Source organism: Giraffa tippelskirchi, chromosome 1 (assembly GCF_054371585.1).
Source record: "Giraffa tippelskirchi isolate mGirTip1 chromosome 1, T2T-mGirTip1v1.2.pri, whole genome shotgun sequence".
In the NCBI taxonomy this organism is placed as follows: domain Eukaryota; kingdom Metazoa; phylum Chordata; class Mammalia; order Artiodactyla; family Giraffidae; genus Giraffa; species Giraffa tippelskirchi.
The window spans coordinates 224,604,642-224,667,987 of record NC_137275.1 but is presented as its reverse complement, the minus strand read 5'-3'; the positions used below and the strand labels follow the sequence as shown (position 1 = coordinate 224,667,987).

The 63,346-nt window shown below is 52.5% G+C and overlaps 1 protein-coding gene across 9 annotated transcripts; it reads right to left on the bottom strand.

Annotated features, from left to right (window-relative positions):
* Positions 1-4,066: 4,066 nt before the first annotated feature.
* GSN (gelsolin) lies at positions 4,067-60,227 on the bottom strand. Of its 9 annotated transcripts, XM_081528942.1 has the most exons (20): positions 60,170-60,227; positions 59,576-59,704; positions 47,579-47,666; positions 30,893-30,963; positions 29,387-29,591; positions 28,624-28,778; positions 22,696-22,857; positions 20,496-20,645; positions 18,371-18,460; positions 15,705-15,837; positions 15,136-15,224; positions 14,730-14,945; positions 12,594-12,727; positions 10,624-10,714; positions 9,483-9,653; positions 8,676-8,850; positions 7,071-7,195; positions 6,763-6,840; positions 5,069-5,129; positions 4,067-4,482 (listed from the first exon to the last, which is right to left on the bottom strand). In XM_081528942.1, the coding sequence occupies exons 4-20, from the start codon at positions 30,914-30,916 to the stop codon at positions 4,313-4,315; spliced, it is 2,229 nt and encodes a 742-aa protein (XP_081385068.1). In that variant the 5' UTR covers positions 30,917-30,963; positions 47,579-47,666; positions 59,576-59,704; positions 60,170-60,227; the 3' UTR covers positions 4,067-4,312. The 9 variants fall into 9 exon arrangements, 8 of the variants coding, with proteins under 8 accessions (XP_081385068.1, XP_081385090.1, XP_081385057.1 ...); XM_081528964.1 differs by lacking the exon at positions 30,893-30,963; XM_081528931.1 differs by lacking the exon at positions 59,576-59,704.
* Between the last annotated feature and the right edge of the window lie 3,119 nt (positions 60,228-63,346).

Here is a 63,346-nt window from a genome sequence, read left to right as displayed (position 1 = left end):
AAACTTCTTTTTAGCAGCAACCTTTCCCCCTCTATTTTCAAAGGAAACTCCAAAGTAAACAAAAGAATAAATTCTCAAGTTCACATTTATAACATTTACTTAATGTCAACCAATGAGGCTGCATTGAAAAAAATTAATTGGAGTTACGAAAGGCAATTACATCCTTAAATGAGGCTCTACCTTCAATTTCTCCATTTTGTTTCAAGTGTCTGTGATATTTGTTACCACTTTAAAAGCTAAATTTCAAGCAAATTGTAAAATCACTGAAGCACCTCGTAGAATTCTATTGATCCCAGTTTTAAAATCACTGAATTTGACTTGAACCCAGATCTGACTTCAAAGTCCAGCTTTCAACCCCTACATTGTAACAACTCTGGTTAGGTACTGTACAAAGACAATATTGCCATTTTGCAGGTGGGGAAACTGAAGCTCACAAAAATTTTCTATCCTATCCCTAGTGCCTTGCATACTGCCTGGCATAAAAACGTTATCTATTCAACTGAATTGTCCAAGATAGAATGCAGGTCCTAAGCCCAGGCCAACCTCTTTCCAGGAGACGCCCCCTTGACACTTGGGCATTTCATGGCATTTTGCAATGACTTCTCCATCATACATGATGGAATCTACCATGTCTCAAAAACCATTAGGAAGCGAAAAATACGTGGTTGACGTGATAGTGTTCCTGACTCATTATTTTGCCTTTGAGAGAAAATATATGGAGCTGAAGCAATTCAGTTGCCTCAGGCAACTCCCTTTCTCAGAACACTCCGGTCTCTTTGAAGCCACAGACACCAATAAACGGAAATTGGCCAATAAACCTCGCTGAATGGCAATAAATGGAAATGAAAACTGCAGGGTAGGTTCACCTATGCTGGACCTCCCACAGGTTGCCAGGACTGGGAGCTGTCTAGACAGGCCTCCGCCTCCTATAAGGAAGCCCTACAAACTCCAGGTGGTAAAGGCCCCTTTGTTCCAGAATTTCACATTTGTCATGTTGATGGCTTTGACCCTAAAATTGGCCTTCTGGAATAAAGGCAGGCATTGCAAGATCAAGTCCAACCCCCTCACTTTGAGGGCCTCTGAATTCCTGGCTTCCCCATCTTCTGCCCTAGCCTCCCCCCTCCCCTGCCCACACCCCGCCATCCCTGCTATGTGCCCCCGAGCACAGCAGCCCCCTCCAGCTCTGTCTCCGGGTTGCCGTACACCCTGCCTCAGACAGTAAAGAATCTGCCCACGATGTGGGAGACCTGGGTTCGATCCCTGGGTTGGAAAGATTCCCCGGAGGAGGCAATGGGAGCCCACTCCAGTATTCTTGCCTGGAGAATCCCCATGGACAGAGGAGCCTGGCGGGCTACAGTCCACGGGGTCGCAAAGGGTCAGACACGACTGAGCGACCAAGCACACAACACAACACAACTGCCTGACACGACCTGACCCACCTCCCACCCTGACTGTTTCACCTGGAAAATTCCTTCCCCACTACGTTCGTCACTTCTGCGATGAATCAGACTCTCTTGAGGTAGGGCGCCCCCCGGGGAACTTTACACTGTTAAAAAGCTCCCTGGGCAATTTGGGTGACCAGCCAGCTTTGGAAACAATGGTGTAAACACACACACACACAGACACACACAGACACACACACACGCCCTTCCCACCACAGAGACCCTCATACTGGCTTCTGTTCTTCCACATCCTCTGCAGGGGAGTTTTCCCTCTGTAACTTGATAGGGATGGGGGAGAGGGAGATGGCCTGGAACAAACGAGAGGGAAACAACAGAGGAAAGACCAGAAGGATGGAGGGGAGGGGAGGGGCTTGTCCCCCTTCAGTTCTTTGGACTGATTTGGGATCTCCATGGAGAAAAGGTTTAGAGACACAAGTTCATGGAAATGTCTAATAGGGACTGTCAGCTGCTGCTAAGTTGCTTCAGTCGTGTCCGACTCTGTGTGACCCCATAGACGGCAGCCCACCAGGCTCCCCTGTTCCTGGGATTCTCCAGGCAAGAACACTGGAGTGGGTGCCATTGCCTTCTCCAATGCATGAAAGTGAAAAGTGAAAGTGAAGTCGCTCAGTTGTGTCCGACTCTTCGCAACCCCATGGACTGCAGCCTACCAGGCTCCTCCGTCCATGGGATTTTCCAGGCAAGAGTACTGGAGTGGGCTGCCATTGCCTTCTCCGAGACTGTCAGGGGAGAGTCTAATTTCCTCGGTTCTGTCTCGTCACAACAAACGTTTGAAGCGATAGATGTTAAAGCCCTCAGCGCATCACAGCTCTCGGACGGTGTTACAGCGCTGTGTTACAGCTCAGTTTTATTTAGAAAATAAAGGAAAATACATCCTCGAGCCGTGAGGGCACGCCGACCCAAAAGACGCAAAGGGGAGAGAGAGAGTGAGAGAGAGCGTGTGCACGACCCCCAGCCTTTGGCTCCTCTTCTTACATGTTTTTCCTCCCCCTGGGCCTGCCCTGTGTAAACTGGGCTAGGCAGGAGTGCTGTTTGTTCCATCTGAGAGCCTCACTTCGGTCCTCGGACCTTCCTTTGTTCTGTTTTCACGGGCCACCGCCATTCTGGACTCCTGTTTCCTACTCTAACTGCCTAACAGGACTTTGTGACAATAGGAGCGTGAGCGGAGAGTCAGGGTCTGGGGGACCAACTGGGGCACAAAGGCCCACACCTGCGCTGCAAACTGGGAGAGCATCCAGGATACCTCCCCTCAGCAGAAACACTCGTGGAGAGCGGAGCAAACGAGGAAGAGTCAGGCAGATGCTCCAGGGCAGGGCATCTTGCCCGCTTCCTACCCCCGGAAATGTAAGTGACTCTCGGGTCCAGCTACTGGCTTTGAGCTCCTTGCCCTCAATGCTCCAAGGCCATGCCTCTCAACGACTGCCTAAAGTGGGGGGATTAGACACACTTCATCCGCTCCTGGGAGACCTTCAACACCTTTGTTGGCTGATGGGCTCCAGAACATTCTGAATCAAACAAACATTTGTACACCAACGTTCAGAGTAGCACTGTTTTTTTTTAAAAAATCTATTTATTTGGCTGCATCAACTCTCAGTTGCGGCATGCGGGATCTTTGCTGCTGCACACAGCTCTCTAGTTCCGGCAGCTTCTTAGTTGCCCTGCAGCACTCCCGACCAGGAATTGAACCTGCGCCCCCCGCGTTGAAGACGGATTCTTAACCACTGGACCACCAGGGAAGACCCCCAGCAGCATTATTCACAGCAGCCAAAAGGTGGAAAGAATCTGAGTGTTCATCGACGGATGAAAGGATAAACGGAATGGTATATACACACACAGTGGAACAGTATTCAGCCACAAAGAGGAATGCAATTGCTTTATGGGCTGTAAAATGTATGAATCTCGAAAACATCAAGCTAACTGAAATAAGCCAGACAGAAGACAAATGCCTGACTCCACTTCTATGACGTACCTAGAACAGGCAAATTCATGGAGACAGAAAGTGGAATAAAGGTTACCAGGGGCAGATGGGAAGTAGGAAGGGGGAAGGAGTTCTTGTTTCTTGGGCACAGGGTATAAATCTAAGTTGGGGATTATGAAAAAGGTTTGGGTGGAGATGGTGGGGACAGCTCCACAACACTGTCAGTGTATTTAACGCTACTGAATTGTACATTTGCAAATGACCAAAATGATAAATTAAGAACAAAAATGGGACTGTGCCATTAAATTTTTTTCTTTTTACTTTGGCTCAGGACTCCCCAAAAGCTATGCAAAAGCCTCCTGGACTGCACGGCGGTCTAAGATGCGTCAACCCAACCCCTCTTCCTCCCTGCTTCACGTGGGGTCAGACGGCATCTGCCCAAAGGCTCTCCAGCCTTCCCTGGCTGCCTGTCAATTTCCTTCCATACAAGCACTCTCCCCCAGTCCAGTCTCTGCCCATTCCATCTCATCTTGGCCTCTGCTTCTCGGAGGGTCAGATTTGTACGCAGGTTGAATGAAGCTCATTCACTGGGTCGCAGGCACAGGTGCACCCCCACCCCCACCCCCGGAGCCTTCTCAGAACAGTGAGCAGGACACTTCTCGGGACAAAGTGAGCCACAGCAGGTGAACACACTTCAAAAAGCTTTTTATTGAATTCAATTTCCAAAAGCACAGACACTTGAGACAATTCTGCAAGGACCTTGAATTTTTGCAGGGCTGTTTTCGGCTACAGTAAGAAAAAAAAGAAAAAGAAAAAGAAAAAAACCAACCACATGCACACACACACCAGGTTGACCCTGCTCACTCTAAGGTCTCCTTGAAGGATGGACAGTTCTGAAAGGCACTGACCACTGACGGGGTGGGACCTGCCTTCTTCAGGCAGCCAGCTCAGCAAGGGCCCTGTCCAAGGGGTCCACAGACCAATAGTTGTCATCCCAGCCGAGGAACCAGCCCACGAACGAGGGAGGCTCGAAGCCCTGCTTCACCACGGTGATGGGGGTCCGCCTATCACGATTAGCTGGGTCCGTCTCGATGTACCGCTTAGCTGCAGACACACAGGCAGGAGAAGAATTCTCAGTGTCTCCGTCACCAAGGAGAGGTGGTTCTGCTGCCTAAGATGGTTTTGGTCCCACTGTCCCTAACACCCAACCCCTACCCTGGACACCGCCATTCCTTAAAGGCAACGACAACCGTGTGACTCCTTCACTGCCCACCCAGAAACACAGGAAGGGCCAGGGGTCACAGTTTAACCTCCAGCTTCACAAAGCGTGCCTCATTTTTCGCTAGCGTCCCCTACTGGAAAGTATTAAAGAAACCAGCTTTTGGATTTCCAGCTCCCAAATCAGACTCTACTCAGCTACCCGAGTTCTGCTTTCCTGCATCTAAATCCAGATGCGGTTAGTCCCCAGGCATCCTGGGAACCTGAAGCAGCTTCTATCTGCCTCTTCCTTTTGGTGTGACCTACAGCTTCTGCAGGAACCGAGCTGCGCTCTCACCACCCAGGGAGGGCTCACCAGGGGCTGGCCGTGGAGGAAGTCCCCACCCCGCTGTCACGAACTCCCAGACCCGCACAGGAAGCTGCTCCCACCCCACTGCCCGAAACAGACCCGCAGGCACGCGTGGGTCCTCACCAGAGGTCAAGGCTTCTGTCTTCTCCTCTTCTTGAGAATCCTTACCAACCCAGACAAAGACCTGGAGGAAAGGCGTGAAAGGAAAGGTACGAGATGAAGCCGCACGAAGGACGCTGCCCCAGCTCGCTGTTGGAGGGAGAGGACGAGGTTCCAGGTGTGGGCCGGACACCCCCTCCATTCACAAAGCCCACGGACTGTGACTGGAGGACTGGGGACGGACACCGCAAAATGGTGACCTACAACCCGCTCTGCAGGCCAGCCCACCCCTGGGGCTTTTTAGACAAATGGAGTTACTAGCTGATTCCATTCAATCCCGACTGCAGTTCCCCTTGAGAACGGGGAGGATCTGGCAGCAACGATCACGCGCAGGTGGATGAAGCTGAGCAGTAGCTGCCCCTCTGATGGGAAGTTCCACCCTGCCTCAGGCTCCCCAGCACCTTCACGTCTCCCACCCCAGCCTGCTTCAGTCACTAACATCAACGCCCAAGCGCTGACAGCCATGAGACGGAGACCCTTCCCTAGAAGTTCACGAATGATCCGTTTCGGGGCATCTACTTACTCAACAAACAAGCAGACTAGTGTGTGCTCACTGGTTTACTCATCCAACCAGTGTGCCACTCTCTGGGGTCTGAGCCAAAAGGGGTCTAAGGCTTGGAAGAGAAATAACTCATCACCACTACCCCCAGCTTGAGTCTTAAGACGAGCTTTATTACACCAAAAAATCAATTCAGCTGATGTTTACATGTCATCTATTCTGATGTGTATCTAAAATATTTTAAAGAATGCCTATCACTCATAAAATGTGAAAGTGTTCACCACTCAGTCGTGTCTCTTTGCAACCCTACAGACTGTAGCCCGACAAGCTCCTCTATCCGTGGGATTCTCCAGGCAAGAATCCTGGAGTGGGTAGTCATTCCATTTTCCAGGGGATTGTCCCAACCCCAGGGACTGAACCCAAGTCTCCTACATTGCAGGTGGACTCTTTACCATCTGAGCCACCAGGGACGCCCATTCATATGATGGTATCAGACAACAGAATGCCAGACCTTCTCGCCCTTCCTCATGTACAGCTGTGTGCCCTGCCACACGGGCCCCTCCACACCAGCTATGTATGGTGTCTATCCTGCTCATCACAGGACTCCCAGCAGCCCAGCATTCTGCCTGGAAGACAGGGATGCTTCATACGCGTTGACTGAGTGCATGAACAAACAGGTGAACAAGCGGATTAAGGAGCCAATGAACAAAGCTGCCAGCAGCTGGATGGCTAAACTGCAGACCTTTTGGTATTGATCTTCCAACCGGGGAGCCCAAGAAGAAGCCGGGCAGATGGAGCGCAGTCTTGCACCTGCATGGCTGCTACCTCTAACCCTGACAACTCGGGGAGGAGACAGCTTGCCAGGAAGGGCTATTGACTGCCATCCCCCACGAGGACGCAGGGCCCTTGGGGACAGGGGAATGTCTCCTTCTAGGTGAGAGATTACGCCTGCATGAGCTGTGAACCAAAGTCCAACTTTCTTTACCAACAGGTTCAAAGTAAGAGTTCATGTCCCCCTAAGGCCTGGGAAAGAACGCTGATCGTCTGATTTGCCTTTCTAAGGTGCTTTGCTATTGGCAAGGGGATTCTATCTGCCTCTCATCTGCAGGTGAGGACATGGAGCTCAGAGAGGGAAGTTACTCGTAGGACCGCCCGTTACCTGGTCCCAGGTGTCCAGGAGCATGACGTCATCAGTGGCCAAGTCTTCCTGCATGAGCTCGCCGGGGACCTCTTCGATCTAGGAAGGGATGGAAGGGGTTAATGACAGCCCACCTGCAAGCTGCCTTCCCCAGCTCTCTCTGCCCTCCATGGGGAGCTGCTGAGCTGGCTCCAGCCTGTGGGGGGTCTGTCCTGGGTCGTGAGAAGGTCTCTCCCTGCCCCTGCTGTGAATGCCTCAGCTTGAGCCCTGGAAAACAGCTCCCAAGGGGCGAGCAGAGGGAGTGACCTCAGACCTCCTCTGGGACTCACCACGAAACGTCCAATCTTGTTGGAGCAGGCGAAGAGGCGAGGAGGGTGGGCGTCCATCTTCCTGTCCTTCAGCCGCGGGGACGTGCGGTAGGCGGCCTTCCCACCCAGGGCCTCCCAGAAGCTGTCTGCGAGGGGAGGCCACGCCAGTTACCAGCTGACACTACCTCCCCGCTCCAGCGCTTCCCCTCGGACTCTGGGACAAACGCTGCCTTCTCTCAACTGCCACCCAGCATCTTAAAATCCCAGAGTGACAAAGAAGGAAAGGACTTGAGGGACTCGATGGTGATGAAACAGAGGCCCAGAGAGGGCAGACTTGGCAGCAGAGACAGAGCCAGGACTACCTCTGGTTTGAGACTGACGACAGCACTGCGGGATGGGGATAATTATCCCCGCTCAACAAATGAGGCAGCGGAGGCTCAGAGAGGTTAAGCAAGTCACCCAGCATGACACAGCTGATATGAAGTAAAGCCACCTTATCTGACTCCAATACCCTAGATTTCTCCCACTATACCTGCTCCAGCCACATGTGCTATTTATATTTAAATGCATTTTCCCACCAGTCACATTTAAATATACATTAACTTAAGCATGTGGTGGTGGTTTAGTTGCGAAGTCGTGTCTGACTCTTTTCCAACCCCACCAGGCTCCAACTAACCACCAGGCTCCTCTGTCCACGGGATTTCCCAAGCAAGAATACTGGAGTGGGTTGCCATTTCCTTCTCCAGGGGATCTTCCCGACCCAGGGATCGAACCTGAGTCTCCTGCACTGGCAGGCGGATTCTTTACCACTGGGCCATCAAGGGAAGCCCATAAACAAGTGACTAGTGGCCACCAAATAAGACCTAGCAGATACAGAACATGTCCGTTCTTTCAGACGTTTTCAGTGGGTTATGTGACTCTAGACCGAACGATTCTTCCCCATTTCTGCTTAGCATCAAGCAAGAGAGAGCGGGCTTAAAAGCAAGAAGGGAAAGATCTAGGGTTAGCATAACGAAAGTGTTCCTGACCCACTCTCTGGAAACAAGGCAGGCTTGTGGCATTTCTGTCCATGAAGATTCTCGAGGTTAGGACAGACCGCAGCCCCCATGAGGCTGATGCTGCCACGTACAATCTTTCAAGGCTTTCTCGCAAGCAAGCCCCCCTCCAGCTGCCTTCCCCGCCTGCCCGGCCCACACGGAGCTCTCCTTTCTCTGACTCCCAGACGCCTTCCTCTCACCAACCACATTCTCATTTTCATCTTGGGTGTTATGTGTTAGCTGTGTCCCCATGGGTTAGCTTTGCGACCCCGTGGACTGTAGCCCGCCAGGCTCCTCTGTCCATGGGATTCTCCAGGCAAGAATACTGGAGTGGGTTGCCATTCCCTTCTCCGGGGGATCTTCCTGACCCGGGGATCAAACCCAGGTCTCCCGCATCGCTGGCAGATTCTTTACTGTCTGAGCCATCAGGGAAGCCCCATTTTCATCTCACCTACTTTAATGAACACACATTAGGGAACGAGTGCTGAGGCAGGAGGAGGATAATGAAAGCCCCAAGCAGACAGGAGGCAGGGAAAACCTAACAGCTACATCCCCAAGGGCAGCAGGCCCCTCCGCCCCTCGCTCCTACCTGGCTCGCTGCCTTCTGCCACCTGCACGGGTTGGGCCCGAAGCACTCTGAGCAGCTCCAGGGCCCCGGTCTTCTCTGCCTCACTGGCCCCCGCACCCACCCACAGGTAGGCGGCCGAGGGGGTTTTCAGGACAAAGGCATCATTGGAATTCAGTGCGCCGGCCTTGGGCATCACCTGGGAGGGTAGTGCTCAATTAATCAATCAGGAAACAGGTTAAGAAGGCTTCAGCCCCTCCTCGCAGCCCAGGAGACGCTGCAGCATGAGCATCTCTTCAGGGTGGACTTGGAGGAGGGAGCGTGCACCCCATCAGAGCTGAGGACATGGACTCTGGACACTGAGGGGCTTAGCTGACTCCCATGAGTCATGAATGCACTGTGCTTAGCCAAGGAGATTCGAGAAATCTGGGATGCATTAATAGAAGTTGAGCACCTAGAACAAAGGAGGTGATGATCCCATTGTCCTCTAGGCTGCTCAGTAGGATTATGTTCAGGTTCTACACCTTCCACCATAAAAGGGATGGCAGGCAACTGGAATGTAATCAAGAACAACATCCAGATTGTGAAGAATGGACTATCTGTTAGGTAGTGACTTGCCCGTCACAGAAGGTATGCCAGGGACACTGGGCATTCTTGAAACAAGGGGGAATCTAAGACATACAATCCTGCTGCCAGCGCAGGGAGGTACAAAAGCTGCTTCTCAGCCCCTCAGCCAGCCCCACCCGATCCTGTGCCCAGAGATCTGCCCATCAGGCCTGGGAGGTTTCTGAGAGGCCAATCCTGCCAGGGCTCTGGGGCCCGACGCATTACCTCCACGGCTCGGGTGGCTCCAGAGCTGCTGGCCCGGACCTGGAAGAGGCGGGTACTGGCGGGGGCCGTCTGCCCACCCTCGCGGGAGGTGCCACCCCTGTAGATGATCATGGGTTTCCCGCCAAACAGGCTCATGAGGTGAGCAGGCTCCTTGCCTTGGACCACACGGCTCTGAGAGGGAGACGGGAGAGCAGGTCAGGAAAGGAGGGTGGGAGCATCGTCCTGTGCGCACACCCTGGGCTCAGCTCGGAGCAGCTGGCACGGCCCAGGCTCACCCCCAAACAAGCCTGCCACGCTTGGGTCTGTGTGTGGAGTGGGGCATGACCCCAGAGCGCACACAGGCTAGCCAGGGAACAGGAGGTGCAGGAAGGCTGGGGACAGCCTACAGGCTGAGGTCCCCGGGCACTGCTTGCCCCTCCCACAAGGCCTGGCCTGGCTGAGGCTGGGTCCAGTCCAAGAACCCTGAGAGCCCATGTTTGCAAATATTCCCTTAAATGGAAGCCCAGGGATGGTTCGTGGACATTCTTCCCAGATAGTGACGTCAGCCTCGGCCAAGACAGCTGGCGGAGTAGTGGGAAAAGAGCCTTCCGGGTCTGGAGAGAGCCCTCCTGCAGAGCCAGTGCAGACTGCGGTCAAGGGCTTGGTGGTGGGAGGAAGGGACAAGGAGGTCTGAGGGGAGGACCCATCTGTTCCTGCCCTGCGTGCCCGTGTCACTTCGGATTCCAGCTGTGACCCGTGCTGCCTAAATCTAGATCACCTCACATGTGGGTTGCAGGGTGGGGGGGCGGTTCGTGGTCCCTTCCCAGCAAGAGCCACCACTGCTGGGTCAGAGCTCAGACCCCAGCTCCACCCTGATGGTGAGAATTCAGGCCACCTGTGATTGTACATCCTCTGCCTGCATGTCTGTTGAACGTCTTTCTCCCACGACCAGGCTAATAAACCACATCACAGCGGTTCAGAGCAGGGCGGGGCTGGGGGCCGGGGGAGGATCTATCTGTGTGTTCATGGTTGCAGACACAGCGTCCGCGTCCTGCATAAATGTCTGTCAAAAGGATGGATGGGTGGGATGAGGGACGGTCAGATGAGTGAGCAGATGGACAGGGCCAGGGCGCGGCCCCGAGGGGCAGCGGGCTGGGCTCACCTGCACAGGAGTCCCTCCCAGCTCCTCGTCCAGCTGAGCGGTCAGGATGGCCGAGGCAGCGACCTCATCCTGGGTGGACTGGGCCCCCTGCCTGGAAGGGAAGTGAACCTCGGCACCTCGGTTTGCACAGAGCCCTGGGCCCCTCCGTCACCCTGGGGCCGAGAAACCCACAAATCTCCCGATTACAGGTAATGAAACTGACATATAGAGAGGAAAAGAGATTTCTTGGAAAAGGAACTGGAGCCAGGAACCAAACCAACACAGCAGACACCCCAGCTCTGCACCTCGTCTTCTGACAGTGGCCTCCCCATCCTCACCCTGCCCCACAGGGAGATGCACGGTGGGTGGCTTTCTGCCTCACCTCTTCCTCCGCTGTCTCAATTTCCCATAACTAACCCGTGTTATCTGCACAAGCAATCTAACATCAACGTGCTGATTAAAGCAAATGTTTTAAAAGCCTTCTCGTGAATTTTGTACCATGTGTGTATTATTAATACCTAGTCCAAAAACATGTCTTTCAAGCTGCTTTTGAAAGTCTGAGGTTGTCAAATTGAGAGGCAACCTACAGAATAAGACTAATGCTCTTCCACAGCAGCAAAACTGGGAAAGAAGAGTGAAGACTGAGCACCGTCACATGATGGTTAAATGCCACTGAGGAGACGTGATGACTAAATACCACGTGAGTTAGATCCTAGACCAGAAAAAGGACATTAGTGGGAGAACTGGTGAAATTCAAGAAACGTCTATAGGAGTAAATGGTCTTGCAACAATGTTAATTTCTCGGTTTTGAAAACTGAACTATGGTTAAGTAAGAGGTGAACATAGAGGGAACTGTGTAACACACATATGGAAACCGCACTATTTTTGCAACTTTTCAGCAAGTCATTTCAAAACGAAAAGTTTAGAAAGGAAGAAACCCATCAGTCAACCTTTAAAAAGTTGGAGATTGCACAGTAAGAGAAACGAACTGAAACATATTATACTGAGATATCACTTTATCAACTCTAAAGTTGACAAACAGCAGAAGTGTGAGAACACAGTCCAGCAGTGAGACCACGAGGAGACATGATCTCATTTGTCGCCGGTGAAAACGCAAATGGTATAAAGTTCATCTAGAGAAACTGGTGCTATCTATCAAAACGGCGAGCTCGCTCCCTGTCAGAGCCAGCAGTCCGACTTCTGGGAACTCACTCTAAAGATATTTCTCCACGCATCCAAAATGATGTTTGTTTAAGCCAACTAATCATAGCAGTGCTTGTAATAGTAGGAGTCTGGAATCAAAGCGAGTATGCATCGGCAGGGAATTTGTAAAATAAACTACAGGACAGCCACACGTGGAACAGTATGTGGCTGTGAAAAAAAGAGTAAGGAAGCTCTTTATGGACTGACACAGTCTGAGCTCCAGGAAGTATTAAGTGAGGGAAAAAAAAGCAAAGTGCAGGACAATATACATAGTATGCCATCTTTTGCATAAGGAAGGGAGGAGAACGAGGAATACAGGGTCAGATTCGCTTTTATCTGCATAAAAATTACTGGAAGGATATACAAGAAACTAATAAAAACAGGCATCCACGGAGGAGGGAGGGCTTTAGAGCAAGTGGGAGAGTCGTGAATATATCATCACTCTTTGAAGAATTAAAAATAATTTTTAGCTAGAAAACATCAGAGAATTACCAGAACTTAGAGTGGAATTGAGGAAGAGATCTTCTGTTCATTTCTCCCTAGTCCCCACGCCTCTCCTACAATGGACCTGTGATGCTTTTATGAGATGAGTTTACAATTTGTTTTGAGAAGTAAGACAAGCGGTCTCGCCCCAGGGGACAAAGGGCTTTCCCAGTGGAGCGCGGCTGTCCTGGTCAGGGTCACACACCTGCAAGCTCCCCTCGGCCCTGCCCTCTGCCCCCCGCTGTGGCCGTGCTCCCAGCTTGTGCCCCCAGCTCCGCCCCAAGCACAGGACCCCAGACCCTCACCAGTTGTAGATGATCTGTCCCTGGCGGCCGCCATGGCGGTAGTTGTACAGAATGATGTAGCTGTCACCGCCGTAGAACTGTCCGTACGTGGCGGGGTCCACGGGCACTTTGTTGGAACCTTCAATTCTCCAGATCTACCAGAGCAAAGCTGGGCTCAGACATTGGGCGGCATTCCCGGCCCCTAACTCAGACCAGCTGGAGAACCCAGAGGGTGCTGGGTAGTGGTTACACCACAGGATTGCCCTCAGACTCAGCCTGGAGTTAAATAACTTGCTGGAATCACAGAGCCACTGAGATTCAAACCCAGGTGTTCTGTTCCAGATCCTGACACTGCACCCCTGCTCCCCCCGTGCCTCCTCCTCACTGAGATCAGCACAGGCACTGGTAGCCGCATACAAGTATTTAGAAAATGCTTTCGTGCATGTTACACAGTGCAGCACAGGCTCAGGGTACAAATCGATATGCGACCTGGAGCCAAACAGGCTCTACCCCCCCTCACAGGTTGTGCACCCTTGGACAACTTGCTTAATGTCTGTGAGCCTCAGTTTCCTGGTCTGAAAAATGGGAATAATAAGGGATGTTATAAGGATCAAATGAGCTAATTCAGGAGTCTAGCATAGTGCTTGGCACAGGATGATGGCTCTGCAGGTGGCGGCTACTCTTAATAATAATTATGATGATGATGATTACTAATGTTGCCATTAGCTGTATCATCAAGTTGCCTGGATTTCAGACATCACCTGCAGAGGCAGGGTCGTCACTGAGTGACCTCAGAATGACTCCTGCTGGCAGATCTCTTTGCAGAGCTCGGGTGACACGGTTTTCCAAGTGGTCGCGAAGGCCTGCAGCGCCACCTGGTGGCGCCGCGAGTCCTGGCAAAGAGAATCTTTGAAACTTGAAACTTCTTGAAGGTGATGGAGTGGGATTGAGCCTAATTTTACCAGGGGCTTCCCTGGGGGCTCAGACAGTAAAAACACCTCCCTGCGAGGCAGCAGACCTGCGTTCGACCTCTGGGTCGGGAAGATCCCCTGGAGAAGGGAATGGCAACCCACTGCAGTGTTCTTGCCCATGGACAGAGGAGCCAGGTGGGCTACAGTCCAGGGACTAACATGTAACTTAAGCTTCATTTCACAGATGAGGAAAGTGAGGTTCAAAAAGGTTAAGCAAGTGCCCAAGACCACACAGCTGAGCTGCCAGGGCTCTTTCCACATTGCCCTATCCTGGATCATTTTCATTGCATCCTCCTCTCCCACTGAACTAATGAATGGATGATGAAGAATAACCCCAATGACAAAACCAGTAACAAACAAAAATGAACATTTTTGCCATTTCTATTATGTAGGATGGAATCAATGTTTGAAGTTAATTCTACCTCGTAAACATCTCTGAATTCCACTCCCCACCTCTCCATCTTCACTGTGACCTTCTTGGTCTCAAGGCCATTTCCTGGTCCCTAAACTATTATAACGACCTCCTCATGAGGTCTCCACTCTCATTCTCCCATCTCTAACTCATTTTCACAGCGAGTTCTGGAAGCACAGAACTGAGCCTGTCACATTTCTGCCTTTAAAAAAAGAAAAAAAAATAAAACCCTCACTAGCACCTAATGGTTGATACAGAATCAAGTCCACACCTTTGGACAAGGAATTCAAGGCCCTTCCCTGAGAATATCATCAGCACCAGGCTCCCAGATCAGCCCCCTGCCCGAATACCCACTCTTACTCTGGCAGCAAACTCCTACTCATACTTTGAGGCCCCACCCAAGGGTCCCCATCTCTATGAAGACTGCCCCAACCACCCACCTTCACTGCCCTTCCCGTCTTCCCAGAGTCCCTGTGTACCTCCCATCTTCCACTGACCACACAGGTCTGGGTAACCAGCTGTGGCCACTTCCCCTCCCAGACTATGCACTCTTCATGGGCACAGCGGGGTCTCAGACACTTGGCAGGGAGCCTGGGAGACAGCAGGTGCTTAGGGCATATTGGTTATAAAAATCAAGCGAGACAAAAGAATTCCATCCATCAAAACTATGGTCAAAACCTCTTAGAGAAACATCCTCAGAGAAGAGGTGGGCCAGAGGTGCCAGGGAGGGAGCCAGGAAGGCGCCTCGACACTCCCACCCCAGCCCCCAGGTACCTGCTTCTGCCCTCTGCCGTCATCATCCATGCCGTGCTGGGCGGCCATGGCAGTGGAGGTGTGCAGGGTGGCAGCATCGAAGGGCACGCGCTCCACGTTGGCAATGTGGCTGGAGAGATAGCTCAGGCCCGGGCCGTCCGTCTGGTCTGGGTCCCGCCAGTTCTTGAAGAACTGTTTGAACAGCGGGGTCTCGCCGCCCTCGGGAAGGACAGAGACCTGGCAGGGATGGAGGAAGAGAAGGTCATGGCTGGGCCAGAGTCCCCTGGAGGATGGAGGCCACCCAGCAGGGGTCCTCCAGGGAGCCTCAGACACCCAGCCCAAGCTGAGCGCAGGACACCCCCTCCAACCCAGCCTTCTCCACCCAGCTGGGCCCATTCTCACTGTCCCACCTGGCTCCCTGGCTCACCTGGGTCTGCCTCGGGTAGTCCATCTTGGAGATGAAGTCGGAGGCTGTTTTGAGGGCGGCCTTCCTCTCCTCGGTGTTGGCCTGCCTGCCTGTCAGAAGGCGAGTAAGGGGCCTGGGGTCAGTGCTGTACCACAGTGCTCAGCGGTCCAGGGAAAGCAGAAGGCAAACCTCCCTCCCTTTTCTTCCTAGACTGTGGACAGCCAGGGCCAGAGACCCCAAGACAGAGCTGATCACGCCATGAGCTCCCGGGCCTCCAGCAAGGGGTCCTGGCTAATGACCGCAAGTACACCGACCCACTTACTGAGCTCAGAACTATACAAAACATGCTGCATTTAATCCACACAGCAACCTTCTGTGATGAAGATCATTATCTTGTCCTCATTTGCATATAAGGAAGTCAGGGTCTTAGAGACGTTAAGTGACTTGACCAAGGCCACTCAGCCAGTAGGGAAGCCGCGACTCAGACCCCCAGCTTCCCTCGTCTGCCTCAGGCTCATGAGCCGAGTTCCTGCGAGGCTGCGGGGCTCCCGTGTAAGGTCCTGTTGGAGCCCTTCCCTTCGGCCCAGTACCTTTCCAGACAAAGATCTTCCCGTCTTTGCCATGGTCCAGGATGAAGCAGTCCTCTGACCTCAAGGCCCCCTGGGCGAAGGGGTTCTCATCAGCCACGAGGGAGACCGACATGGTGCCCGCGCCATTGGAGACCTGGGGGGATGAGAGGGGGCACCCGGGCCCGTGAGTGACCTTCCCCACCTCAGTCTGCCCACAGGAGCCCCAAGCCCGCACGTGCGGAGGCTCACAACCCACCCCCACCTCAAATGACACCGCAGAGAAACACAGCCCCGAGGCTGATTTGGGATTTGTTTGTCCTTTTCCACCTCGTCACAACCACATGTGTGACCCACACGTGGGTGTAGCATGGAAATGGCAGCCCGAAAGGAAGGGGAATCAAACGCGGGGATGCAGGTGGCACCGGAAAACAACTGCCCAGCTGATGAGAGCTAGTCAACCTCATCGGCTTAGAAGAGGAAACAGAAAGTGAAGAGGTCTACACGCCGTGTGGTATTCTGGGCTGGACCCGGGAGGGAACAGTGGGGAAATCTGAATCAAGTCTGTAGCTTAGTTAATAGCATTGAACCGATGTTTCTTAGTTTTGACAAATATACCTGATTATGTTAAGATGTTCAGGGCAAGCTGGGTGAAGGGTATATGGGAACCTTCTGTACCATCTTTGCAATTTTTCTGTAAATCTAAAAATTATTCGAAAGTAAAAAGTTCATTGAACTTTTTTGAGTGTACCCTACTTGTCAAAATTCAAAAGATTTGACAGTGCCCGGGGCTGACAAGGCTCTGGGTAAACAGGTACTTTCAAACTCCTGGTGAGGGTGATCAGGAGCCTTCCAGAATGCAGTTTAGTCGCACGTATCAGGAAGTTAAATAATAAAGTGTTCTGCATTTATTGAAACTTACTTTATGCCAGGCACTGTTTTAAAAAATTTATGTAATTTAACAACTTCCACAGTTATACAACTCCTTTAATCCTTACAACAACCCCATAGGTAACCTTATTATTATCCCTGTTTTATTCACAAGGAAACCAAGGCACAGAGAGGTTAAGTCACCGGCACAGCTAGAAAGCAGCAGACCCGGGGTTCGAAGCCAGACAGTCTAACTCCAGAACCAGTATTTTCGTGTTTCTGCTTTTTTTCTGGTCGTGCCGCGCAGCTGAATGCAGACCTCGGTTCCCTGTCTAGGGACTGAACCAGGGCCACAGCAGCAAAAGCCCAGAGTCCGAACCACTCGGCAACCAGGGAACTCCCAAGAAGCAGTGCCTTCTTTTATTTGTCATTGATTTTATTTATGATAATTGGCATATATCAAAAAACTTTGACCTTGAGGAGTCAAATATACTTAACTATTTTGTTAACAGTTTCTTTTTTTCTTAATATATGTATTTTACTGAAGTTTAGTTGACTAGTTACACATACAATGTTTCAGATACCCAACAAGGTGATTCAGCTATACATACACACACATACAATTTTTGAGATTATTCTCCACTCTAGGTCACTACAAGTTATTGACTATAGTTCCTTGTGCAAGAGCCAGTATTTTCAATCACTGACTCATCATTCAGCCTGTGACCCAAGCGATCCACATCTGGAAACCTCCCCTGATGCCATACTTAGCACGCATGCACAAAGAGAACTGCTGGCGATCAGAAAAGGTGGAAACATTCTCATGCCCGTCAATTAGGGATCTGCAGAGATTTCCACATCCATAAAATAAAATACTATACAGCCGTTATAAAGGGTCAGGTGGATCTCTATCACAGAAAGATATTCCTGACCACGTCAAGTGGAAAAGAGAAGGCCACAGAAAAGTATGAATAGCTTGCATCTGTTAATATCAAATAGAGATGGAAAAACACGTAATGAGACCCAGAAAGCTGTATCTGGAGTTTCCTTTACCAAAAGGGTAACCATGTAACCATGGCAACCCACGAAGGGGGGAGGAGAGGAGGCTGACTTTTTAAATTAAATATTGTTACTTTTGTAATTAAAACCCATTTTTATATAGTACTGGTTATCTTAAACTGTAAAATTAGACTGACTTATTTTTTTATGTTCTTGAGTATTGCTCAACCCTAGTATTTACAACGAATATGTATTATTACTTCAATATCAGAATAAATATCAGTAATGTGGTCTTCCTGTGGTGGTGATAGGAATCTGCACCTCATTCTGCTGTTATTTTACCACAAATAAGCTTAGGGCACAACATGGGCAACACAGGCTCAGAGGTCAGATATCCTTGGCTCAAGATCAGCCTTAATTCAGTTTTTACAAATCATGGGAAGAAATTATAAATAAAGTCACTACCCATAACACACACACACACACGCTTCTGTAGTACTTTCCTGGATTTCCCTGGAACCCTTTTCTCCTTAGATCCCCCAGAAACCCTGCAACGCTGACTCTACGGCCCTCTCCCTCCCCACTTTATGGGCCCCGTCGGTGAAGGTGACACGATGTGTCTGCAGTCGCCCACACGCTTGTTCCTGGGGCAGAAACGCAGAGGCAGCAGATGGGTGTCCGCTGGAGCCGTGAAGAAGCCGGTCCCCCCATGGCACCCCGACATGTGCTTGGCTCAAAGCCCCCGGCCAGTACAGCTGGGGAAGCCCAGGTCTCCTGCACCCTCATCCTGCCACAACCCAGGGACCTCAGCCCAGGCTCACCTTGTACAGCTTGGCCAGCTTGCGGTTGGCCGCGTCCTCCTTGGCTGTGTCCTCGGTCCCTGCGGGCAGAGCTGGCTTGGGGCCCAGCACCTGCAGGAGATGGAGAGATGGAAGAAACCATGGCTGGGAGCTCCCGGCAGCCTGCCGCCCCCCAGGGAGGAGACTGAGCTCCAGAGACAGCTTTCTCCCCAGGCAGGCAGGGACCATGTGGGCATCCACCATCCACGGCAACCTTCCACTTAGGGCAGGACCCCTCTGGAGATGTCCTGGATCCCTGACTGTGCCTCCGGGGTGCAGAGCCCAGCCAGGGCTGCCTGTGGAGTCTGTCCCTCCCCGACCCCTGTCTCCAGGAGCTCCACGAGGACCCCTTGCTCCACTGCCCCCAGGGCAGTCCATCAGATGTTCACCATTTCCACCAGGCCTTCTAAGAAGGATAAGCACAGCTACAACACCCCCTACCACACACCTTCAACAGACCTCATTTCCCCTTCGCAGCCATGCTAAGAGGCACAGGGGCTTCCCTTATGGCTCAGCTGGTGAAGAATCTGCCTGCAACGCAGGAGACATGGGTTCGATCCCTGGGTCGGGAAGATCCCCTGGAGAAGGGAATGGCAACCCACTCCAGTATTCTGGCCTGGAGAATTGCATGGACTGTAAAGTCCATGGGGTCGCAAAGAGTTGGATACAACTGAGCAACTTTCACTTTCAAGAGGCACAAATTACCACTCTCATTTCACAGGAGAGGGAACCAGGTCCCCAGAGAAGTACCTGTCTACACCACTCAGTTCAGTTCACTTCAGTCGCTCAGTCGTGTCTAACTCTTTGCGACCCCATGAACCGCAGCTTGCCCGGCCTCCCTGTCCATCGCCAGCTCCCTGAACCCACCCAAACTCATGTCCACTGAGTCGGTGATGCCATCCAGCCATCTCATCCTCTGTTGTCCCTTCTCCTCCTGCCTGAATCTTTCCCAGCATCAGGGTCTTTTCAAATGAGTCAACTCTTCGCATGAGGTGGCCAAAATATTGGAGTTTCAGCTTCAACCTCAGTCTTTCCAATTAAGACCCAGGACCGACTGCCTTTAGGATGGACGGGTTGGATCTCCTTGCAGTCCAAGGGACTCTCAAGAGTCTTCTCCAACACCACGGTTCAAAAGCATCAATTCTTCGGTGCCCAACTTCCTCTATAGTCCAACTCTCACATCCATACATGACCACTAGAAAAACCGTAGCCTTGACTAGACGGACTTTTGTTGGCAAAGTAATGTCTCTGCTTTTTAATATGCTGCCTAGGTTGGTGGCTGCCTTCTATAGGGTCGCACAGAGTCGGACATGACTGAAGCGACTTAGCAGCAGCTAGGTTGGTCATAACTTTCCTTCCAAGGAGTAAGCGTCTTTTAATTTCATGGCTGCAGTGATTTTGGAGCCCAGAAAAATAAAGTCTACACCACTATAAGGTGGCTAAGTATAAATTTGAACCCCTGTGACATTAGAATCTATTTTCATGCCTCCATTCTGTGCTATCTCCAGCCTCAGTGGCCCCAGCTACTGCCCCTCTCAAGCCATGCTTGGTGTCTAGGCTCTTTCCCCATAACAATCACCTTCTGCTCTTCCTAAAAACCAGCGCTCAACAGCCCCAGACAAGCAGGAGAGACAAATGGCACGAAGCAGAGCCTATGGTCTCCTCCTTTTCCTAGTGATCTTTACCTCTACTGATATATCCCCAAAGCACACTGGCTGGCGATGCCCGTCATGCAATTGAGGAAATGGGTTATAAACTAATTGGAATGGTCAGAAGAGGAAAGAGGGGATTGGGTCTCCGTTGTCTCTTTCTGAACTGGCTCTAGCACCAGGCTTGTCCTCAGAAGATGCCAAGACCCTCCTGCTCAGCTCTGTTAGAGGATCTAGCCCTCTCGGCAGGACGGTGTGGCTCACGGCCCGGATACACTGGATCCTGGGACTCCATCCCCGCCTCTCAGGGGAGTCTGAGAAAGGTCAGGGAGAGACTCTTCTGGCTCGGCAGAAAAACCAAGTCACCTCAACATTGCCTACTGGGTAGAGAGAAGGAAAGAGCCCCCTGCGCCCTCGCTCAGCCCCACCCTGCGCTCCCAGGACGCAGCTGCAGGTACCTGGAGCATGGCCTCAGGCTCGGCGCCCTCCTCAGAAACGTGCACGCGGGCCCGGCCACTCCGCTCGTTGTCCCGGATGCCCTTGGACACCTGCGTGGCCTTCAGCCTCTCAAAGCGGTTGCTGCTGGAGCCACACCACTGGTAGATGTCCTGTAAAAGAAAGCCCCGATGTAAGGCGGTGCCCTCCGCTCCACCTTCACAGACGCCCTGCCAGGCGACATGACAAGCTCACCTGTCCTCTGCTTGCCCAGATGAGGGAGGGCACATATGTACTCACATCCAAGCACAACAGGGTCATTTGTGAGTCATTTGTGAGCACCAGGGCATGTGAGGGTGTGCTGCGGATATGCATCTTTCATAGGTACACCTACGTGTACTCACAGCCAAGCACAACGGTGTCATCTGTGAGTCATTTATGAGCACCAGGGCAAGTGAGGGTGTGCTGCGGATATGCATCTTTCATAGGTACACCTACATACAGAATGTGCATACAAATGTTTGCCTGATGGTGGGAGTGAAATTGGTACAACCACTTTGAAAAACCATTTGACTGTGCCTTTTTAAAGCTCCATATGCAAATATCCTACAACCCAGCCATCCCTCTCTTGGGAACATACCCAACAGCAATGCATGCAAATGTCCACCAAAAGATGTGTGCAAGAATGCAGTGTGTGATTCCGACTGGTTGCTCTCAAGATAGCTCACATCATCCCTGAGAATTATTGAACTGATGGTATTTCCCTTTCTTTCTTTCTTTCTTTCTCTACCATGGATTTTCATTCATGTGTAATAACCATGAATCAATATTAGTGTTAATAAAATTATGTACCTAACCGTTTTAAAAAAGGCTTGTGCAAGAAGGCTCAGAGTTGCAACCCTTGGAAGAGCCCCAAACTATCCCAAGTGTCCGTCAACAGTAGAACAGATAAACTGTGGCACATGTTATATAACAAGGAGAAGGAACAAGCTACAACTAAAGGCAACAACAACATGGATGGACCTTAGAAAGAGAATGTTGGGCAAAAAAAGTCGGACATCCAAAGGAAAGATTCCAGGTACATGAAGTTCAGGAACAGGTGGAACTGGTCTACACTGTTGGTGGGGAAAGTTTGGGGTGATAGTTACCCATGCGGAGGAAGGAACTAGAAGAGGCACACAGGGCCTCCCAGGGGCTGGTGATGTTCTTGATCCAGTGTTAACTACTGGGCATGTCCATTCCGTCAGATTTACAGAGCTGCACGCTCAGAATCACAGTCTTCCGTGTGCCTGTCACACTTCCGTAACAAGCTGATACTCAGTGTGTTTCTGCTTGCTGTCAAGTCGCTAGGTCATGTCCGACTCTTCTGCGACCCCCCCATGCACTGCAGCCCGCCAGGCTCCTCTGTCCGCGGGATTTCCCAGGCAAGCATACTGCAGTGGGCTGCCATTTCCCTCTCCAATAGACATTATACCACATGTATATATGAGGCTCGGGACAGAAGGTCTGGCCAGGTCCTCCTGCAGGGCTGAGTATATGTGGATGTGGGAAGAATGTGTACAAAGCATCACACATCTGTAAGGTGGGCCTGGGTAAGTGCATCCCACACTTACCCATACAAGTGAGCCACATACAAGTGAGCACGTGCAACAACACAATGACATGCACACATGCGGGTCCTTGAACAACACGCCCAAGTCTTCACGTGTAGACACTCATCATGATGACATGTCTACACCCACTAGGCAAGAGCTTATAGTTTTTTCTAATTGAGGTACAGTTGACTTACAATACTATATAAACCTCGGGGGTACAACACAGTGATTTACAATTTTTAAAGACTATATGCCATTTGTAGTTATTATAACATATTGGCTATATTTCAAGCGTCTATAGCTTTTGAACATGCCCCCCATATAAATGCAAGTGAGTGAGTATGAATAAAAGATACACGAGACACGCATATCAACATGTCAGGGGGACTGTACATCCACTGAAGCCGTTCACAGGTCTGTGTGCATGTGTATGACGAGTCTACACACCGTGCACACCTCTACCTGAGTCTCTGCAGGTGTGTCTGCTCATACAGAGAGCACATGGGGGCTGCTGTCCCTGTGACTCGCCCTACTGTGTCTTCATATTGTTCACATGGATGAGCCCACCTCCCCAGGTCAAGCCTGGGGCCCTCCAGTGGCCCCTGAGAAAGGGCAGGGCAGGACTCACGTTGCCCAGGTCCAGGATGAAACAGTCACCATTGTTGAAGCTCTCCCAGGACACGGGCACCTCGGTGGCACGGACCACACGCCGCCCTTTGACCTGGAAGAGTCTCTGCACCACCACTTCGTTGGGGACCACGTGCTTGAATCCTGATGCCACGCCTCCTTTCTGTTGGGTCAAGGAGACAGCGTTAGTCCAGGGGGGAGGGTCCGGGGAACCGATAGGAATGATCTGAAGGGCACTCTGGCCCATGAACCAGTGGACTTCCAGCAGATACCCCACCTCTACACCTTGCTGCCGCCCTTTTGAATCTCGTACTCCACTAATAAAGACCCCGGGGCCCACTTTCCTGGATCAAAATGCTATAAACATTCCCTTCTCAAAACCTGCATTCCCCAAGGAATGTTCTAAGGAATGCTAATCCCCCAAGATATTCTGCAAGGAAAGGATTCCTTGATCAGGGAAGCATAAGGCATGTCCTTCACTTGCCCCCTGACTGTTACACAATGCACATCCGCACATCATAAAGGCACTGGACAGTCCAATGGTAAATACACTCGCTTGTCATGTTTTAGAGAGCACTTCCCTGCCTTGAGTCAAGATACTGCTTTTCTCTTCCACATCCTGCCTGCAGCTCAAGTGTTCTACAAAACCCGCTTTAAGAAGCGCTCATTCAAATCTTTCCCATCCTTCAAGGCTCTCTAGGAAGGGTCAAGACTGTCCCCTACCCCACCCCCATGATGCTGCAGCAGTGCAGCTGTGCCTTCAGAGGCAGCTGTGGGTAAGGCACAGAGCACCGACCTCAGGTTCAAAGTCCCTGCCCTGCCACTAGAGCGCTGGGTGACTTTGGATAAGTTTCCTGCCCTCTCTGAGCCTCAGGCCTCCTCCTTCTGCAACGGCAATCTAAGCCCCTGCTGCGCCACCCTCCACAGTCATCATCAAGTCCCAGGGAAGCTCAGGAGGGCTTCCCAGCAGCGGTCAAAACTGCTCTTGGGGGCTTCCCTGGTGGCTCAGTGGTGGAGAATCCGCCTGCCAATGCAGGAGACATGGGTTTGATCCCTGGTCTGGGAAGACCCCACATGCCAAGGAGCAACGAAGCCCATGGGCCACAACTGCTGAGCCTGTGCTCTGGTGCCCGGGAGCCGTAGCGGCTGAGCCCGTATGCTGCAAGCACTGAAGCCCCTGTGCTCTAGAGCCCTGCTCTGCAACAGGAGAGGCCCTGGAATGAGATGCCCACGCGCCACAAGTAGAGTATTTCTTGCTAGCCACAACTAGAGAAAAACCCGCCCAGCAACCAAGACCCAGCATGGCCAAAAAAAAATACCCTTGGGATGGGAGAAAGTCAGGTGGGCTGGGTGTCCTTATGAGCAGTCCCCAGCCCTGGATGCTCGCTGGCCCCAAGCCCCAGGGAGCTCAAGTCAGAGCTGAGAAGGTGCTCACAAGCTTCCCATCTTACCCATGGGTACACTGAAGGGGTTGCATGGAGTCAGACATGACTGAGCGACGGAACTGAACTGCACTGATATTGAAGACCAGCGAAGTGAAGTGCCTTACTCAAGGGCACTCAGTGAGCATGTGGCAAAGCTCTGGAGTGTAGCCGTGTCTCCCGTTTCCAAAGCGCCACACATCATAGGCCACTGAGGCCGGAACTGCAGCCCCCACCAGGTCCCTTGCTGACGCCTCACTTTGCAGAGCAAAGCCAAGTCTGACTTGCTGTGCTGAGTCCGTGAGGGCAAAACGAGTGTGACTGGGTTCCTGTCACATCTACACACAGCAGGCAACACAGAACTGGCTGTGACATGATAATGCCATTGTGCTGGGCATTCTGCAGGAGTCATCTGTGAGGGAGGCGTCATTATCACCATCTTACAGATGGGCAGAACAGATGCCAGAAGTAAAGAGGCTTGCCTGAGATCTCAAAGCTAATAAACGGTGGAGCTAGGTTTCAAACCTGGGTGTAAACGAATCGGTAAGGCCCACATTCCCCCAACAGCAGGTTTTCTTAGAGCCCAGCTCACTAGGGTCATCCAGATGGGAGGCAGGAACAAACCACTGTTCTGAGCAAGGTCATCAAGCAGAAATGTGTTTTCCCTGTTGTGAGTGGGAGCGCCCTCTGGTGTCCTTTCTTGGTACCAGCATGAAGCCTTTCAACAGCGTCCCCTTGGTAGTGTTTCAGAAGGACCGCCTTGGTCTTCTCAGAGCCTTTTTTTCCACCTGGCTTCAGAGGCCTTCCATCTGGGAAGCATGTAAGGAAGGGCAGCTGGGGAAGATGATTCAATGCCCCATGCTCATCTGGAAGTGACCGCAGAGGCTGCCTCTTACTAAGTCCATGCCAGGCTCCTCTGTCACGGACATGCAATGTGGTCCCCACAAACTCCTGAGGTCGCAAATCTCATTACCCCACTTTTCAGGCAAGAAAACTGAGGTGCAAAGAGGTTCAGCCCCATGCCCAGGATCCCAGATAATTGGTGGAAGTTTTACCCCCAAGTTTGCCCTTCCCGGGACCAGCCTTGCCCAGGTCCACCAGTCTAGGACCTCCTGAGTGTCTATGGGCAGTGCTCAGCCTGGGACTCCATCTATGTGGAAAGAGACGGTGGATCTGAAAAGCTTTTCCAAAAGGTGCTGAACGGACACACCGGCCATTATGGGAAAATGAGGGAAGAGAAAGACCCTTAACATATTTTAATATATCTCTAAAATATTTTACTTGTTCAAGCATGTCTTCTATTTTTTTGTCAAAAACAATAGAAACTTTTCTTTTAAAATAGGAAAAGGGTTGTTCAATGTCATAAATCTTGGCTCCAATAAGTTCTCTGTATATGAATTTATAAAAGATACAGATTTCTAATGTGTGGACAGGCATTTCCTGATTAATTAACTCCTCTAATCTTACTGATCTAGGAAATCAGAATTGGAAAGATCAGTTAATACAAAAATAAAAGTAAGCTGTCAGGAGACATTAGTGAATCTACAAGCATAAGGGGCAAGGTTTTTTTTGTAAAGTTTTACTATTTTTTATTATTTTTACTTTAATATTTAAGACTGATTGCTGCTTTATATTGTCTAAGCATTAGTGGACAGAGATTGGCATCAAATTATTTGAACAAAATTTAATAGAATATTTTTTAAAAGCTATTTTCCAAATTAAAGTGAAGATACATGTTGTTGTTTTAGTTGCTCATTTTGTGTCTGACTCTTGTGACCCCAGGGACTGTAGCCTTCCGGCTCCTCTGTCCGTGGAATTCTCCAGGCAAGAACACTGGAGTGGGTTGCCATGCCTTCCTTCAGGGGATCTTACTGACCCAGGGATCGAACCTGGGTCTCTTACGTCTTCTGCATTGGCAGGTGCGTTCTTTACCACTAGTGCCACCTGGGAAGCCAGGATAAATTCTATGTCTATATATAAATATACACATCTACATGTTCATATATAGAGAGAAAAATTACGTACTATTTGGTGTATATCTCCAAGAGTAGACTCTTGGGCACCTTTTACTTACTAAAAGCCTTATTTCTATGTTTGACATTTTACAATAAGCTTGTATTATACTTGTAGTCTGAAGAAAGGTAAAAGCTATAAAGATCTACCTTTTAAAAATATGTTAAGCTCTTTATTAAACAAACAAACAAAAACTATTGATTGGCGCTGATCCCCTCTACCCTCTAATTTCAGGGTTCCTTATCTAAAAACAGGAGGGAGGACAGGAAGGATCCAAGGGATTCTGTGGGTTTCCCACCGCGTTCCTTGGGGCCAGGGGCTTCCAGGACTCAGCCCAGCCCAGACTCTGCTGGAACAAAGGGTTTCAAATAGCCCAGCTCCTTGGGGTCTTTGAGGTTCCATCTGAAAGTCAGGAGGAGGAGGAGGGATCAAAAACAGTGCGTTTTAGGATCTGAGGGTCAGAAAACAAGATAAGACAGGCGCTAGCAAAGCCCTTTCCAGTGGCTCTCATCCCTTCCCTGCCCCTTCTCACACCCCGAGCACAGAACTGGCTCAGAGGAGCAGGCTTTCACAGAAACAAGTCTTGCATAACAAGCTCTGCTCCTCGGAGATCTATAATTGATGAGGGTGCCAGGCCAAGAACCTTGGGCTGGGCCTGCCAAGGGCGGGGGCGACCAGAGGACTTGCGGGAGGTGGAAAACAGGACTGGCCGTGGACCTCACATTCCCACCAAAAGCCAGGGCCTTTGAGGACTGAAGTCAAATGCAGGAGGGGTTAGGAACCCCTCCCCTAGAGCAATCTTCAGAGTAATGGTCCAAGAACATCTTGGGAAAATCACCAGAGCGGGGAGGAGACTTGCCAAACATGAGAATTCCTAGGCTCCATCTGAACTAAGAAAAGAGCCCAGAGCGTCTTCAAATGTTTCTCTGAACCAGGCCCTTCGTACCTGGGTTTAAATCCCAGCTCAATCGCTTACCAGCTCTGTAAGCCGCTTAATCTGTCCACAAGTTAAGTCACTGCTGTCCATACAGCAGCAACAGGAAGCAGGCACTGCTGCTCAGGGGCCTGATAAATACTTGCTGGAATGAAGGACGAACAGGGAATGTGTGAGAGCACCACGCGGAGGCACGCGGCAGGGAGGAGGGTGGCCTTAGGGCCAGTCTCTCTAACTCTCGATTAAGTGTTCCTTCCACTTGCCGCTCTAGGAGCTGCAAAAAGTCCCAGTCTTTCTCCCCGTCCAGGGCCTGGGTTCCAAACTCCTCTCCTTCTGCTGGTACCAGGGCCCCAGAGGAGACTCCAGAAAGAACGCAGAGCTGGACAGGTCTGTAGAAGGCGCTCTAGGGAGGGGTGAACTGGCCGGCAGGGGGTGCTGGGAGGCTCCAGGAATCCAACCCGGGTTCACCCAGCCCGGGGCTGAGGCCCAGTTCCCAGGACACACCCCGCCCTCTGCTATCTCTAGAGCTTTTCCATCATCTAATCCCTAGTGTGTCAGCTGGGCAGACAGCATCACCACCCTGCTAACACAGAGGCCCTGGAGGCCCAGAGATGGACAATGACTTCTCAAAGGTCACACAGCATATCAGCAGCATAGATGAGGCTTAATACCTACCCTGAACCCTGCTCATGAGAGGCAGATTGGTGTACTGGGAAAAAGCTGGGAGTCAGGGAACGTGGGCTCCGGTCCTGGCTCGGAGACTGACTTGCTGTGTGGCCTGGACCACTCCTTAACCTCTCTGTGCCTCAGTTTCTCCTCCCTCCCTTAAAATAAGAGGTCTGCACTCTGATGTTAAGGCCATCACAGCTTGTGATCCCTTCCCTATCCTGACCAAAGAGAACCCCAGCTATGCAATACCAGCTTTCGAGGAGCCTTTCCAAGACGCCAAGCCCCGTGCAAGGCATCTTCCAGCTATGCCTTCACCAAATCCTCTCCCCGCCGGCGAGAAGGGGAGGTACAAGCGGCTCTCATGCAACCAAAGAGGACACGGAGGCTCAGGGAGGCCAAGCGGCTGCCAGAAGTCACAGAGCATATTGGGAACAGCCTCTTGGGGCTCCCAGCATGGCTCTGCTCATCCCCATGTGACAAGGGGCTGGAGCTCAGAGTCTTCAGAGTTCAAAAAACAGAAAGAGAATGGGGTCAAGGGTCCCCTTTCAAATATCCAAAATAGGCCCCTCTGTTGGCAGGGCCTCAGAGTAGAGGACAGAGGCTCAGGCCCTGGGCACGCTAGGCTTCCCCCTATGGCCCACCTTTTACTGCTGGGGCGAGGAAAACCACCTAGTGGAATGACAGAAATTTTTTTCTCTCAATTTAATAAGAAACCAGAGGCTCAGAGAAGGAGTGTGATTTGTCCAAGGTCACACAGCTAGCAAGGGCCCGAAACTCAAAGCCAGGGCTAGCCAACTCCAAGGGCTGAGCTCCGGCCTGTCTGCCTACATAGCTGCACAAGCCTGAGTGAGCCCGGCCACCGGTGCCTCTGCCCCCACTGCCCGGCACCCACCTTGTACTTGAGGCCGGACTTGAAGTAGCCAAGGAAGGTGGCCGACTCGAAGCCCTGGACCTCACGGTGCTGCACAGCCCGGCCGTTCAGGTGGTCGTCCAGCTGCACGGTGAAGATGGCGGCCGCCCCGCTCTCGTCCTGGCTGCATTCATTGCCTGCGGGACGTCAGAGCAGCATGAGCCAGCTGCAGTGCCAGAGCCTGGATGGAGAAGCTGGGAAACGCCCTGCCTCTTGTGAGCCTCAGTGAATCCATCTGTATAATGGGGGAGGTGGGAGTTGACTCCAAGGTCTCTAAGAGTCCTCCCAGCACTCACTCACCCGAGGTCAGGCCAGGGAGCACCAGGAAGTCAAGGCACAGGGAGGGGCCAGGACTCTCAGGGTCACACAGAAGAGCCGCGGCAGGACTTCAGGCTCCCGACTCGGAAGGGCAAACTAGAATCTGGCTGGAAAGGGTGGGTCCTGGGTTTAAGAAACCCCCCGTCCTGAGTCCATAGATAGTGGCCTGTTTAACCCTCACAACAGTCCTATGAGGGAGTCTGGTGCAACCATCACATCCAATTTACAGAGACACTGAATGTCTTGCCAAAGGGCAGAGCTGGGGTCTGAACTTGGGAGGCTGGCTCTACAGTGTTGGAAACACGTATCCAAGGGCCTGGCACATGCTTGATGCTCAGTAGCCGCTAAATTCCCTTGGGTGCTTGCTGGGGACCAAGTCTCAAAGGTCTGTGCTCTCCAGCAGAGGGGCTGGGGCGGGGCGTCTCACCCAGCCAGTAGTGGAGGTCGTACTGCAGGTTCCCGTTCCTCAGCTGCACCGTCTTCAGGATGACATAGGCGTCGCCTGTGAAGAAGTCTCCGTAAAGGTTGGGAGGCACGGGAACCAGGTCGAACTTCTCCACACGCCAGATCTGCAGGCCGGGCTCCTTCCCCGCCTTGAGGAACTCGGGGTGCTCCACCACCATGCTGCCCGGCTGCAAGAGACAGGGCAGAGCCTGAGCGGGGCAGGGACCGCGGCGGGGCAGACCCTGGGGCATGAGGGAGGGCGGTTTCCAGCACCAAGAGCGCCTCACTTGAGCCTGACTCTCCCCCCGCGTCCTAGAGAGTGAGCACACAGGGCAGGGTTTAGGCTCCAGCCCGTCCTGGCCGGCATCTCTCGCTCCTTCTCGTCTCCCCGGTGATGGGGGGACAGAAGGCTCTCCCTCCCTTCTCCCTTCCTGTCTCAGTGCCAGCTGGATGCAACAGCTGCAGCACAGAGAGGTGAAGCCAGGGACCCCCAGCCAGGAAATGACCGAGCAGGAACTGGCCCAGACTCCAGCAGCTTGGGGACCACGGGGAGACCCCTCAGATGGCAATGGCAAATCTGGGGGTGGCCAGGGGCTCAGCTTAAACCCTTCCAGCATCCTCAGTGGCCCTTAGAAATAGAAGGGTCCTCATAGAGTTCATTAGCCAACTCCACCCTGCAGATCGGGAAACTGAGGCCCCAAGAGGGGAGGGGTCTGGCCCAGGGCCACACGGCCTGTTTGCTTTGCTCTTTTTCCCCACGCCCCATCCACGTCCCCATCACACCTCCAAGAAGGGCCTAGACGGCTGAGCCCAAGCGGCCTCCTGCGCTGTCTGCCTCCTCCCTCCTGCCCCTAAAACCCCACCCCACCCCCAAATTCCATTTCTTGGAAAAGGCGAAAGGACGCAGCCGGGGTCTGCGGGAGCCTGTTGGAAACGAGGTGGTGGAGAATGCAGGACAGGCGGTCAGACCATGCACGGGGGCTGCAAACGGAGCAGAGCGGGATGGTTAGCCTGGAGTCAGAGGAGGGAGATCAGCAGGCGCAGGTCACCTCGGGCCGGATCTGGTGGAAGAAGTCAAAAAACCAGATGGGAGAACTCAGGCAGCGGAGTGGAGAACATAAAAGGACAGCTGGAGGGAGGAGAAACCAGACAAGGCAGAGGAGGTATCAGAGAGGGGAGAAGTAAGTGATGAAGGGAAGAAGGCGAAGGTGAGATGGTACAGGAAAGAGGGGGGAATCCAGGAAAAAGGGGAATCCTGTGAGAAATCAGATGAGAAAGAAGACTGAGATGAAAAGAGAAATCACAGAGGGAAGGCGAGAAATGAGGCAGAGGGAAGGAGAAATCGGGCGGCAGAGATCGGTGAGAAATCAGAAGGCAGCGCTGAGGGAAGAAATCCGGCCAAGGTGAGGTTAGCCTGTCGGGAGGGAACAGCCAGGCTGAGGCTCCCACCCCCTCCACCGGAGCCCCGGAAGCAGCAAGAGATACTTACAAAGCAACAAAACAGTTTTTCCATTCTAGACCTGAATTACTCCCCTTTTCCTAGCGCTGTATCTGCAAGAACTTACAATAAAGAGTTACTCCGGGGGCCCCCCCCCGGGCACTCACCCGCGCCTCGGACACCCGCCCCTGCGGCGCCCGTGCCTGGGTCGCCCCCCGCGCCGGGGTGGCCGCGCGGACCGGCTGCGACAGCGCGCCCAGCGCCAGGACCAGCGCGCCCAGCAGCGCGCAGCGATGCGCAGCCATGGCAGCGACGGCGGCAGAAGACCCGGGAGGCAGGACTCCGGGGCGCCCGGCTCGCCCTGACCTTAAGTAGCCGCCCGGCCCACTCCGCCCAAGCCGGAGACCGCCCCGTTTGGGAGGGCGGAGGGCAGGGCTGGGCCCCCGCGGGCCGGGGAGGGGCGGGAATCTGGCCCAGAGTTTTTAAGAGACATCGGGGTTCCCACCGGGACCGACCCAAAGGGCGCGGCCGCCCCTTCACTCCAGCTCCGGGGCGGAGACCAAGCACAAGGCCTGGCATACAGCAGGTGCTAATTCAGTGCACACTAAATGGACACACGCATGAACGGCAGGGATCCCCCCAGCTTGGCTTTCTGTGTGATCCATGCAGGACCTCTCCCCTCTCCACCCCTAACATCTCCAGCAAAAAATAACAGGAGCTAACTACGAGGTATTGAAGGTTTTCAGCATCATATGAACATCCTTTATGGACTGGGTACTATTCATAGCCCCATTCTAAAGAGATGGAAACGGAGTTCAGAATGGCCAAGCAATGTGCACACAACTAGGAAATGAAAGTCAAGACGGGACCCCAGGTGGTCTGGGTGGATGGCCCACTTAGGCAGCATGTGGCTGTCACCAGCTAAGGGCATGGTTCAAGGGGCTGACCTTCACTGGACCCTTGAGCAAGCCAGACAGAGGGGCGAGCAGATCTCTCCACTTCTGGGATTGCAGGCTCTATTTTACTCAAAACCACCCTTCCTTCCTTCCTCATTAAAAAGTTACCTTTTATTTAAAAAAAAATTATTTTGGGCTGCCCTGGGTCTTTGTGGTTGCACCTCATCGCACCGGGGCTTTCTTGGGTTGCAGCAAGCAGGGGCTACGCTCGCGTTGCGGGGCATGGGCTTCTCTCCGTGGTGCCTTCTCTTCCTGCGGAATACAGGCTCCAGGGCATGTGGGCTTCAGTAGTTGTGGCCCACAGGCTTAGCTGCCCCAAGGCATATGATGTCTTCCCTGACCATGTCCCCTGCCTTGGCAGGTGGATTCTTAACCACTGGACCACCAGGGAAGTCTAAAAGTTATTTGTTAAGTTTGTTTTTATTCAAAACTTAAAGTCCCCTTATTTATACAAAGTTTCACTTCTCAACCCCACTTACTTGTACCTCCAGGTAACCAACCCACTTCTATCTTCCTCCTTTAGCTGATGGTTTTGTGGTCTGCCTTCATGTCTTAGGTAACCAGCCTTTGTTGTTTGGGGTTCGGGGTTGGGGTGGGGGGTTGTTTTGTTTTTGTTCTTGTGTTTCAGTTTTAGGTCCTATCTATGGTTCCCTCTGGCGAAGACAAGGATTCGAGCCTCCTCCCCTTTTCCCAGGCTCCCTTCCCATCCCTTATTCTCCTACTGGAGACTTACAGTCACTGGGTTGTAAGTGCTATTCAGACTCATCCAGGCCGGCTTCCCACCTCCAACAACCCCTCTTTCTACCCTCGCACTCCTCTGCTGGACTCGGTGTCTCTGTTTCCTAGTTCCCTCTGCATTCCAGATCTCCTCCTTTCTCAGTAACAGGGAAATGCAATGACCGGGAAGAGAACAAAGGAGCTGGAGACCTGGGTTTGATACCCACCTCCACTGTAAGTTACTTTCTTCCTCTCTGCCTCAGTCTCCTCATCTAGTAAATGGGTATAAAGTGGTTGCTGAGAATCCAGTCAGTTTGTGTGTGTGAAAACAGCCTGGTCTGCCAATGAGTAAATGGGAGTTCCTGTCTTCCTTCCCCATGAGCTCCAGTCATCCGTCCCAGCTCCTCCTGGAGCCCAGCTTCTGTCTAATCAGGCTGAAGTTTGCCCTCCATCACACACAACTCGTTCCCATTTAAGGGGGACTGTGGGTCAGATAAAGGGCTAAAGGAACACACACAGAAGAGATAAATCAGACTGCAAGGATTATAAGAAGGCTTCACGGACAAAGGGACTTGTGACCTGGGCCTTAAAGGACAGGGAGGAGGGAGATTGAGAAGAAAGGCATCCTAGGGGAGGGAACAGCATGGGCAAAGGGCAAGCAAATGCAGGCCACTGCAGTGACTGATAGGGATCCTGTCTGAAACACCAGGACAGGAAGAGATGAGGCTAGAGAGGGCGGCAGAGGTCACAAGGGCCTGTGTGCCACACGCAAGAGTCTGAATGTTTTTTTAAGACATATATGGGTATAGGTTAAGAGTTTCTCAGAAAGCCTGTTTTTTGTTTTATCTATTTACTGATTTATTTTTGGCTGTTCTGGGTCTTCACTGCTGCAAGTGGGCCTTCTCGAGTTGCAGCAAACGGGGCTACTCTTCATTGCAGCGCACAGGCTTCTTCTTGCAGTGCCTTCTCTTGTTGCAGAGCATGGACTCTACAGTTCGGGCTCAAGAGTTGCGGGCATGGGTTCAGCTGCCCTGCAGCATGTGGAATCTTCCCAGACCGGGGATCCAACCTGTCTCCCCTGCACTGGCAGGTGAATTCTAAACCACTGGCCCACCAGGGAAATCCCTGAAGAGTCTGAATTTTATCTTAGTGTCCGTGGGAACGCACAAGAGGACCCTGACTTCTCAAGGCTGTATGTCTAGTCCTGGGCCTGCAGAGCCTGCACTGGATGTCTCTGGCCTAAATTTAGAGAGCTCTTCCCTCTCCCTAGGCATTTGGAGGGTGATAAAACCCCACTGTTCTCATACGCGCCTGATGGAAGCATAACCCAGTTTCCCCTCTCTGGAGAGCAACTGACATCCACGCAAATTCAAAACACGCAATGTGACAACAGTGCCATTTCCTTCAGTATGACTTACAGAGGAACACAAAAACATACGTGCAAGGATGTTCACTGAAGCCCTGTTGGAAGAAAACCGGAAAGGACCCAAGGGTCCTGGTTAAATAAATCATAGAGCTGCCATACAATGGGCCACTCTGCAGCTGTGAAAAAGAACGAGCCAGCGCAGACCATGCCCAGCACACAGCAGGCAGTCAACAAACATGGAGCAACCTCAAAGGGCAAAAAGCACCTTGTGTAGCAACTCTACCGTGGCTCCTCTCCTCTGTTTTACTAGGGTGTCTGTTTTTGCATACATTTTCTCCTTAAGAAAATCAAAGACAGTAAACACCAAACTGTCAAGTCAGTTTGTTTGAAAGAGATGAAGAAGTTGGGGTTAGGCACCCACATCACTGCAGTTGGCATGAGCGAACACTTTAGGGTGATGAAAACATTCCAACACTGGATTACAGTGATGATTACCCAACCGAAAAAGGTACTAAAAATCTTAACACTGTCTGCTTACAATGGGTGAACTGTTAATGGTATCTATATTACAGCTCAGTATACTTGTGTGAAAAAATTTTTCAATGTGCTATAGGGTTTGAAACTATTTACAAGAGTTTCTCCGATGTAGTTTTTTTTTTTTAATTAAAGACTGATCTAGGAATAATACCTTAAAAAATAGATACAGTGATATCTGCTCATTAGACAATTTGGAAAATTCAAACCATCAGGAAGAGGAAATTGCCTTGTCACCCCCAGTCACCCCACCCCCCACCCCAAGTGAACCTGAGCCAGCATCCAGCCCAGCTGAGCAGTCCCTTCTGCTCAGCTGGTAATTAACAGAGGGCTGGTGTGGCTTGGCCTTGGTCCCACGGGTCATGGCCCACCAGCCCAGGGTCACTGACCCCAGGTTAATGATCACAAAGGCCCCTGCAGCTGTGCCTGTCACACAGCTCTGAAGCCTGGGTCCCTGGCGCTGGAGACCTGGGGAACAGGCCCCGGCCCCTGCCCTCAGGGCAGCCACAGCCTAGAGACTCTCACTGCAGGGCAGTGATGTGCGGAGACTGTGAGGGGACCACAGGCTCCCGGGCTCCCTGCCTGGAAGGGGATGTACCAGTTCAGAAGAGCAAGGAGAGCTCAAGTGCAAAAGAAAACCTCTGAGTAGGAAGGAAGAGCTCCCCACCCAGGGCCAGGCTTGCCTCTCCTGCTGATTTCCTGGGTGACTTTGGCCAAATCACCGTCTTTATCTGCTCTTCAGGGTCTCCATACGGAAAAGAACGGCTAGGCCTTGAAGCTCTGACTCTGAGCCTCGTTCTCAGCCCCAGCATTCCCCAGATCCTGGCTCTGCAGCCACATCTGGAACCTACAGGTCTCTGACCCTCAAAGTTCCCACCTGTAAAATGAGGACACTTGTCCAGGGTGCCCCTACAGGTCCTTCTGGAGCAGAGCCCCTGACCTACACAGGGGGGGCATAGCATCACTATGGGCTCCACACAGGATGCAGTTTTCAGCATCAAACCACATCCCTCCCCTGCAGTTTGATACAGGACTGCCACCACCCACCACCGGCTTTGGCCCCGCTCCCTTGGAGACTTTAGGCTAGCCTCCGTGTCTCCGTGGGCCTCCCAAGGCAGCTACCAGCGCCGGGAGGAGGCCGCCTCAGCCTCCGCCCCCGGCCACAGAGTACAAAAGGCCTTGGCCACTCCTGGAAGACACCACCCTGTTCTTTTCTCTTTGCACCAAACACTGTTGTTCTTGATTCCCAGGCAGCCAGCCACTCACGAGCAGCCCTCTTTTTCCGAGCTTGTCTGCTTTCTGGCTCACGGCTGGGTTCTGGGTCCTCCTGGGAACACCCGCCCTGCTGGCCGGGGTTTTGTTAAACAGGACAACGGTCCATAAACAGAGAAGCCGGTTATGAAACCTGGTAAAACTGGACAGGGCCTCAGCATGGGGAGCCCTGGGGACTTTTAGAATCTGGGAGACCCAGCGCCTGTGATCAGGGCCTCAGTTTCCTTATCTGTAAAATGGGGAGCTCACAGGGCAGGGAGGAGGCGGAAGGCCTGATGCACAACACGGTCAGAGCTCCGAGTTAGTGCCCTGTGTGCGAGCAGCCGGCTTCTTTGCACGGAGGCCTCTCGGCGTGCACACACCATGTGTGAGCAGTACAGCGGTGCCCGAGAGGCGTTACAGATGCCACAGTGAGATTCTTGAGCTCAGCTCCAGGCTGTGTGACCCGGAGCAAGTTGCTTTCCCTCTCTGAGCGTTGGGTCATTCACTTGTAGAAAGGGACAGTACTGCCCGGTTGGGAGCTCTGGAGCAAGTAGCACAGAGAAAGGCTTATTTGTGGCAATGTTCAATACTTCATCCTCTCTTTGCAGACTATGACCCCAACAGCAAGAGTGTAACTTCTCAGAGTCACTTAGCGAGCACTAGGCAGGGCTGAGGTCTCCATTCCCAGGCCAGAGCCGAGGCCTGAGCCCATGACATGACAAGGCCCCCGGGAAGGGCCAGCTGGACCTCTGCCCTGGCTCCGTCCATCCTGGGCATGGACAGCTGTTGGGGAAACGGCCAGTGAGGCTTGGCTGAAGCCACCTCCAAGAGGCCAACTCTCCCAGGCCCGAAGCCACTGGCTTTTTCCCAGCTTCCGGAGGCTGCCCCACCTTGTGCTGAGAGCCAGGACAGGACATTCAGAAAGGGCTGGCCCTCCACTCCCTGACCCCGTGCCCTGGGAGCGGCCAGATCTGGCCATGAGTGTGAGCCAGAGCCCTTCCTGCCAGGGTCCCCTTTGAAGTCGGTCTCCCCTTCTCGGGGGAGGCAGAGGCCCTGGGAGGCTGCAAACAACGGTCTCCTAGCTGCCCCTGGACCCCACAGCCACCGACAGGGAAGTCCAGGCACAAACACACATCAGCGGCAGGACAAGAAGGCCCGACTCCAGGCACCGTGAGGCAGGACCAGTACAGGATGGGGGACACAGCCTCCACCTGCCAACCTCCTGGGGCACCAGGGCCTACGGGGCCCCAACCAGAGCCAGAAGCAGCAACAGCCGCAGGAGATGGCGCCCTGCTGCAGAGGGGAAGGGCTTCCCGGCAGGAAGAAAAACAGTCTTCGTGACTGTGGAAAGAGCTCCCGCCAGGAAAATCTGGGTATAAATCCCTGATCTACCACTTCCAGCTGTGTGGCTTCTGCTCTCTGAGCCTCCATTTCCTCATCTGTAAAATGGGATTAGACTAGCTTCTTGCCGGGGTTGCTGCAAGAATTTTATAAAGTAAAAGACGTTTGGGGGCTTAGCACAGTGAGCATGTATAAAGAAAGCTGTGGTGGTTGTTTGCTGGGGGCTTAGAAAGCCTCTGTTAGTATCTCTCTGACCCTCAAGTTCCTTATGTAGAAAATCAGGGTTAAAATGTCTTTATAAAAGGTGAGTGGAAGGGTTTCCCTGGTGGTCCAGTGGGTAAGACGCTGTGCTCCCAATGCAGGGGGCCCAGGTTCAGTCTCTGGTCGGGGAACTAGATCCCACATGCCGCAACTAAGACCTGGCATAGCCAAATAAAGAAACAAAATAAATTTTACTGAGGGTTGAATGAGATCATAAATGTGGAAGATCCTGGGATCATGCCTGACATAAGACAGAGGTTCAAAAATGCCAGGATCCTCCCCTTCTTCCAGAGCGATACGGAGTGGCCAGTGGTGACCCAGCCAAGGAGATCCAAGTGATGAGCAGAGTAGCCCATCTCTAAAGGCCCTTCGAGCCCTGGGACTTGAATAAGACTCTGAAAGGAACAGCAAGAGGCAAAAGATGTCTGTGCCTCTGGTCAAGCAAGGTTCCCCACCCCACCCCCGCCCCGCTTCCCCAGGTCTGTCCCGGGATCAAGGCCAATAATCACCACCTAGGCCAATAATCACCACGATGGGAACCACAGCGTCAGGACCTCAGAGGACAGTGACAGGTCCCTCCTGCCGCAAGCTCCAAATGGAGCCTTTCTCTGTCCCCAAGCCCCTCACAGCCAGCAACGCCGGAGCCCACCCTCCGGGCGCCAGTTGGCACCCTGCAGGCAGAACTTCTGAGAATCATAAAGGGGACAGAGGAGACAGTACAGAACCCAGAACAGCGAGGGGAGCCTCAGCCAGCTCAGGGTACCAAGAACGAGTGGCAGGGTGAGGGGTGTGCAAACTTCCATCCAGGGAAAAAAAGATCATGTCCAGGTTGAGTATGGACGGAGCCCGAATCCCTACCTCAGGGGGCACTTGGGCAAATGGCCCTTCTGAGCGTTTCCATTTCCTCCTCTATAAACTGGGGTGATGAGTCCTACCCTGGGGGTCGTCTGGGAGAACTGAAGGTGCTCGGTACACAGCAGGCGCTCAATAACCACAACACCCCAAACAAGCCCCAGCACGTGCCTAGGCCCTGCAAACACGCCCGCTGGCCTCCTGTACCCAGCCTTGACTCTCATCGCTGCATCCTTGCCTCCGGCGCAGGTGAGGGCTGGAGGGTCCCAGCCAAGGCCCAGAGATCTGGAGGCGCAGCTGGCGCCAAGGACAGGACACATCTCAGGAGAGGGTCTCCAGCCAGCACTTCAAGAGCCCACGTTGCCTCCCACCCCATCCACAAATCTCTTCATGACGCCTTCCCCTCTCCTCTGGTCTGCTCCCACCCCAAGGAACAAGGGCTCAGGAGTCATCACTCAATCCCAGCCCCGTCTCTTACTACTTAGGTGACCCTGGGCAAAGTGACTCAACCTTTCTGAGCCTGGGTCCTTGGGTACAGAATAGCCAGATTATCTCCCAGGCCTACCAGAACTTGATACCGGTAAAAATCAGTTATGGAAAAACTCCAAGTGCTATAGTGTAGTTAGAAATCCTTTGCAATTTATCTCAAACGCTGAACTACAATAGAACTACCAGAGATTCAAAGATACATTTTATCCTTGCTAATCCCTTTCATTTTAATAAGACTTTTTAAAAACGTCCTTTCCCCTCTCAAACATAAACAGAGGTATAAGACTGGAATGCTTGTGTTCCTTTCCCAGCTCAGAGAATAAGTATTACCAGCTGGAAGAATTAATGAAATCCAGTCCACAGAGCACAGTGCCTGGCACGTGATCGAGCTCCGGAATGGGTGTGGCCTCCTCTCTCCAGGGGTGCTTCCGGCCTCACCTCCAAGTATCTGCCCAATCACCCGCATCATCTTCTAGGTACCTCCTCCTGAGAGCTTCCAGAACCCTCTGGGACACTCCAGAGTCATCCCCCCAGGACATACACAAGGGCTGAGGCCAGAGCAGGGATGCTTAACCCCACCTGCTTCCCATTTACACTCACTTCCCCGTCGGCTTCCCAGACGTCGTGCTGGTTCAGGGTCCCCTGTGGAACCACTGCACCAGCTTCGTCAGTGCCTTCAACTCTCCATTATCCACTGGGATCACGTCATTCCCTACTTTCCGCAGGCCCCAGTGTGAACTGAAAGAAGTCAGGACTCCTAAGCTTGGCGTCTAAGGCCCTCTGGGATCCGGTGTCCACGTGCTCTTACAGCCTCACCCCCTAGTCCCCCCTACGACACCCTCTGCGACACCTCCTGCCTCTAACATCCTCAGTTTCCTGACGCCAGGAGAGCGGGGCTCTAGCTTCGGCTCTGCTTCTGCCCGTGAGACTTCGGCGGCTCGGGCTCTCTGAGCCTCAGTCTTCTCATCCGATCTTGGGGAACTTGTGCAGATGAGACGAGATAAGGGAGTGAGCGTCAGATGCCCGGAGCGCTCCAGAAATGCAAGCCTGTGAGCCGCAGCCTCCTCCCTGCACTCTGACAGCAGCTGGCAGGGACGGGGGCTCCCTCTCCCTTAAGCCCCGAACCAGAGGCTCACAGCCAGCAGCCAGGCAGTGGAGGGCAGGAGCGGGCGCGGCTTAGAGGAAAATTACTCAGCGCTGGCCCAGCCACCAGGGGCTCCCAGCTGCCTCGGACAGAGGGGACCTGGGAGCCTGGCAGGCTGACTTGGCCCCAAGCCTTGACCCCGGTCTGAGCTGGTGGGATGGTAGGGGCGGGGGGTTGCCCTGGGCCCCGCTCCTCTGGGAGACTCCCACTCTTTGGCAGAAGAGGAGGAGGGAAAAATAAAAACAACAGACGGGCCTTTGTGAGAGGAGAAAACCGGCTCCAGCCCCTGCATGCTGGGGCCCCGGGCGCTGACCTGAGAAAGGGACCCTCTGTGCCCTACCGCCGAACATCAAACCCACACCCACCCTGGGGACCTGGTCCTGGCGTCATAACCTGGCGCCGCGCCCAGCGTCACATACCCCCACGTTCTCTGTGTCCCACACCGGGCCCTGTGCTCCTCACTCTTGTCCTGTCTGCGCGCCCAGGGGGACGGCCTGCGGTGTCCCGTGTCACTCACACCTGGATCATGCCCCCCGCATCCCGTCACGTCTGCCTATGAGGAACTCTGCACAGGTGGTCCCCGACTTGCGAGGGTCCAACTTCACGATCTCCTGACTTTAGGATGATGCAAAAGCAATACATGTTCAGTAGAAACCGTGGTTTGAGTTTTGATCTTTCCTGAGCCAGCGACCTTTCCCAGCGGGCCACACGATCCCAAGGGAAGCAAGCGGTAGGCTTACAACCATTCTGACCCAGACAACCATTCTGTTGTTCATCAACAGCACAGCATTCAATAAACTACGTGAGACGACATTTAAAAAGAGTCTTTGTGTTAGATTTTGCCCAACTGTAGGCTAGTGTAAGTGTTCTGAGCACACTTTCACTTTTCACTTTCATGCACTGGAGAAGGAAATGGCAGCCCACTCCAGTGTTCTTGCCTGGAGAATCCCAGGGACGGCGGAGCCTGGTGGGCTGCTGTCTATGGGGTCGCACAGAGTCGGACACGACTGAAGCGACTTAGCAGCAGCAGCAGCAAGGTAGGTAGGCAAGGCTAAGCTATGATGTATGAAGGTAAGGTAGGAAAAGTGTATGGTTGGAAAAGTGTATGATAGGAAATGAGTATGAAATGCATGGATAAACTTGAGATTTTTTCAGCTTATTGGGATGTAACCCCATAGTGAGTCACGAAAGATCTGGACCATCTATCTACGATCTTTTCAATGTCACATCCACTGTCCCAAGTCCCGTCCCTTGGAGAACTGTGTGCCAGAGCCCTTGTGCTGGGTCCCTGCACTGCGTCCCTTGCTCCGTGACCCCCACGTGTCGTAAGGTCCAGGAGGACAGGCTCTGGGACAGACGCCCAGCCCTACTGCCCGTTACCCCCATGACCATGACAAGCCACTCCCCTTCCTGGTGCCTCAGTTTCTCTGGCTATGAAATGGAAATGATATAAATAATGATATAAATAATACTCACCTGCTAAGTGAAGTGCTGTGGGGACCAAAGGAGACACAGCAGTTCCAGGGCTGGGCCCAGTGTCTGACAGACAGCAAGTCTACTGGGCGTCTGCTGTATTGTGACGGCTGTGCCATGGGGCTGGGCTGCATCGTGTGCGCTACCTGCCAGGCTCCCACCACCCCAGCACCTAACACGCATCAGACACTCAAGCAGGTTAGTGAAATTCAAACAACAGCTACAAGGAGCTGACCTCCCCCTCTAACGGGAAAAATCAAAGGCTCAGAGAGGGGCGATAACCTGCAGGATGGCACACAGCCAGAAAAGGGTGAAGCCAGGAGTGGCACGCAGGTCTGTGCATCCCGGGAGACAGAAAGGAGACTGTTGAGGTATCAGGGGGTGGGTATGCAGCGTGCCAGCCTGCGGGCACGGGCCCCTTTTAGGGGAGATGAGGGGTAATGAAAATGTACTTGAACTGGACATCTTGTGATGACGTTGGCATAACTCTGAAAGTTTACTAAAAATCACTGAATTAGTTCAAACTGGTGAATTATATGTATGTAAGTTATCTGTCTACTTATCCAGCAACTGATATAAATTGTACTTCGATAAAGCCGGTTTGTTTGCTTAAAGCCCACGTGCTTTCCGGGCACCATTCTGCCAAGACATTCAGCAAGAAAAGTGCTCGCTCTGTGAGTGGAGACAGCCAAGCAGAGGCTGAGCAGCCCCTCTGGGCCCTGGGGCAAGCAGCCCTGGGCTCCATGGTTCCCAGACTCCTCCGCAGAGCAGGTGTGCAGCGGAATCACCCGGGGAGCTCCTGGGAACTCGGATTCCTGGGCCCCACGCCCAGCTTCGGAGTCTGCAGCTCCGGGTGGGGCCCGGGAACCTGGGATTCTGAGCCTCAGCCCACAAAGGGAACCACTCATCAATGCCCAGCACCTCTCACACTGGGGAAAACTGAGGCTGGGCAGCGCCGGGGCCTTGCCAGCTCTGGACCATCGAGCTAGGGGAGAGCCTGGGCAGGAATGGAGGCCCCTTCCTGGTTCCTTCTCTCCTTCCCTCCTCCGCCCACTCCATTCCTCCCTGGCCCCCAGCCTCCTGGTGACTCAGGCCTCTGAGTCATCCAGTGGCACCACAGAGGAAACTTCTTAGGAAAAACAATCCCCAAACAAAGATCTGGGGAACAGAATAGGCCCAGGAGGCTAAGACAGGGAGGAGGGGAGGACACAGGGTGGAGCTGGAAGCTTGGACCCCGAGCCCACCGAGCCCTGGAGAGGGGCTTCCCTGCTTCCCTGAGTAGACAACACTCACTACAGCACACAGAAGGCTCAAAATGGGCCAGACAACATGCTAAGTCCTTCTCAGCTTTGCCTTGTTGACAATGCTTCCCAAGGCTAGCACATGCCCATTTTACAGACGGGGAAACAGAGGCTCAGAGAGGGTCAGCCCAAGGTGACACAGTTAAGAAGTGCAGAGCAGAGTCCTGATTCCAAAGTCTGGCTCTCACTCCTATGCACCTTTTAAAAATACCTCCTGTGTAGCATGGCATGTAGATAGTGTCTCATCTACAGGAGACAGGTGAATGGCCCAGGAGGGCCCGACCGGTACACCAGCTTTTCTCCCTCTCTTCCCTGTTTCAGGCTCTGCCTCAGGACTTCCCGGCCCAGTGGGGTGTGCACAGGAACTTTGGGATTCCTCGGCAGGGCAGCGGGAACACAAGGCAGGAAGCGCGCAGGGCCCGATGAACCACCCGGGGGGAGCACTGGATGAACAGAGCGGGTGTTTGTCTCTGGGGAACAGGAGGCCGGCAGGCAGGAGGAGGGAACAGCAGAGGCAAAGGCTCAGAGGTATGGCCCCCCCACCGGAAAATGTAAACGCTGGCGAGGCGGGCCTGGGGTGAAGACCGGTGGGCAAACACTGGAGCGGCCTGACTGCTAGGGCCTGCTCTGAGGCCGGGGAGGATCTTTTCAGCCCAGAGAGAACAGGCTTGGAGCTGGTCATCTCTGCATGGGGCCTGGCCAGAGGCTGAATGGGGAGTCAGCACAGGGACCCCTGGAGTCCTTCTTTCAAGCAGGCTTTGGCGACAACCCTAGACCCCTGGCTACTCACCCACGGGTCAGAGTCGCCCCCGAGGGCCTCTTCCTTCAACATGGCTGGGCTGGGCAGAGGACAGGCGAGCCTCTCCCGACCACACCAACCTAATCGCATCAGCCTATAAATAGGGCCCTGTGGCTTGGTCTGAAATAGCTGTGCCAGGCCCAACTCCACAGGCACCACAGGGGCACGCATGGTTCCGGAAATGGTCCTTCTCGCTGACACGATTAAAACCCCAAACTTCCTCGGGAAACCATTGTGCATGTTCTAACTCACTCTCTTAAACATGAGGCAGTGGGCTGAGGGGAAGAGCCAGCCACCCACGGCAGATGATGGGAGTGGGCCTGGGACTGGTTTTCTGCTTTCCGTCCCCTGGGGACCCTGAGCAAGCCACTACCCCTCTTTGGCCCTCAGTTTCTCCAAATGTAAACTGGGAGGTTGAACATGATATCACTGGGGCCCTTCTAGCCTGGATGCTCCCCAAAACTGTCTCGGGGTAACCCCTACCCTCAAATGCTCATGCCATTGTTATCCCTTTTCCAGTTGACTTGGGGATTTTTTTTTAAGTTAATAATGACCGGCATTTAAAAATTAGAATTGCAGTAAATACTTGAGTCAGGTCTAAGCCCTGCCACTGAAAGGCTGGGTGACCTTGGAAGGGTCACTGTCCCTCTCTGGGCCCCAGATTCCTCAGTCATAAGATGAAGGTGCTGGTAGGTTGATGCCCAAGGTTTATGACTATCTTTAATTAATTAATTTTGTGTGTGTGTTTGTTTAGTATTTAAGAGAACCAGGATAGGCCAGCCTTGTGCTGAGTGCTGGGGCTAAAAGACAGCCAAGACCTGGTCCAGCCCTCAGAGCCCAGCCCTGTGCCAGACCCCAGTGGGGAAACACAAAGGCATTTCCAAACCACTCGGTGTCCCACTAGAGGCCTCTTTCAGGGCTTCTGGGGACACCTTGTTTCCAGTTCAAATTACAGATTTATGGTCACAGAGTAGAACTCCCCAAGGGATGGAGGATGACATGGACTTGGCCATTACCTACCAACAGGGAAGGAAAGATAACCAAGCCATCACTAGGTACCAGGCATATGCTTAGGACTTTACTTCCCCATTATTAATCCTCAACAACCCTATTGTCATTCCCATTTCACAGATGAGGAAACTGAGGCTGAGAGGGGTTAAAGGACATGTCAAGGGTGTACAGAGCAAGCCAGAGCTAGAGTAACGCTCGGACCTGTTGGCCTCTGGAGTTCAGGTTGTAACCAGACCCCAGTGAAACCACTGCGGATGGCTGGCCAGTGGGGGACGAACCGACAGGACAGGAGGGAGACAGGGATGAACCGACGGGACAGGAGGAAGACAGGCCCAGAGCGATTACTGCGCATAAGGTGGGTGGGAGGGAGGAGGCTTTGCCCAGTGATACTCATTCTCTCCAACCAGTTCTCTGATCCACCCCCTCTGCATCCCACAAACTGATTGTTCTCAAATCTCATTGCTCAAGCAACTACTCAGCTCAAGACCTGCCACGGCTCCCTGGCATCCAGAGGGTCAGGACCCTGCATTCAAAGCCTCTCCCCTGTCATCCCACCCTTCTGCTTTAGCCACTCTGCCCACTAGCTCCCAAACACAGAGGTACCCCCCGGGGGCCGAGCTTTTGCACACGCACCTCCTTCAGCAGAGCACTAGACTCAGGGGGAAGCCCTCTGAGGCTCCCAGGGCCCCGGGCAACAACCAGCACACGTCTGGATCTCCCAGGGCCCCCGGGTCTGATTCACCTCCGCTCTCCAGTGCAGAAGCTCGACAATGAACACACGCAAGGAGCCCAGAGAATGCTGCAAAGTGCACACTTCCAGGACTGCCCAACACCAAGCCTCGTCCTGAGGCACAGTGTCAGGACGCCACAGTGTGGAAGAGCCAAAAATTACAGCCTCGGGGCTCAGCAGGGTGGGACGTGGCGACTGTCTCTTTCAAGGGTTCTAATCCTGAAATCGGGGCAAAACTCTCCCCTACTTTAAAACTTCCAGTGCTTCCCCAGGGATCTAGATAAAACTCCAATCCCTTACCAAGGCCCCCCAGGGCCCGCACAACGGAGGCGCTGCCTGGTCTCCAGGCCCTTCTCCCTTTGCTGTGCTCTTTTTTCCAGCTCCCCCAGGCCTCGCTCACACTGCTTCCTCTCCCTCATACTGTTCCCTCGCTCATACTGTTCCTTCCATCTTCGGTCTCAGCGTTTTCGGGAAGGCCTCCCTCATCTGTCCAGACAAGAGCCCATCACGCCCGCCCAGTCCCATCTGCTCTCATAACGCTGCTCCCTTCCTTCAACAGCTGAAGAAGGGATGAGTGTGTTACGTGTGTAATGGCCTCTGTAGGGCTTCCCTGGTGGCTCAGGGAAAGAATCCGCCTGCCAATGCAGGACACCTGGGTTCGAACCCTGATTTGGGAAGATCCCCTGGAGAAGGGAATGGCAACCCACTCCAGCATTCTTGCCTGAAGAATTCCATGGACAGAGGAGCCTGGCAGTCTACAGTCCTGGGAGTGGCCAAGAGTTGGACATGACTTAGCGACTAAACAACAATAATAATAACTTATATAAGACCCAAGACTGTAAGACCCACAAGGGTTGGGAAAATCTCATTCTTTGCTGATTCTCCAACCCCCAGTCCAGGGCCTAAATAAATATCTGTCAAATGAAGGCACACACGCATGAATAAATGAATGAGTGAATGAACCTATATGTTTAACTCCAGACAGGAAGTGGTCAGAATCCTGCTGAACGTTTGAGGCAAAAAGAAAAACAAAACCAGGGCCCCAATTAAGAAGGTCGCAGAAGTAGGAGACAGAGTGAACGGGGCAGCCTGCCAGAAGCAAAGAGGAGAGAGAGCTTCTAGGAGGAGGAGGTACCCGGGGCCCCAGAGAGGTGGGACATGGAGAGCTGAAGACCCACCAGGAGGGGTGGACAAGGAGGAGGTCACTGGGGGGCGGGCGAGAGGCGGGGCCCAGCACAGGAGCCCTCAGCAGACAGCACTCAGCGGCTGCGCACTTTTGCAGAAGTGGGAAAGCAGAAGATGGTTCCTGTGCCGCTGTGGCCAAAGCCTTCAGAGAGTACCACCGTTTCTGGGGACAGAGCACTCAGGCCATCAGGCTCTGGGAGTTGTCAAGGCTCTGAGTCTCAGACTCAAGAGCATCAGAACCAGGGTGGCCCCCGCAGGTCCACCTGGGCAGCTGGGGGAGGCCCCTTTGTCTGGTGCCCTTGGGATGCGGCTGGTCCCCCCTGTGGGAGTCCCAGGGTTGAGGACGCAGCATCCGAAGGCCCTTGCATCTGAGCTTGGGGAAAGAGGAACAGCATCAGCTGTGGTCGGCTTGTCATGTCACTGCCTGGAAGCCAGCCAGGCTGCGGGGATGAGTGAGCCCTGGAGGTACTCGGCCCCTTCTCCTTTCGGCAGCCAAGGGTGATGTCACGACCCGGAGGGGTGTTTTCCAGGCTTCTCTCTGTTTCAACACTGGAAGCTGGGTTATCCCCCTAGTGCTGATCCCTCCCCTTTTTCCAGCTCACAAAGCCCTTCGGCATCTATGAGCTTATGCAGTCTGCACAACAACTTTGTTAGGTGGGTGGGGGAGACCAATGCACCCATTTCGCAGGCAGAGAAACTGAGGCCTGAGCTGGGACCTGAACGAGGTCTCCTGCTTCTGGCCAGAGGACTCTGCACTGCATGCCCTGCCTCTCCACCTCCCTCGGCGGGTCACCTGTGAACCTGATAGTCAGGTGGGCCCCGCCCTGCCAGCCATCCCAGGTGAGTGTGACTCATGCACCTTCCCTGTGACTCACACTTCCCACTCCTCCTCTGGTCAACAAGCCCGGAGCCCTGGCAGCCGCACCCCAGCTTCTCTCACCCTTCCAAAGAATTCCTGCACCTCCTCCTCACAGGAGTCCCCCCTCCTACCGAGGCGCTAACAGCAGCCTGGAGAGGGCAAGCACTTCCCTAGTCACCCAGCACACAAGCAGCCCAGCAGAGGTGGGGCCAGGAGTCCTGGCACCCAGCCGCTTCTTGCCTCTTCCCCAAGGGGTCACCCTTGCCCGGCCTCCCTCTCTAGGGAGGGTGAGAAGCAAATGAAGCAAGGGCAGGGTGCTCTCTGAGCTTTACTAGAAAAACCCCAGGGACTGCCTTTGCATCCACGTGTGGAGCCCAGCGGCTGCTTCCCCAGACCCATCCAGACTCCCCAGGCAGCCAGGCTGGGTTCAGGAGGACCCAGGGGTGTCTGCACGGCTTTACCTACCTTGTGAGGCTGTGAGTGAAGAGGGTGGTTCCGTCGGAAGGGGTCGGCACCAAGGTGGAAGCGAGGCTCGGGGGGTTAGCAGCACCACCTGGAAAGAAAGGGCCAAGACTCCCGGGCTCAGGGGCTCAAGGTCATCCGGTCAAGTCCATTTCATGCTTCAACTCCTCCCCGGCCCCCACCACCCCCCAACCAGGGTCACATGCCCCTGCTTGCACACCTCCAGCAATGGGGCACTCACTTCCTGCCAAGGCTGCAAAACTTCTATTTGAGAGTCTGGCTGGTTAAAAGAATTGTCACCGGGATGTCCTGGAATTCTCTCTCCCTAGGCCCCGTTACACGCTGGTCCTGACTCTACCCTCTGGGGTCGCCTGGAACAGGTCTGTCACCCTGTTTCCCAGTGGCTCCTTAGAGACTTGAACATGGTAACCCTGGGTCCTTCAAGTCTTCTACAAGTACATCCCTTTTGCTCCAGCTCTTCCTGAGATCAAGGTGTCTGGTTACCTCCCCCGGCTTCCCTGATCTACTTCAAATGAACCCTGTCCCTACTGACAGCACAAGACCCAGAATTAAACACTTGGGTGAGCTCTCTTCAGGGCAGGGCAAGCGGAACTCTCACCTCCATCATTCTAGATACCATGCCTCTATTAATACAGCTGAAAATCCCATGAGCATTTAAGGTAACCCCATTGTATGAATGAATTCAGCTTATGGTCAGCTTCAGAGCTGTGGCTTAAGATCGTGAAGTTAGACAAAAGGGACTTCATTTAACTAACATGTAACAACCAAGTTACGTCACCTTTCTGAGCCTCAGTTTCCTTCTCTGTAAAACAGGAATTATGGGGTAGGTATTAGAACCTACCCCATGAGGCCATCGAGTGAGTGAGTGAATGAGTGAAAGTCGCTCAATTGGGTCTGAACTTTTATGAAGATCAAATGAGATAAAATATGTCAAGGATTTTGAATAATGTATGTGCTTCCTCTATCACTTAACTCTCTGTTTCTAGCAAGTATATCTTTCTCATGCTGTACTTATGCAGACTGTGGAGCCAAGCTGCTTACATGCCATATTCCCGCCTCTATGCCTTGCAAGACTGTATCACCATTATATGCTGACGAGTCTTTCTCTCCCATGAGACCACGGGCTCCATTAGCTTGCTTTGCCTCTGAAGCTCCAGGCCTAGCAAGTGACCTGGCAAACAGCAGGACCAGTGGGTGTATGCTGGGTGACTAAACGCGGGGCCAGCCCATGCGCACCCCAGAGTAGTTTGTGCAGCCCCATCTTTCAGCACCCACACTTTCAGAGACAACCGGGGTCTTCACCCTTCGTCACTCCCAGACTCCCAGTCAGCCACATTCAGGGAGCCGCTGAGCAAACTGGCTCCTGCCTGAACTGGAAAACGGCTCTGCCCAAACCAGCTTCTCCAAGCCAGGGGGAGAGAATCCAAGATCCCAAAGGCAGGGGGGCCCTGCAGGCTCCCTGGATTAAGACACAAGAGAACCCTATTCTTAGCTGACAGTAGACGCCCCAGACATTCCTGGGGATTTCCGCATCGTGAGTGGCAGCGGTGCACAGCAAGAGATCTAGAAAGAGGCCGGGTGCTTATCTGGGCCCTAGGACCTGGAGTTGAGTGCCATCTCCATGGGCTCCCTTCAAAGAGTTCCACAGAAACTTCCCAGTTCCGTGGGTAGATGAACACAGAGCTGGGTTCCTGCAAATGATGAAGAAGTTCCCACTTTGCATTAACGCCGTGAGGATGAACCTTTTAAATCCAGCCCCCTTCTCTCCGACACACCTCCACATCTCACCCTAACCCTCTCTGGCGGTGCTGTAATTGTTCCCAAGGGCAACCTGTTTTACGCTCAAGGCTCCCCATCTCAGCATCGGCACCACCATCCCCCGTCCAGACGGACACCGGGCACCCCCTTCAGCCTCCTCTGCTCTGTCACACTCACCTCCCAACACCGCTGGCTCTACCCGAACGCATCCACTGCCCCCCACCCGGACTGCCAACACCTTGGTCCAGGCCTCTCAGCCTCTCACCTGGGAGACTGCCGTCTTCCTGCCCCGTCCTCCCGCTTTGTCCCTCCTCCCCTCCACAGCAAGCCAGACCACGCTGCTCCTCTGCGCAGACTCAACCATGACTCCCTGATGGCCCCCAGGTAAAACCCAACGTCCTCAGCGGACCTTCAACCGTCCGCGCCTTTTCTGATCCACCCTCATCAGGCTTGCGCCTCAGCGTTCATCAGTTCCTGTTTGCCACCCACATCCCTCCAAGCTGCAGCCAGACGCAGCTGCACCGTCCCTTAAATCTTCCTGTAATCTTTGCACAGACTGTCTCCTCGGTTCCCGAGCTCTCTTCCATCCCTGTTCTTCTTTTCTCCTTCTGCTCACGATCAAGCCCAGGTTTCCTCCAAGAACTCATCTCTCACCTCCCCTTCCCCAGCGAGGCTGAGCTCCTCGGAGCCTCGGCCCATCTCCCCTGCCACACTGCTACACCGTTTCCAAGTCAGCCGGCCCCGTCAGACTAAGACCCGCTCCGTGTATCCCAGCGCCTAGCCTAGGGCCGCCACAGCTCAAGATTCAACGAAGGCAGAAACTAGTATATCACGTGCATGTACTCGTGTGTGCACACGTGCGTAAATACTCGTGCACAAAACGTTCCGAGACGGCAATGGGGGCAGGTGCTGCCACCTATGGGCAAAAAGAGCATTACACGCTTTCCTGCGCTCTGGACCCGGGCGCCCTGGCATTTCAGCTTCACTGGGTTTAGAATTGTCGTTGTTATTGTTTAATCGCTAAGTCGTGTTCAACCCCATGGACGCCAGGCTCCCCTGTCCCTGGGATTTCCCAGGCAAGAACACTTACTAACTAACTCCAAGTCCATCTAGTTTCCATTTTGGACCATAAGGCTGCCACAACTTAGAAACAAGGTCGGTAAACCACTGGCTTTAGTCCACTGCCCACACGCTGCGTGGAGCCCTAAAGAGGGGTGTCTCCTTCCAGTAATCACCATCCTTGTCTGGGGCTCCTGTGAAGCCGATTCGCTGGGTTAGATCTTAGAGCTGCCCGCCCATGGAAGGAGTGGGTAGAGAGCTTGCCACTAGTGAAGGTGTATAAGCAACAGGAACCCCATCTGTTTCGATGGCTAAAGAGGAGCTTTCTGCCCTGCGGGGTGAAGGGGTGACTGGGGGAAGCTGGAACAGAGGTGTTTTTCTCCCAAAAGACTGTTCCCAGATCACTGAGCGGACCCTCAGATTTGGCGTGTGTGTGTGTGAAGTCGCTTCAATCTTGCCTGATTCTCTGCAACCCTATGGACTGTAGCCCACCAGGCTCCTCCGTCCATGAGATTCTCCAGGCAAGACCACTGGAGCGGGTTTCCATGTCCTCCTCCAGTCAGATGTGGTGAGGGTGTGTGATCTGTCCGGCAATGCCAGAAGGGTTCAAATGACAGCAGTTGTCATTTTCTCAGCACCTGCCAAGTGTTAAATTCCTTACATACATCATGTCTCATCCTCTCAACTCAGCCGGCAGCTGTCATAGTCCCTGTCTTGTGAAGGAAGAAGACAAGTTCAGGGAGGTGAAGTAACGTGCTCAGGGTCACACGGCTAAGGTGCCTGAGCAACTGCCGCCAAGTTAGGCTGCCTCCCTGATAGCTCGGTCTCACTGAATTTCAAGCTGGGCTTCTTGCTTACTAGACAAAACATAAAGCTCCAGTTACTCTAGACCAGGGGTTAGCAAACTTTTACTGCAAAGTGCTAGGACTTCTCTGGGGGTCCAGTGGTTAGGACTTGGTACTCCCACTGCAGGGGACACAGGTTCGATCCCTGGTCAGGGAACTAAGATCCCAGATGCCACGTGACATGGCCAAAATTTTTAAAAGAGAGCGAGAGAAAGAGAGAAAAGAAAGAGAAACGAGCCAGATAGGAAATACTTTAAGCTTTGCAGCCACATACCCTGTTGCATATTCTTTCTTGTTCAGTTTTGGATTTTCTTCTTTACAATCTTTTTAAAATGTAAAAACCATTCTTAGCTTGGAGGCATACAAAAACAGGCTGGGACTTCCCCAGGGCTGTAGTTTTCAGCCTACAGCTGTAGGAGAATAATACTTATAACCTTAAGTATAAAAACTTCTGGTGGAAATGTTTTATGCCAAATGCTAGGCCCTTCAGCTGTATTTCTCCCCCTTCAGATGGCATCCTACTGAGTCACTCTCTCCTAAAGAAGAGCCCTGCCCTGCTCTGAAATTAGGCAGCAAAATAATTCAAGGGCTGTTCAGAGTCTAGAAACGTAACTGCGGACCAAATACAGTTCACCTCAGTGCTATGAGATGACAGAAGCAAATACAATGGGTAGAAAGAACCTCAAGGATAAGGTATTAAGAGTTCTGGGCTCTAGTCTGGGCCTTGAACAAAGGATTTAGACTCTTACTAGGTGTCCCTGGTGGCTCAGCTGGTAAAGAACCCACCTGTGAATGCAGGAGACACAAGAGACATGGGTTCAATCTCTGGGTCGGGAAGATTCCCGGGAGAAGGTAATGGCAACCCAATCCTGTATTCTTACCCGGAAAATTCCATTGACAGAGGAGTCTGGTGGGCTACGGTCCACGGGATTGCAAAGAGTTGGGTATAACTGAGCGCATGCACACACACATGCCAAATGTGGTCCCTGGGTCAGCAGCATCTGCGTTAGCTGGGAGGGTATTAGACATGCAAAGTGGGGCTTCCTTCCCTGGTGGTTCAGTGGTTAAAACTCTGTGCTCCCAATGTAGGAGGCACGGGTTCCATCCCTGGTTAGGGAAGATGCCACATGTTGCAAGGCCAAAAAAAAAACAAAAAATTCAGTCTCAGGCCCCACTCCAGACCTACTGAACCAGAATCTGCATTTTCACAAAATTCCCAGGTAATTTGCGAGCACGGTAAGTTTGAGATGCTTTAAAACGTCTCTTATGTCCAGTCGCAACACTGTTGACAAAACCCTTCCCTTGAGGAGAGAAAGGGTCCAAAGGCATCTTTTTTGGTGTAAAAATAAGTCTCTGCCCTCATGTCTGCACTCTTTGTGACCCCACGGACTGTAGCCCACCAGGCTCCTCTGTCCAAGGTATTCTCCCGGCAAGAATACTAGAGTGGGTTGCCATTTCCTCCTCCAAGGGATCTTCCTGACCTAGGGATCAAACCTGGGTCTCTTATGTCTCCTGCATTGGCAGGGAGATTCTTTAACACTAGGGCCACCTGTGACTTCAAAAACCACCCCACTTCAGGATGCACACGCAAGAGACAAAGACCTGCCACTGAGTCTCGAAATTAAGCCTTCAACTGGTGGAAAAGTAAACCCAGGTGGACAAGAGAAGGTGCCAGTCCTCAATTCACAGTAGGGGAAACTGGCTAAAAAGGAAAATGACTTTCCCAGGACCACGCTGCCAGGACAAACTCAGGGTCTGACCTCGGCCCAGTTCCTTAATCTTCCCAGGCCTTGGGCTTTATGATCACTGAAATCATTTTGGTTTTAGATGAGTACTTTTGACATCTCACACGTGGTAGAGCAGCAATCAGGGAACTTACTTTGAGCTTCAGGAAACTGAGCTTTAGGTATGAGTGTTCCTGGCCATGAAGTGAGGAGGTGGGACCAGGCAGCTTCTGAGGTCTAACTGTAAGGGTCAGAATCTGGAAAGGGTTTCTAGGTGAGGAGGCAGTCAGGAGAGGGGCCTTCTGTAGATAGTGACCTCAGTCACATCGAAGTCTGGAAACACAAAGGCAAATGCTCACATCCCAAGCATGGAGGCAGCAGAGACTGGGCCGAAGCTTAGGTCTTGTGGCAAGTGCGACGCAGAAGCTGGGGTGCGAACCAGCTTCTCCCTGCCTCTTCTGCCCGGATCTTAGTCATTAGCGCTGGCTGATGCTGAACTGTGCAAATCTACAGGTATATCTCATTTTATTGCACTTCAGTTTACTGTGCTTCATGGATACTACATTTTTCACAAACTGAAGGCGTGTGGCAATCTTTGAGCTAATGGTCTTGTGACATCATTTTTCTAATAGCATTTGCTTACTTTGTGTTTATGCATCACATTTTGGGAATTCTTGTCGTATTTTAAACTTTTTCATGATTATTATATTTGTTATGGTGATTGATCATCGGTAATCTATGCTGTTACTTCTATGACTCGCTGAAGGCTCAGATGATGGGGAGCATTTTTTAGCAATGAAATGTTTTTGAATTAAGGTGCGTACCTTGTTTTTTGAGATGGAATGCTGTTGCATACTAAATAGGCTACAGCGTAGTGTCAACATAACTTTTACATGTGCTGGAAAACCAAAAATTCTGTATGACTTGCTTTATCGTGATACTCACTTTACTGTGGTGATTCGGAACCCTCAATATCTCTGAGTTACGCCTGTATTTGCTAAATGAAGAAATGTTTCAGAAGAATGGTCCCTCAGCCTTCTAACAGCACAGTTAGGCTTTTGATAACCAGTCTCAGATATTCCCCAAAGAAAGGCTGGTAGAAATACGAACTGCTACAACCTTTCAAGAGTGGAAATTTGGCAAAATGTAGCAAAAGCTGTAAATGTGTCATTTTTGACTCAACAACTCCATTTTTTGGGCTCTCTTCTAGAAAACAATGAGAGAGGAATAGTTTATGCACTAGAATGTTCACTGCAACACTGTTTATCAGCAGCCTGAATGCCTAATAACAGAAGATGTGAAGTGAATCACTCACATTATAGATACAATAATAGAGAATAAAAAAAAAATCAGGTCAGCATTTATCATTTTAATAATAAAAATGTGAAACTTTATTTTACAAATAAAATTCATTATTTTCTTTAATCTCCCAGTCTATTAGAATGAAAGAGTTTAGATAAACATGCATTTATCCACTTAGATAGAGTATACTTTTAAAACTCTTTAAAAAATTAAATTTAGGAGAAGGAAATGGCAACCCACTCCAGTATTCTTGCCTGGAAAATCCCATGGACCCAGGAGCCTAGTAGGCTGCAGTCCATGGGGTCACAAAGAGTTGGACACAACTGAGGGACTTCACCTTCTTTCACCTGTATTGAAAACAACTGATTATGTGAACTCCCTTTGTTGGTAGATTACTTTATGCTCCTCACAAAAGCTCAAAGTTGTTTATTCCAAAGTTTCATCTGTTTGAGGAAACTCAAGGTAAAATCATCAGTTAACCCAAAAAAAAAAAAAAAAAAATTAAATTTAGACTACTAAATAACATGAAAAAATATTTATGTTATAACATTTGGAAAAAAAAAACCTGCAGAAAGTCAGAATAGAAGATTATCAATGTGGTATGACCACAGTCCTGTCGGGGGTAAAAGAAAATGTGCTGAAAATATTAGGAAGGAATGCACCCAAATGTCAACACTGATTATCTTGTGTTGGCAAAATTATGGACAGTTCTTATTTTTTTATACTATTTTTATTTTCTACATTTTCTATCATAGTTATTATATTTATAAAAAGGAAAAAACGTCATTGGAGGAGGGGAAAAAAAAAGACATATCCTATGGGTATCCCACCCACACCACTCTGCCACGCCTCCAAAATTAACCAGCATTTACTGAGTACCCACCAAGGGCCCAGCCCTGCCACAGCCACTACAGAAGGAAAATTAAGGGCCAAGCCCCACCCTGAAGGCTCACATATACCGTAAATATATTATTTGTTTGACAAATAAGCTGGGATCAGATGATATCCTTGCTGAAGTTGGAAAAAGAAGGCTGTTTGCTTAACCAGTTCAGCAGAATAAATAAATCCACTCCTACTGGTGTGGCACCTTCATCCCAGCTCCCTGAGAAGCTCCATGGCTCAAACTGACTCTGGAGTCCCCCTTGGGAAGAGTACGTTTCAGGGATATGTTACAGCCTAGGAAAAACTGTTAATCCTGAGTCCAAGCATTGAATGCAAGAGGTGCAGAGGCTTGCCCTGAGACAAAACCAGCAAGGTAGCAGGAAGGAGCCCGATGGGGGGCCTGGGAAAGAACCTATCTGGCTACGTGGTCCCTGGGGACCCCGGGCATGAGCACTCACATCTCCAGACCTCAGTTTCCTCATCTGTAAAATGGGGCTCATAACAACCTCAGGGCTACTGTGAGGCTCAAAAAAGAGAAAAGAAGGCATTTCATTTCTCTGGGCTGAGCCTCAGTTTCCTTATCTGTAAAACTGAGTAAATATCTCCTCCCTAGTAGAGCTGTTAAAAAGATTAAACAAGGTGGTAAAGATGAAAAGTGAACACAGACAGTAAGAATGCCACAGACAGGGGTCCTCACCCTTACTGCTTGTATAACAGGGAATGGGATACATGCATGAATCCTAGGCCTCAAATGCCTTATCTGTAAAATGGGCAACCAACTGAATCCACAAAGACCCAATTTATGAACAGTAGCTGAATCTCCAGCTGACGCTGGTGCAAGTCACTCAAACAAGGGTGACTGCTGTGGGCTCACTTGATGCTTAGAGACACAGGTCCCATGTCCCTGCAGTGAGCTCAAAGCCCTCTAACTCAGAGGCCACCAGAGCTGGAAAGCGTGACATCATTCTGTCCACCCGCCTAACGCCAGGTGGACACTAGGGCCCAGCGGAAGGCACGGACTAGCTCAAGTCACCCAGTCTTTTGTCAAGTGGCAAAACCAGGACTCAAGCCCAGGCCTTCTGCTGTCCAGCCTTGCCCATCACACCCACCGCTGTTCTCTGCCCTGCCCTTAAATTGCTGATGTGGTCCTGGGCAGGGCAGGGAGAACAGTCAGTGACAGCAGGGGGCGGGGGGTGGGGAGGAAAAGCCGGAGAGCAGCAGGAACCCAGGCTGCCTGTGGTCTCCAAACTCGCAAACCACATCAGGCTGAAATATGACACATGCTCACTTGGTTGAAAGGGAGAAGATATTTTCACTTAACATCCCCCAGCTGCCTGAACACTGGTCTCTTTCTTTCCCTCCCCCACAAAACACATAGCTCCTGGGACCTGGTTTTCCCTGCTTCTGCGGCATTTTCTCAGGAAATAACCATGGGGAGGGGCGGGGGGTGGAGGGAGATGTAGCCCATTCTTCCTGGCTTCCTCAGCAAGCTTTCCTGAGCAGGGGCTCCAATGGTGCAAGGAGGCTGGGCCCCCCGCTAACTCTCTGAGTGAACCTGGGCACGTCTTTGTCCTCTCAGAGCCTGGATTTCCTGAAATGGAGCAAAGATGGACCTACACTCTGAGTCCTGTAGATTGTACAAAAAAGCGTGAGTTTACTAACCGTCCTGAGAGGCCCTTCCAGGCCTAAGCTCTCCAAGCCACGCATACTGATTAGCATCCCTCATCACAGCCCCAGCAGTTCTCATAAAGTCAGGACTAGATGGCCCCTCCAGTAGAACATTTAAGGCAGTGAGTGAGAGCTACAGCCCTACAGTCAGACCTCCGGAATCCTAGCACCTACACCTAAATGCCTCACAAGCCAAAGTACATTCCTTAGCCTCCCTGAGCCTCAGTTACCTCCTCTATAAAAGCAGATAACAGGACCTAACTCAGAGACATGATTGTGAAGAACCAACAAAGTAATTAATGCCCCAGCGCTTGGTTTACTAAAACGTAGCTTTTTATCATGGAGACCAACATCCCCCCATTTTACAGATGAGGACACTGAGGCCCCGTGAGCCAGGACTTGCCCAAGTCACTCAGAAGAACTCAGATTACAGCTCCACTCCTAAGTCAGTGCAGTTAACTTCTCTCAGTTCTGCCATCTCTAATAACTAATATACAGGCTCAGAGACTAGATACAGGCTGTAAAGTTCTCTTGAAGAAAACCAGAGAACAGTGCCCCAGCAAGGGATGACAGACTATGCAGAAACCCTCTCTATGACCTGACAACTTCTCACCAGAGACCCAAACTGCCCACATGGAGTGGGGAGAAGTGACCCTCTGGCACCAGATGGCTAAGAAGTGTGCAGGCATCCAGTCTTTAGCCCTTGCTTGTGACAGTTCTGCAGAACTACACACACAGCTGTCAACAGGGGCCACCTCTGGGGCAAGAAGGGGGTTAGAGGGACGAAGCTTACTCTGTACTCTTCTCTAGGCTTGAATCTTTTTTTTTTTTAGAGTTGATTTTCAATTGGAGGATAACTACATTACAATGTTGTGTTGTTTTTGCCATACATCAACATGTATCACCCACAGGTACACGCATGCCCCTTCCTCCTGAACCTCCCTCCCACCTCTCACCCCATCCCACTCCTCCAGGTTGTCCCAGAGCCCCAGATTTGACCTCCCTGTGTCATACAGCAAGGCTTGACTCTTTAACAATATTTCTTTGCTTTAAAAGTAAAACTCAATACTGAAAATCTCAGAATAACTTGGCAACCTTGTCCAATAGCTATAAGCCCACTGCTTGCTTTTAGATAAAATTTACTGCCAGTTCTGATGGGTTCTTCAGTTGGGATTCCAGAATCTGCCACTCTGGTCCATCCCGTGGCCATTGGTCTGGTACAGACCTGTACTCTCTTTCACTTGACCATCCAACAGCCTTCTAAGGAATCTCTGTACCTTCAGTGTAGCCCCTTCCAATGCATCTGCTACATCAGCCACCAGATTACTGAAGAGTTTTGATCACTGCCCTCAGGCTAAAGTCCAAGCCCTTAGTTTACCATCTAGTTCCCTCCTGATTTACAGTCTCAACTCCCACCACTCCACCTCTCCCTCACCTACCATTCTCACCTTGTGGATTGCTCAGAAAACCTCAGTGCCTTTGCACGAGCTGTTCCTGCTTCTTAGCACATCTTACTGCCCATCGCTTTATCTCCTGGGAAACTATTACTCATTTCTGAGGTCTGGGTGGCCCAAACAGACTTAGTCACCCCTTTATAGGCTGAAGTCAATTCTCAGTATTGCAGCTTTGTTCCGACCACTATAGATGAGAAGCATCTTGAGGACAAATATCCTTGCCTTCCTCAAGGCTCTTGGGCCCTCCCAGGGCAAGAACTGAACACAGGCCCTGAAGAGTGCTGAATCAAGGAAGAAGGGAAGGAAGGAAACCCCTCTTGGGAGATGCCTGCTTTTCCAAATTCATGTCAGTCCCCAATAAAAAAGACTATGGAAAATTCTGGAGTAAAGTTCCTTTCCCTGATTCACACGGAAACCTTTTTTGCTGCGAAACTCACCCGGGTGCCAATTCAAGCTCCCCAGGCTGTTTACGATTTCCATGGCATTTATAAATAGTGAGGCCCCAAAAAGGAAAATGGAGTTTCAAGGGAACTGGAAGCTGACGGTTCCCCCTCCCAACCTTCCTCCTCCGTTCCAAGCCTCTTCCCCTTAATTAACATCCCCAAGAAACACTAACCAGCACTCTAGAGGGTGAGTGTGTCTTGGTGGTGTATGTGTGTGCAGCGCTCAGTCTCTTAGTGAATGGAACTCGAGGCTCAAGAAGCGCCTAAAGCCCCAGGAGCTAGAAGTCATCCAAGTGCGGACGGCACTGGGTCCCAGGCCTGCCCCTCCTCACCGTGTGACCAGCTGCCGCTCACCCACTCCCAGGGCCTGCCAGTTTTCTCAACTGTGGAATCAGGCTGGGGTGGGACTCCATCAAGCTGTGGTCAGTGTAAAGCGCAGTGCCGCAAGGGTTCACAGGGCTCTGTCAGAAACGTGGTCCTGGGAGAGCAGGCCGCGCAGGGGGTTACGCCTCAGACAAGTCCCAGGAGGCCCTGGTTTCCACGAAAAGCAGTCACCCCCAGGGCACCCTGATTGTCCTCGGCTCTCCTGAGTCCTGGGTCGTAAAGCTGTCCTGTTTTGAGTTAGATGTGAGGGCGGGATAAAGGGCGGGTGTCTGGATGTCTGAGGCCGAAGCTCCCCGCAGCCCCGCCAGCCTCCTCGGCCCCAGTCTTGCTTTTGGCCACTGCCGAGAGCACCCGGGCTGCGCCGGGCCAGGGGTCACGCTGTCATCAGATTCTGAGGCGTCTGGACCCAAGCAGGGATGGGGCCCCAGGGAGAAAGGCTGGTTCCAATCACTGTCCTCACCTCTGAGAGAAGTTTCCGTGTGAGTCAGGGAAGGGCCCGTGCCCTGCAGGGCGGAGGGACGGACAGCGCCGACAGGTAGCAGAGGCAAGCCGATTCCAGACCAGTAAGAGGAAGAACTTTCTAACAGTCCTGGGCCCAGAAAGAGGAAGGAGGTGGGGGTGGCGGGGCTCCTCATCGCCAGGGGAGCGCAGGCAAAGGCATTAATCCTGGAGATGCGCGAGGCAGCCTCCACGGCGGAGCCCCCGCCCAGACCGCTGCAAGCCGGAGACCACCCGCCGGCGAGTGCGGGGCTGACTGCGGGCTCACGCACCCCACCGGCGCGAAGTGGGTCAAAGTTAGCTCGACTGCACCGCGCGGCCTGTGGGTGGAGGCCTGAACCCCCTCACTCCCTACCCGAGCCCCCCAACCCAGCTCTCCCCGGCCCCCGGAAGACCCGCAAAGTGGGGGGTGTGGGGGGGTCCTTTTCCCGCGATGCCCCGGCGGCTGGGCCGAGCTCCAGGTGCGGGCGAGCTCGGCCCGCGCGAGGAGGGAGAAAGGACCCAGAAGCCTGGGATCCCCGGGCGCCCCGGGGTCGCGGTCGCGCCCCTCGCCTACCTGCGGCTGCGGCGCTGGCGACGGCGGCTGCGGGGTGCAGCTGTGCTCGGCTGGCTCCGGGCGGCGGGGCTGGGGCGCCGGGGCGCGGGGCGGGGTGGGCAGGGCGCGGGCGGGGGCCGCCCTTGGGGCGGGGCCGCCGGGCAGGGGCGGGGGGAGGAGCGCCGGCCCCGCCCACAGGCGGCCGGGAGGCCCGCGACTCCGGCTCCGGAGCGGCCTCGGTGCAGGGCGGGGTGTGTCCCTTTGCCCACACCCTCCGGCCATTTGCCTTAGGAAAGGATGGAGCTACCTGCTTCACATGGGAGGAACCTGAGGCCCGCAGCGCCGAGAGGAGATCGACAGGAGCCTGGGGAGAGGGGAGGAGACTCGGGGGGCGCCTGGGGCCGGGCTGGGGCCAAAGGGCTCAGTTGGGATGCGCAGCCTGCGGGGTGAGATTCAGCTCCGGGGGCGGTCGGGCTCCAGGGGGCAAAGCCCTCAGAGGATGACCTGAGCAGTCCACAAAAGCAGAAGCGGAGGATGGGCAGCACCGAGAGACCCTGAAGGAAACAAAGGAGCAGAATGAGCCCCGGTTGCATTCAGAAATGAGAAATATACGAAATGCCCAAGTGCAGCCCTGTCCTTAAAATGTTAAGCTGGGGCTTTGGAGTCAGACCGCCTGGGTTTGACCCCCTGACAGCTACTAGCCCTGAAACGTTGGGCAAGTGACTTAAGGTATCAAAGTGTCAATATCCTTATCTCTAAAATGGGCATCATAATTTCGTCTTCATCCCCTGCTGGGAAGACTTAATGAAAGAAAGTCTCTTAACACCATGTCAGGTACTGTGAGTTCTCTGTAAATGGAAGTTTTTATTAGTGTGATGGCAGATATTATTTTAGGTGACAGAGCAAATCCACATTGTCAAAAAGATAAATGCAAGGTCACTTCTAAACAAATGTAGTATTTTATTTATCGCAATAGCATCTCGTGCATTTGAGAGAGAGCCAGTTATGATGGATAAGGGATTCCCAGGTGGTGCAGTGGTAAAGAATCCACCTGCCAATGCAGGAGACATAAGAGACACAGATTTGATTCTTGGGTGGGGAAGATCCCCTGGAGAAAGGAATGGTAACCCACTCCAGTATTCTTGCAGGGAAAATCCCATGGACAGAGAAGCCAGGCAGGCCCCAGTCCATGGAGTCACAAGAGTCGGACACGACTGAGCTCCTGAGTGCCTGAGCAGGCACGCATTTACAATGGAGCAGGGTATGGAACAGCCTCCAATAGTCTTGGTGCGTGTGTGAGTTCCCTGTCTCTTGCAGCTGCTCTGTGACTCCAAGCTGGGAGACCCACATTACAGGAGATGAGACCAGAGGACTGAAGCGTCCATTCCCAGCCTAGGTGCTGGGAGCAACCCCATGTTCAGCTGGGTAAATCTCCCTCCAGCACAAGAGAAAATACACGAAGTCAATAATTGCTGGTTGCTGGGAATCAGACAGAAAATCTGGTGTTACTTAAGTAGCAGAGAGGCTAAGAGCACAGCACTCACTTCCTGGTTTTTCCTAGTAGCCAGGGAAGCCACAGGACCTGGAGATTCCCAGCCTGGTTCTTCCCCTGCCGCAACCGCTTTCTACATCTCTAGTAATGACAGGAACCATTTCTGGAACACTTGGGCCATGCTCTGGGCTTCCCGAATGCTCCCAACCTCATCCTCACCTCCTCACCTGCTTGACCCTCCCCCGCCCTTGCACACTCCCCACCCACCCCTCACCCAAGGTAGCATCGCCAAGTGCAGTTTCAGACGGGGAGACCCCGGCGCCAGGAGGGTTCAGCAGCTCTGCTGAGCTCACACAAGTGACGCTGCACATATCTGGGTGCTCGGCCCCCTCCGCTCTGCTCAGCCTCCTCTGTCACACTCTGCTCCTGTCCCTGGCCTGGGAGTCGGTCCAGTTCCACTGCCTCTGAGAACCGAAGCGAGGCGCCTCCGCTCACCTGCAGGAAGTCTCCTGCTCTCTCACTCCACCCCTGCCTGCTTTTTCCGGAGGCGGCCTGTGGGACAGGTGGGGAGAAAGGCATAAACACAGACTGTTTGGTTCTCAGCCCTCTGATTACAGCCCCTGGCACACACATGACCTGGAATTATCTAACGTATCATTTCCAACCCCAGCAACTTCTCTCGGGCAAAGAGAGGGAAACCTCTGAATCTGCGTGTCCGGAGAACTGGAAAATATGATGTTGGGAGGGAGGCAACGTTGGGGAATATCTAATCCCACCCCTCATTTTAGAAGTGGGGAAACTGAGGCCAAGAATGCAGAGAGGCTTGCCTGCAGAACCCCCTGATGGCTCCATTTGGTACTGGAGAAGCCCATACGTCTAGGCTCTCACTGGAAATAATTTAAAATAAAGATTATGACAACAGTAGTGACAACCAATATGACATCAGAGGGCCAAGCAAATCCCTGGCACTCTGCTCTAGGTACATCAGCAGGACAATGTGTATTTCACAGCTAATCAGGATGTATCTTGGCCTGACCCTTCAGTCAGAGTCGGGTCTGCCTGGCGTGGATGTATAGATATCCTCTCTTGTCCTTTTCTCATTTCTTTCTAGACTCCTTTTGTGCTCCTTTTTGTACACTGCCCCACAGGTCTAGGAGTCACTGAAGATTGTTTGCCCCATATCTCTGAATGTCTTCTTGTTCTTGCTGACGTGATTCTCCTCTCACGGAAGCACTTTGACGTCTTCTATCAGAAGACCACTTCTTTCCTGGGAGTGAGGGTGGGAGAGACAAAAGCCACACCCAGGCCGTGCGGTAGACAACTTGGGGGCACCTGTTCCCTCTTCTGAGGCTGCCTTTCCCCACCCGCAGGGGTGGCCCTCACTTGGCACCCATGATTTTATTTTAGCTCCTAGCCCGCTCCAAACACGTTGACAGCATTAGGAGTGGACACCACCGCCAAGCTGGACTATCACAATGTGGAATGACAGTTTGGAACAGAACAATCATGGTTAATGAACTGGGCCTGTAAGGACTAGTCATCTGTGAAGGCCAACTTATTAAGACAAGAATGGTTTAATATAATTTTATTTATTTCTTTTTAGTGTGCTGGGTCTTCCACTGCTGCTTGGGCTTTTCTCTAGTTGCAATGCAAGGGCTTCTCATTGTGGAGGCTTCTCTTGCTGCGGAGCAAGGGCTCTAGGGTGC

Bases quoted from the DNA above. Each gene is read 5' to 3' on its own strand.
- GSN (XM_081528920.1), bottom strand. From the start codon at position 31,146: ATGGCTGCGCATCGCTGCGCGCTGCTGGGCGCGCTGGTCCTGGCGCTG. The intron at 15,838-18,370 runs GTGAGCCTGGGC...TCATCCCCCCAG, and splicing joins AGCTGGCCAAGCTGTACAAG to GTCTCCAATGGCGCGGGCAC. The intron at 7,196-8,675 runs GTAGGAGCGAGG...CTCCCCTCGCAG, and splicing joins GGCAGAAGGCAGCGAGCCAG to ACAGCTTCTGGGAGGCCCTG.